Source organism: Cryptomeria japonica, unplaced genomic scaffold, assembly GCF_030272615.1.
Source record: "Cryptomeria japonica unplaced genomic scaffold, Sugi_1.0 HiC_scaffold_384, whole genome shotgun sequence".
NCBI lineage: Eukaryota > Viridiplantae > Streptophyta > Pinopsida > Cupressales > Cupressaceae > Cryptomeria > Cryptomeria japonica.
Window position 1 is genome coordinate 51,183 of NW_026729205.1, and position 72,089 is coordinate 123,271.

General features: G+C 35.6%; 4 pseudogenes; all 4 read right to left on the reverse strand.

Annotated features, from left to right (window-relative positions):
• Positions 1–3,790: 3,790 nt before the first annotated feature.
• LOC131042728 (probable disease resistance protein At4g33300) lies at positions 3,791–20,708 on the reverse strand (annotated as a pseudogene).
• A 177-nt stretch (positions 20,709–20,885) lies between these two features.
• On the reverse strand, positions 20,886–23,096 carry LOC131042729 (probable disease resistance protein At4g33300; annotated as a pseudogene).
• A 25,921-nt stretch (positions 23,097–49,017) lies between these two features.
• On the reverse strand, positions 49,018–51,464 carry LOC131871253 (probable disease resistance protein At4g33300; annotated as a pseudogene).
• Positions 51,465–55,543: 4,079 nt separating this feature from the next.
• On the reverse strand, positions 55,544–60,004 carry LOC131871254 (putative disease resistance protein At5g47280; annotated as a pseudogene).
• Between the last annotated feature and the right edge of the window lie 12,085 nt (positions 60,005–72,089).

Consider the following 72,089-nt stretch of genomic DNA (forward strand, 5'->3'; position numbering starts at 1 on the left):
AAACTGAAGACATATGTATCAAATTTCCAATACCACATTATAGGACTTTGTTTGAGGCCATATAGGGATTTCTTTAATTTACAAACCAAATTACTTTTACCTTTCACCACATAGTGCTATGGTTGTGTCATATAAATATCCTCCTCCAAATCACCATGAAGGAAATTATTTTTCACATCCATTTTCTCAACCTCTAAATCATAAGAAACAACAATAGAATATAAAAATATAATGGATGTCGTTTTGGCAACAAGAGAAAATATCTCACCGTAATCAACATCCTCAACCTAAGAGTAGCCTTTTGCAGCCAACCTTGTTTTATACCTCTCAATGCTTCCATCTGAACCAATCTTATTCTTGAACACCTATTTGCAACCAACAAGCTTTAATCCTTCAAGCAATGGTACAAGATCCCAGATATCATTCATTTTCAAAGCTTCCATTTCTTCTTCCATAGCAATCTTCTAGGATTCTACATCATTCATACCTAATGCCTCTTCTATAGATTTTGGTTCATCCACTTTAGTATTCAAAGAAAAAATAAATCTCCAATCATCAAGTGAATACCTTTCAGGTGGATGTCTATGTCTTGTAGACCTTTGAACAAGATGAGTTGGAGGTTCTTCCTCCTCTTCTAAAGATTTAGAGTTAGACAAGCTCTCCTCAACTTCTTGCCTATCTAGGGGTCTCAATTCAACTCTTTCAGGTGTAGAAGGAAATTGAATTACATCTTTCTTTTTATTATGTTTTGGCTGCAATGTAATAGAAGGAGACTTAATTTATCTAAAAATAACACTTCTACTATGAATTGTCTTTTGTGCAACAGTGTCTCAAAGCTTGTATCCTTTCACACCATAACTATACCCAATGAAGATACATTTCACAGTCTTGTTCTCCAATTTTGTTCACTTCTCCTTTAGCACATGTGCATATGTCTCACAACCAAAAACTCTAAGATGTCTCAATGGAGGCTTGTGACCCGACCATGCTTCCATAGGAATTTTATCAACAAGGGCTGACGTAGGAGACTTGTTAATCAGGTAGCAAGCAATGGCAATAGCTTCAGCCCAATACTTTTGTTCTAGACTAGCACCACTCAACATACTCCTAGCCTTCTCCATCAGTGTCCTATTCATTCTTTTTGCAACTCCATTTTATTGTGGAGAATATGAAGTTGTCTTCTATCTGTTAATGCCACAGTCTTTACAGAATCTATCAAAATCATTAGAGAAATATTTACCGCCATTATCAGTCCTCAAACTTTTAATTTTATTTCCAGTCTGCAACTCAACCATTGCTTTAAATTCTTTAAATTAACTGGAAACTTTAGATTTACTCTTTAAAAAATATACCTATGTCCTTCTCCTAAAATCATCAATAAATGAAATGTAATATGTGGATTTTCCAATCGAAGGAACATCTACAAGAGCAAACACATCAAAATGAATAAGATCCAAAACACCACAAGGTTTATGAAAACTTGAGTAAAATTGAACGCAATTTTGTTTTCCATAAATGCAATGCTCACAGAAATCAAAGTCAAGATTGCAATCATTCAAACCTTCAACAAGGTTTTTATTTTTCAAGGTCCTTAGACCCTTTTCTCCAATGTGGCAAAGCCTCTGGTGCCATAACATAGTCTTCTTTGTAGGTAACTTTGCTTCAAAAGAAAGAGCACCCTTAGGCACCCAAAAGCAATTTCCATCTGCTAAAGGTGAAACCCTCAAATCTTCCATATATTTACTTTTTATAGAAGTGCTATTACACTCAACAGTGTATGCATCTAGCTTATACAAAGTGTCGAACCTGACACCTCTAGCAATTACCATAGCACCCTTAATCATTCTACATCCTTCTTCGGAAAAGACTACCTTCACATCTGCATCTATCAGTTTTCTCACAGATAATAGATTTCATTTTAAACCAAGGATACAGAACACACCATTAATCCTTTTTACTCTACCATCAAAAAACCTGATTCTAACTTTACTTCAACCAACAATATCTAAATGTGAATCATCACCCAAGTACACCTTACCTCCATTAAATTCTTCATATTCAGAAAACCAATCTTTATTGGCAGTCATATGAAAAGATGCACCTGAGTCAATTAACTAGGCATCACTACCTGCATGAGTCACCAAAGTTGCAATAAATGCATCAACATCTTCCTTCTTAGACTTAGAATCAAAATCGATCTTCTTCTTTTTCTTCTTCTATTCTTCTTTGCAGTCCTTACGGATGTGATCCTTTTTTTCTTCTTCTGATTCTAACTTTACCTCAACCAACAATGTCTAAATGTGAATCATCACCCATGTAGACCTTACCTCCATTAAATTCTTCATATTCAGAAAACCAATCTTTATTGGTAGTCATATGAAAAGATGCACCTAAGTCAATTAACTAGGCATCAGTACCTGCATGAGTCGCCAAAGTTGCAATAAATGCATCAACATCTTCCTTCTTAGACTTAGAATCAGAATCGATCTTCTTCTTTTTCTTCTTCTTTTCTTCTTTGTAGTCCTTACGCATGTGACCTGATTTACCACAATTCTAGCAAATGACTTTGGACTTTCCAAGAGATTTCGATCTCGCTCTCGATTTGGACTTATCGCGCTTCAATTTTTTTATATTTTATTTTATCATTCTTTGGAAGTCATAGAATTTACTTGGTATTTTATTTTATTATACTTTTTTGCGATTGTCGTTCAGTTTCTTGTTTTAACTACTTATCCAACAAACGGTTGAACAATGTTTGAAACTTTGGTAGATATTTTGAAAAAGAACTTTGTGTAGATTGAGAAAATTATTTAAAATAAAATTTGTACCTATAACTGATGAAAATATTTGTACAATTTCATTATTCACCAACCCAGAAACTTCATGTGTGCAATCAATTGATTCATTCTACAACAGTTACTATTCCTGAGGCAGATGATGGCAACGGTTCTGTTAGCAACAAACATATTTTCCTGTGAGCTTGCAACTTTAGTAGGGACTACGACTATCGTACAATCCTTATTTTTATTAGACTTCATTTTCACTGTCCAATCATTATAGTGTGGTTGCCTTTGAAGTTAATCCAAGTGACCTTTTTTAATCTCAATTAGTTATGTATAATTAAAAAAACATGTCATATTTTTATTAATTAGAATATAACTTTTTGAGTTAATGTCAATATTTAATAGAAAAATTTACAACAGCATGGAGTTTAAGATATATAAGAATGCCTTGGATTGCAAAAAATTTCACCTAAACTTGCTTTATAAGGCAACTCCACGGATTTGCTCTTTGCTTTATAATAATTGCACTGGAGATGTAGCGGTCATAGAATAAAACACTTATGTTTAATTCATATTATACGGAGTACAAATTTAGGAATCTTCAATAACAGACATTAGGTTTCCACAATCCATGAGATAGAATCAGCTACTTCTGGAATAGACTGTATGTAATTTTTTGCATCAACTTTTCAGATCACATTCGATCATCAGGATGAATAGCTAGAGAGCATGCAGAGTGAGAAATCCTCATGATGGATCATGGAATGTGATCCGAAACATTGATGCCAAAAATTACACAGTCTATTCCGAAAGCAACTGATTTTATTGCAACCTTCAAACCAATCCAAAGTGAATTGTACTTCTCCAAAAAAAAAAAACAAGCCCTTTACTAGAGTCCATCAATTGTCCATGTGCACATGAAAATCCAACACCTAGAAACACCTAATAAACTAGATAAATAATAATGATTGTACAGATTAGTTACAAAATACCCATAACTAAATACACTAAAAAGTTAGCATCGGAAAAGTGAATTGTGCTTCCATAATTTCAACTCTAAGATCAGGGATAGAACAAGCTTTAGCTCGCAACCACTTGTCCCCAATATTCTCATTCTAGCTAACATGTTTAAGGGAGCTTAGTCCACAAAAACTACTAGGAAACCTCCTCAAATGATAACACTCTCTCATGTCAAACTCTTTCAATTTCTTGAGCTCACCTATTTCCTCCGGAAGTTTTTCCAAGCTCTTGCATAGTGAAATGTCTAGAAATTCCAACTGCCCAAGTTTTCCAACTGATGTCGAAAGTTGTTTGAGGCTTGGTAATGCTGATAATCTTAACATTCTTAGAGAACACATATTTCTGAGATTATATGGCAAATTCTCAACTAGATGGCAGTTGGTAACAGTCCATGTCTGAACAGAGGGCATATGACAGAGGGCAGGGGGCAACTACTCCAAATCACTGCAATGGTCCAGGATAAATTCATGCACATTGGAGTAATTGAATGTGGACATATTTACAAACCCTTCACATAAGCTTAGAGAAATTTTGTCCAAGTTTTGTATTGCTTTGCATCTAGACCTTTTATTGTGGGAGTTGAGGGAGTGAAGACAAGGCATCTAGACCTTTTATTGTGGCCCTCTTAGAACCCAAATTACATACTATCAAAACTTTGAGTTTTTTCATAGTTTTCAGAAATGGAGGAAGAAAGTATTCGCTTACAGAAAAGTTTAACACCAGAGCCTCTATCTCCGCAAGTTTCATCAAATACTACTCAATCTCAGCCATAGAACCTGCATAAGACAAATCACATATGCAATTGAATTAGAACATAAGAAATCTTAATATTTGTTAATAGTTCACATAACCTTCAAATTTTGCCACTAAATAAGTATTTGGGCCAAATATCCCACTAGTGTGAATAGAGACAATTTGAGCACTGAACTATCTATCTCTAAGAAAGTCCCATTCCCCTGGTAGGCAATGCTCCTTCCTGGGCATGAGTAACCTCCTTTTGTGGACTATATTGTCCTGACATCCCAAATACAAGGCTAAGTCTCGCATCACATCATGTTGTGAAAAGAACAGCTCAGAGGCACATCCATACGAGATTGTTGATTAGATTCTGATAATTGCAACAACCAAGTCAGCCCAATGTTCTAAAAAATGAAAACAGGAAATTTATATGCAAGGAAATACATTTACCCTTGATTGCTTATTAGACTGAGGAGATTTCTTCTTGCAAGTTCCTGTAACATAATATAGGCATCCTGCCACTCCATCTTCCAAACATAAACCCAAATGTTGAGTAGTGCATCAGCACAAATTTTCTTGTCCTCTGGAAATGAGGCTGTGTCTATGAAACATTCCCTCCCAAAATCATCCAAGCAATCAATACTGGTCTTCAGGCATCTGAAAAGCCCTTCTTCATGATAAATGGATATGGACTACCCTTGGGAAAGTTTTTTCTTTGCATTCAATTCCAAATGAGAAAACAATCAAGCATCATTAAGGCAGTGAAGGAGAGATCAAGTATTCATTCAAGATGGCATTCATGATAAAATTTATGCAAAGACATGCATGAGTCCTACATAGAAACATCAACCTTTTATTAAAGACTTCAATGAAGAAGAGATTCATAAAGGAAGATATAACAATTCTAATTGAGCATTTATTTGTAGATGTAGCCTCTAACCTTCAAGGGTAAGCCCTGTTTTATATCTCATTCATCATTATAGAGTTAATTCCAAAGCTGGGGTTTGACCTAGACAAACCCCAATCAACCCAAAAACATTTTTTCCTCTATTGTGTGTGCAAGTTACATGTTTAGCAGAAAACAAATACATATCTAGAAAGAGCAGGCTAATACATGTTAGATCCTATGAGAAGCAAGAATCAAGTCAGGATCTAATGTCGATCATAGATCACATGAAACTCCAAGCAACAAATGATCAAAGATAAAATTAGCTAAATGTAAATGAATCTTACACAAAAGAAACATAGAGACAAAGAAGAGAATTTTGAGAAGACTCTCACTGAGCTATCACTGAACTAATGAAGGTAAGAGTATAATGTTTATTATATAGGAAAAACAATAGTATATACTTCCAATAGGTGCATTAACTCCCACCTCCATAAAAAGTGGGAGGTTTTACCTTCTACCCCATAAAAGGTGGGAGGTTTTTACTTACTTGGTAAATGTCAAAACATGTGGCATAACCTCCTTACATGAAAGCATAAAAGGACTTGTAAGAGGTGGCACATAAAACCAAAACTGGGTGAGAAACACAACTACACCATAACCCACTTAGGAAATGACAAAATAGTGGTTATGATAGGTGGCACAACAAGCAAAAAGAGGGTATGTAACTCAAGTACCCATGTGAGGTGGAGAGTTACACATGTAGCTGAAGTATATCACCACGTGTCCTCATATTAATCACTCCTAATAACTTAAGAAACCTTAAAAAATATCTGTAGGAAAAATAAATACCCCCTAACATAAGGAAATTAAAAACCCTACACTAACACTCCCCCTTAAGCATAGCTTAGATGGGTGAAAAGATGGGTCCTGACAAATGAGGCTATGTTAGGTATCCTCGTACATAGATATCCCCCATAAAAGAAGAAGCCTCCCCATAAGAGGAATAGCCCCCCATTAATTAGAGAGAGAAAGAATGAATGAACAAGAAGCTCCTCCTAAAGTAGACACCTATTTCATCCCAAGAAAAGATCACAAATGAATGAATGAACTTTCGGTGAAGGGTTTGGTGAAGCTATCTACAGTTTACTTCAAGGTACAACAATACTTAAGATCAATGATGGCTTCCTAAATCAGCTCCTAAATGTAGTGTAAGGAAGTTAAGTAGGGGAACAACATCCTACACTGACCTTGAGAGAAGGGTAATGCAAAAACTTTTACAAATCATCACAACAATTACAAAAAATCTAGAAATAGATATAATAACATTCAAACCATAACACAATGATTTACGTGGGGAAAACCCTTTTGAGAGAAAACCCCTACACTCCAAAAGCTGCCCAATATTATTCCACAATCAAAACAGATTACAATATACTTGTAGAGCAAGCTCTTCATAGGAGTACCACTAATCAGAGATTCAGAGGTAACTCAATAGCTATAAGACTCTTACATATAACCTCTATCTCACGCACCTCATATATAGGAGACAATACAAGAAACCATTAAATGATATTACAAAACCATGGGCTAAAACCACCCAATAAGGTGTAGCCGACATTATCTCCCTTATAGATGCCCTGTGATGTGTCCCTCCCTTTTTACAACTCATTTATGTGTTCGATGTATTTTATATTTCCTATTTCAAGAGTACAAACTTTCAGAGGCCATAACTTGAGAACTGTGTGTCTTATTGACAAACCGTTTAAAGTATTGGAAATCTCACAAAGTGCTCTATTGGGCATTTTGGGGCCTCTAAAGTCCTCAAAATCAAATTTAAACCTTTCATTGGACCCCTCCAAAATGAAAAATTTAATATATTCAAAACTAGTTGTAATCTCGCAACATAACTTTACCAGAATGCTTATCTAGCCAACCAAAAGCTTCGAGGAGAATTTCGCACCATTTCTTGCTCAAATAAAAACTTACTATAAATATTAACCTCATATAAATGCAAGGTTGAGACACCATTTTTCTAACAAATCTCCCACTTGTTGAACACCTTGCAAGAGCAAAGGGAGTATCAACATAATAAATCAATTGCTAGGGCCCATGAGGCCCATAGACTTCGAGCACCATCTGAAATTCTCTATGCTCACGGCCTTAGTTAAAGAATCTATAACATTCATCAAAGTTTCTACCTTAACCAGCGTCACCCTGCCATCTTCGACCATATCTCTAGCAAAATGATACTGAACATCAATGTGCTTGGTCCTGGCATGAAATGTAGGGTTCTTAGCTAGGCAGATCACACTCTGACTGTCACAATAAACTGTCATGGCCCCTTCTTTTATTCTAATGTCTGCTTCAATAGTGGACAAAGCAAATATAGCCCGTCGCTTACTCATCCAATTAATTGCACCACCAAATAAAGTAAACACATAAGCACTGGTGGATCTTTTGCTATCAATATCACCTACCTAGTCTAAATCAACATAACCATGAATATGAATGGAAATAACGTTTCCAATTTAATTACCATGATAACACAAAGAATACTCTGAGGTGCCCTTCAAATATCTGAAGACTCTTTTGATTGCATCCCAATGAACTCTACTAGGATTAGACATATATATGGACAAAACTCTCACCGCTAGGGTAATGTCTCGTCTAATATAGACTATAGTATACATAAGACTTCCAACTTTACTTTGGTAATGCACTCTTCTCATTTCTTCCATCTCCGATGGGGATGTAGGACAATTTGCAACATATACTTTTGTTCCAACTGTAAAAGGAACACATAATGGTCTGCAATCATGTATGTTGAACCTCTGTAACACTAAACTCACATAATTACTCTGGCCTAGCCATAGCTTTCTGTTCACTCTATCTCTTCTTATTTCCATCCCAAGAATGTGTTTTTTCTAAACCAAGATATTTCATTTCAAATTTAGCAGCGAGCTGAGACTTTAGTGTCAAAATCATACCTTTCCCTTTACCAATGAATAACATATCATCAATATACAATGCAATGGACAGGAAATGATCACCGTCAGTTTTATAATAAACACAGTGACTTGATTTAGAATGCTCAAATCCCAAACCGAACACATATTTATCAAATTTCTAATACCACATCATAGGACTCTGTTTGAGGCCATACAAGGATTTCTTTAATTTACAGACCAAATTACTTTTACCTTTCACCACATAGTGCTATGGTTGTGTCATATAAATATCCTCCTCCAAATCACCATGAAGGAAAGCATTTTTCACATCCATTTGTTCAACCTCAAAATCACAACCAATAACAATAGAAAGCAAAAATCTAATGGATATCATTTTGGCCACAAGAGAAAATATCTCACCATAATCAATATCCTCAACCTGAGAGTAGCCTTTTTCAACCAGCCTTATTTTATACTTCTCAATGCTTCCATCTGAGCCAATCTTATTCTTGAACACCCATTTGCAACCAACAAGATTTCATCCTTTAGGAAATGTACAAGATCCCATATATCATTCCTTTTCAAAGCTTCCATTTCTTCTTCCATAGTAATCTTCTAGGATTCTGCATAATTCATACCTAATGCCTTGTCTATAGATTTGGTTCATCCACTTTAGTATTCAAAGCGAGAATACATCTACAATCATTAGGTGAATATCTTTCAGGTGGTTTTCTATGTCTTGTAGACCTTCGAACAAGATGAGTTGGAGGTTCTTCCTCCTCTTCTAAAGATTCAAAGCTAGACAATCTCTCCTCAACTTCTTGCCTATCTAGGGGTCTTAATTTAACTCTTTCAAGTGTAGAAGGAAATTGAATTACGTCTTTCTTTTTATTTTGTTATGATTGCAATGTAATAGAAGGAGACTTTATTTATCCAAAAATAACACTTCTACTATGAATTATCTTTTGTGCAGCAGGGTCCCAAAGTTTCTATCCTTTCACACCATAACTATACTCGATGAAGATACATTTTAGAGTCTTGTTCTCCAATTTTGTTCACTTCTCCTTTAGCACATGTGCATATGTCTCACAGTCAAAAACTCTAAGATGTCTCAATGAAGGCTTGTGACCTGACCATGCTTCCATAGGCATTTTATCAACAAGGGCTGATGTAGGAGACTTGTTAATCAGGTAGCACGCAGTGGCAATAGCTTCTGCCCAAAACTTGTGTTCTAGACTGGTACTACTCAACATTCTCATGGCCTTCTCCATCAGTGTCCTATTCATTCTTTCTACAACTCCATTCTGTTGTGGAGATAACGGGGTTGTCTTCTATTTGTTAATGCCATAGTCTTTACATAATCTATTGAAATCATTAGAGAAAAATTCACCACCATTATCAGTCTTCAAACTCTTTAATTTTATTTCCAGTCCGCAACTTAACCATTGCTTTAAATTCCTTAAATTGACTGAAAACTTCTTATTTACTCTTTAAAAGATATACCTATGTCCTTCTACAAAATCATCAATAAATGAAACGTAATATGTGGATTTTCCAATCGAAGGAACATCTACAGGACCAAACACATCATAATGAATAAGATCCAAAACACCACAAGTTTTACAATCATTCAAACCTTCAACAAGGTTTTTATTTTTCAAGGTCCTTTGACCATTTTCTCCAATGTGGCCAATCCTCTAGTGCCATAGCATAGTCTTTTCTGCAAGTAACTTTGCTTCAAAAGAAAGAGAACCCTTAGGGACCCAAAATCCATTTCCATTGCTAAAGGTGAAACCTTCAAATCTTCCACAAATTTACTTATTATCAAAGTGCTATTACACTCAACAATGTATGCATCTAGCTTATACAAAGTGTCAAACTTGACACCTCTAGCAATTACCATAGAACCCTTAATCATCCTACGTCATTCTTCAAAAAAGACTACATGCACATCTACATCTATCAGTTTTCTCACAAATAACAAATTTCATTTTAAACCAGGGATACGCAACACACCATTAATCCTTTTTACTCTACCACCAAAAAACTTGATTCTAACTTTACCTCAACCAACAATGTCTAAATGTGAATCATCATCCAAGTACACCTTACCTCCATTAAATTCTTCATATTTAGAAAATCAATCTTTATTGGTAGTCATATGAAAAGATGCACCTGAGTCAATTAACCAGACATCACTACCTGCATGAGTCGCTAAAGCTACAATAAATACATCACCATCTTCCTTCTTAGACTTAGAATGAGAATTGATCTTCTTCTTTTTCTTCTTCTTTTCTTCTTTGTAGTCTTTATGAATGTGACCAGATTTACCACAATTCCAGCAAATGACTTAGGACTTTCCAAGAGATTTCAATCTCCCTCTCGATTTAGACTTATCACACTTCTTATTCTTCTTGCCTTTCTCCTTAGGTCTTCCACAAATAGTTAGGGCTCCCTTCAAACTGTGGAATACCTTCCTTCACATCTCTTCACCAAGTAGGGCACCCACAACATCTTCAGACTTCAAAACAATAGAAGTACTATTGATAGCCATAACAAGAGAATCCCACGAATCAGGCAAAGAACAAAGCAAGATCTAGTGTTTATCCTCTTCGTTCATCTTAACACCAACATATACTAATTGACCAACCAACATATTGAATGCTTCCAGGTGGAGTGCAACTCATCCATCCTATTCCATCTTCAAGGAATATAATTTCTTCCTCAAGAATATTTGATTTAATAAAGATTTCACTTGATACATTTCACCTAGCTTAGTCCATAGCTTTTTTGCAATGTTTCCTTCATGGACATTGATCAGAACAGAGTCTTCCAAGCACTGTCTGATTAAACCCTTGGCTTTTTGGTCCATAATATCATACTGAGCTGACGCAGTAGGATCTAATGGTCTTTGGACATTTGCATGAACAACATTCCATAGATCTTGATTTATTAGGATATATTCCATCTTCAGCATCCACATCTCAAAATTTGTTCCATTAAATTCCTCCACCTCTATTTTCCCTGAAGAACGTGCCATCTAAAAATTCCTACAACAAGATCACAAAGTGTCTACTACAAAATCTCCCACTCAAATCTGGATCATTTCAAAAAACCCAACAACTCACAACTAAAACCAAAGGTGATCAAGCTCTGATACTACCTGTAAGGAAGTTAAGTAGCCAAACAACTTCCTACACTAACCTTGAGAGGATGGTAATGCAAAAAAATTTACAGATCGTCACAACAGTTATAGAAAAAAGAAATAGATATAATAACATTCAAACCATAACACAGTGATTTACATGGGAAAACCCTTTCGGAAGAAAAACCCCACACTCCAAAAGTCACCCAATATATTATTTTGCAATCAAAACAGATTACAATATACTTGCAGAGCAAGCTCTTTGTAGGAGTACAACTAATCATATATTTAGAGGTAACTTAATAGCTATAAAACTCTTGCACATAACCTCTATGTCACACACCTCATATATAGGAGATACAATACAAGAAACAGTCAAATAGTATTACAAAACCATGGACTAAAACCATCCAATAAGGTGTAGCTGACCGTATCTCCCTTCTAGATTCCCTATGATGTGTCCCTCCCTTTTTACAGCTCATTTATGTGTCTGATGTATTTTATATTTCTTATTTCAGGAGTTCAAACTTTCAGAGGCCATAACTTGAGAATCGTGTGTCCTATTGACGAATTGTTTGAAGCACCAGAAAGCTCGTGAAGTGCTTTATTGCCTCATAAACCACTATACCATTTATGTCCACTTTTCAGGTCATTTTGAGGCCTCTAAAGTCCTCAAAATAAAATTTAAACCTTTCATTGGACCCCTCCAAAATGGAAAATTTAATCTTCAAAACTAGTTATGATCTTGCAATGTAACTTTACCAGAATGCTTATCTAGCTAACCAAAAGACTTGGAGAGAATTTCTCACAATTTATGCTCAAATGAAAACATACTACAAATAGTAACCTTATGTAAATTCAAGGTTGAGATACCATTTTCCCAACATGTAGTGCATATGTATCTCAATGTGTTTCTTCCTCTAGTGATGAACTAGATATCTTGAGATCAATATAGCACTTTGATTATCACAGAATATGATGGTAGGATTTCTTATTAGAATACAAAACTCAGTGAGAATATTCTAAAGCCAAATAGCCTTAATGGTTGCAATGAGTACCCCTTGAATACTCATCCTTTGTTAGTGAAAGAGCAATTGCAAACTGCTTCTTGCTCGACCAACAAACTAGACCAAAACCAGATGGGGAGAGGTTCTCACAAGAGAGTTACACCTTATCAAAAGGCATGTAAATATTTTTTTAGTGGGCTTCCAACACTCTTCACTTGTCCTTCTAACAATTCAAGAAATCAAACTCCCTTGGAGTGCTCCCTATCAAGTTGTTTTCTATAGTTACTCTCAAGCATGACTAGGATTCACTAGAGTAAATCCAACCATTAGATCATCCAAACTCCAACATATACTTGTAGGGGTCTTAGGGGGTGTATTATAGGTGTTTCAACTCCAATCAAATGGTTCTTCAATTGGATTTTCACCATTTTCCCATCGCTCCCTCTTCTTCCTATTTTCTAGGCCTAGTAGCCCTTGAGCCCCAATTAGCCCTACCTTGCGGGTTTTTGGAAAATGCTCAGAAAAATTTAAAATAACCTACCAATAAATTTGGTTATCTAAATAACCTTTTTGACAAACTTTTGGATCCACTAGGGTAGGCTTTATGTTTTGTCAGTACTAGTACGGATCCCAAAAATGGCACTTTTAAGGGTTTAGGGGTTATTAGTCTTCTTCAATGGGGTTTGTTACTCTATCCACCCTGTCACACCTCCACCTCTTCACTAAAAGTATTCCATACATCACTCTTTCATTCCAAACACTTGGAACATTCACAACTTCTCATCCCTGCAAGTAAAGACAAAATTAACAATCATTTTCCTAGTCGGGCTATGATAGAGCTCGCCCAGGAAATGATAGCAAGTTGATCCCCAACAACTTCTAGGCCATTACAAAGCATATATACACTATAAAATGGTTCCATGACTTGAATCCCAGGGTTCTTTGTGAAAAACTCAAGGGATTTCAAGTTGGAACCATGACTAGGCTCTTAAACCCTTGCTCAGACCAAGAGCAATACAATAAGAGACAATTTATAAACACACCTCAAACTTGCACAAAGAGAAGATAAAAAAACTTCCAGAGAAATACAATATCAACCACTAAAACTTCATGGAATCACAGTAGCAAGATCAATCCATTGTGTACGGACTGTTGCTACTAAAATGACAAAAGAATAAGGCAAAATCTGGAAATTGTCTTCAAAATCTAGTCAAACTTGCTCAAGGATATTCCAACCCATGTACAATCATTCAAGGAGAATTTTGTATTCCTTTTTTGTCATAAAAAACTCTTCATCAGTTTTCTAACCACTAATTTTCTCAAAAATGCAAAGTTGTTCAAAAACTTGCAAAAAGTTGTCAAGCAACAATGACAACTTTTGCTCAAATGTGCATTTTTGCCTTTTATGCATTTCTACTCATCCTAAACCTCCTAGGATGACTCCATAACATCAAAATGACATGAGTAAATTCCTAATGAGGCTTTAAAATATGTTTTACATTATAATGCAAATTTATGCCATTTTAGGCTTACAAGGGTTCATTGGCCAAATTTGTGAAAACAAACAACCTTGGTGACAATCACCCTTCTAATGACTATCAAACACACATGTGGACCTCTAATTATTCCATTATTCAAACACTAATCCAAAATAAGGACTATCACACCAAAATTAGGAACATGCATCAACAAAATGGTTAAAAGCTAGGTGCTCGTGCACTCTACTCTCCCAATGAGAAAGAAGTCAAGTGACTCCTTTAGGAAACAAAGAGAGGGGAATGCCAAGATTAGAAAAGTATGCTTCAGGTACCCAAGTAGCCTTAGATGCTGTAAGTTGCTTCCATTTGATCAAATGTTCCATGTGGGCAGTGTGCCTTGTCTTCTTGAGAATTCTAGAATCCAATACTTTCTTGGGTTGTAGCATGGTTGCAGGTGGTAGGGGCAGGTCTGAAAGTGCTTGAGAGACCTTTGAGACTCTACTACATTCCTCTGGAAGTGTGCCCTTATACTGCACCAAGTCTATTACATCAAATATAGGAGATAAAGCCATGTCTCTGGGTAGGTCAAGTTTGTAGGCATTGTTTTCATACTTAGCCAAGACCTTACAAGGTCTAATCCTCCTCATCTGAAGTTTAGTAGGGACACCTTTTTGAATCCTTTCTTTGTTCAAATGAACCATGACCAAGTCCCCAATAGAAAATTGTATATCCTTTCTCTTTTCATCCACTTTATCTTTGATCCTTTGAGAGGTGTCTAGTAATGCTTTCCTAACCTGTTCATGAATCTCTTGCATGGATTGAGCCAGGTCCCATAGCATGTACACTCTATTGTCCCATATTCCCAATATCTCTGAGCTCCAAAACACCTTTGGGATGAAGGCCATAAACTAACTGAAAAGGGCTCTTACCGGTTGATCTATTCACACTATCATTGTAGGCAAACTCAACTTGATGGGTGATCTGATCCCAAGCTTGTCCATACTCCTTTGTCAAAAACCAAAGAATTTTTCCAAGTGTTCTATTGACCACCTAAATTTGGGCATCTGTTTGGGGATGGTAGGTTAAATTGAAAGACTATTTAGTAGCCAATCTTTGCCATAAAGTCTTCCAAAAACGACCATTAAATTTTGCATCTCTATCTAGTACTATATTGATAGGTAAGCCATGAATCCCAATGACTTCTTTGAAAAACAAATCAGCAATATGACTAGCATCATGAGTCACCTTACATGGAATAAAATGGCCCATTTCACTAAGTCTGTCTACCACAACATAGATACTATCAAATCCTGATTTGGTCTTGGGAAATCCAACAACAAAATCCATACTTACACACTCCCATGGCCGGTTTGGGATAGGTAAAGGCTGATAGAGACCAGCATTAGCATAAGTACCCTTGGCTCTTTGACAAACCACACATTGCTCCACATATTTTTTGATATCCCTTTGCATCTTTGGCCAATAGTAGAATCTGTGGACAAGCTCCAAAGTCTTGTTCAATCCAAAATTTCCACTTAAGCAATCATTATGCTTCTCTTGCATCAAATTTTCTCTCATGGACCATTTAGGTACATAGAGTTGTCCTCCTTTTAACAAAAGACCATCTTGTAAGGTAAAATCTGCATATTCACCATGAAAATGATTTCTAAACTCTTGACAAACCTTGTAGATGGTGGCAAAGTCTTCATCATCTTGGTATAACCCCTTGAAACTATCCACTCCAATTCTCTTGAGCTGCACTTCTTGAACTATTAGCAACCTTCTACTTAATGCATCAACAACTCTATTACATTGACCTTTCTTATGTTTAATGGTAAAATTATATGACTGCAAATACTCTACCCATTTGATATACCTATGATTCAACTTTTCTTGTGAATTGAGGAAGCTAAGAGTTTGGTTGTTAGTATAAACCACAAATTATTTAGGCAGAAAATAATGCCTTCATTTCCTAAGTGATTGAACAAGTGCATATAACTCCAAATCATAAGAAGAATACCTTTTGTTGGCATCATTGAGCTTCTCATTGAAAAATGCAACTAGTCTATTATCTTGACTTAAGACTGTTCCAATTGCTATGTTGCTTGCATCACATTCAATGGTGAAGAGCTTGTCAAAGATTGGAAGAACTAGTACTGGTTGACTAGCCACCTTTTTCTTTAAGAGATCAAATCCTCTTTGTGCTTCTTTTGTCCATTGAAACTTAGTCTTCACTCCTCCTTTGATTGTGTCAAGCATAGGTGCACATATCTCATTGAACCCTCTAATGAACTTCCTATAAAATTGTGCCAAGCCATGAAAACTCCTTACTTCACTTGTTGTCTTAGGTGTAGGCCAACTAATTATGGATTCTACCTTAGAGGTATCCATCTTCAAATCACCACTTGAGATTACAAACCCAAGATATATCAACTCCAGTTTCATGAACTCACATTTCTCCAATTGATAGTTAGTTGCTCATCACATAATTTCTTCAATACAATCTCTATATGCTTAAGATGTTCATCTTTAAACTTTCTAAAAATCAAGATGTCATCTAAGTAAACAACAACAAATTTACCAATATAATCCTTGAGTACTTTATTCATGAATCTCATGAATGTGCTAGGGGTATTTGTGAGTTCAAATGCAATAACAAGCCATTCATAAAATCCTTCTGTGGTTTTGAATGTTTGCTTCCATTCATCTCCCTCCTTGATTCTGATTTGGTGGTAACCACTCTTGAGGTCTATCTTGGTGAAGTACTCAGCATCTCCTAAACAATCCATCAAATCTTCAATTCTTGGAATGGGTTCTCAATACTTGATTGTAATCTGGTTGATAGCTCTAGAATCAATGCAAAGTCTCCAAGTACCTCCCTTCTTTGGGGCCAAAATGGTGGGAACTGCACATGGTTTGATGATCTTCCTTATCAAACCATTGTCCAAGAGTTCTTGTATTTTCTTAGCTACATCTTTATTTTGCTCTGGTGTCATTTTATAAGCTGCCTTATTAGACAATGAGGCTCCGGGTATGAAGTCAATTTGGTGACTTATGGCACATTGAGGAGGCAAGGTTGCAGGTGCTCCATCACTGAAACTATCCTTAAACTGATTTAGAATCTACTGCACTTCATTGGGGATGCATATTTTCTTATCCTTCCTTTCTTCTTTTGGTTTCACTAAAAGTGCAAACCCCACTCCTTCTCCTTCCTTGGGAGTGTTAATGCACTCCTTCTCACCAACTAGCAACACAGTGGGACCTTTTGATCTGCCCTCTTCTTGGTCTCCTATGGACTGAATTTTATAGGTGATCCCATCTTTTTGAAAAGTATAGGCATTTGTTTCCCCATGGTGTATTTATTTCCGGTCAAATTGCCAAGGCCTACCTAGGAGTAGGTGGCAAGCATCCATTGGCAAGATGTCACACAAGATTTTATCCTTGTAGCCTCCTATAGTGAACTCCACCCAAGTTTGTTTATTCACTAGAACATGTTGCCCCTTGTTTATCTAAGTAACCCTATAAGGATCACTATGTGGGATTATTTGTAGGTTGAGCTTACTTACTGCTTCTTCTAATACTATGTTATCAGTGGAACCTGGATTCACCACCACTATGCACACTTTACCCATAATCTTTCACTTTATCCTAAATAAGGATCTTCTTTGGCTAGGTTCCTTCTAAACCGATTCTTTGATCAAGACTCTTCTCACCATGAGATTCTCTCCATCCTCAAAATCTAAACTCACTTCTAATGCCTTCATATTTGTTGCATCTTCTTGAATATAAAAAACTCTCCTCTCACCTCCTTGGGATGAAGAAGACTTCTCAGGACATCTATAGGCCGGGAGTCCAAGTTGATGGCAATTGTATCACTTCATTATGGCAAAATAGGACCCTCTTTCTGATCCACTAGACCTTCATCTACTAGAGTTTCTAGATCCCCTTTCTCTATAGCTACTCTTGCTATTGGAATCCACACTCTGCTCTACCAGCTTATATACCTGTTGGGATCTTTGCTCTACACTTTTTCCACCATAGCTACCTCTATGACCTATTCCATCTCTTCCCCTACCTCTAACTCTGTTGCTTTGCAATTTTTTCTTTTTACTCTTATATTCCACCTTGAGTGCCAATTGATAGCACTTATGAACAGTAGTTGGACACAACAAACTCAACTCTTCTTGTATATTCCATCTTAAGCAATTCAAGTACCTGGCTACCTTAATTCTTTCATCTTCCACCACCTTAGATCTTAGACACAAGTTCTGAAATTCCTCAGTGTATTTGCTCACATCTAGTTCTCTTTGTCTCAAGTTTTGTCTCCTCTGGTGTAATTCAATTGCATAGTCTTCAGGGATATATGCTTCTTTCACCTTGGCTAGCATTCCTTTCCAAGTGGCTATTGGGTTCTTACCCTCCTTTTGTCTCTCCTCTTGGATGAACTTCCACCAAGTCAAGGTTGCTCCTCTCAATCTATATTTGGCTACCTTCACCTTTTGTGCTTCACTAATCCCATCACATTCAAAGTGATTCTCCAATCCTTCAATCCTTTCCATGACTACTTCTGGTTTCATTTTTCCACAAAAAAGTGGCATTCCTTCTAGGGACTTCCCTCCTAAGGCTTTGATGGCTCTAAGGAAAGGTTCTTCAAGTAGTATAAGATTCGGTTCAAGTGTGCCATCCTCTTCTACTACTTCTTTACCCTTCCCTTCTTTGATTTTAATTGTCACCTTCTCAGTCTTGTCTTCAACTATGTCTAGTTTTCTCTCCAACTGTTGTAGTCTTACCCGGAGGAGTCTATTCTTTTCCTCTTGATCTTCTACCTTCTTGGCTAACTCTGCATTAGTCACCATCCTGAGGCTATTTTTGCCTACTGACTCAGTCTCTGACATGAACTGGCTTCTTCCCAAATCTTAGCTTGCTTTGATACCACTTTGATGGGGAGAGGTTCTCACAAGAGAGTTACACCTTATCAACATGCATGTAAAGATTTTTTAGTGGGATTCCAACACTCTTCACTTGTCCTTCTAACAATTCAAGCAATCAAACTCCCTTGGAGTGCTCCCTATCAAGTTGTTTTCAACAATTACTCTCAAGCATGACTAGGATTCACTAGAGTAAATCCAACCATTAGATCATCCAACCTCCAACATATACTTGCAGGGGTCCTAGGGGTTGTCTTATAGGTGTTTCAACTCCAATCAAATGGTTATTCAATTGGCTTTTCACCATTTTCCCATCACTCCCTCTTCTTCCTATTTTCTAGGCCTAGTAACCCTAGAGCCCCAATTAGCCCTACCTTGCCGGTTTTTGGGCAAATGCACAGAAAAATTTCAAAGAACCTACCAATACCTTTGTTTATCTGAATACCCTTTTGGAAAAACTTTTGGATCCACTAGGGTAGGCTGTCTGGTCTATCCGTACTGGTATGGATCCCAAAAATGGCACTTTTGAGGGTTTAGGGGTTAATAGTCTTCTTCAATGGGGTTTGTTTCTCTCTCCACCCTGTCACACCTCCACCTCTTCACCGAGACTCTGTCATACATCACTTTTTCATTCCAAACACTTGGCACATTCACAACTACTCATCCCTGCAAGTAAAGACAAAAGTAACAATCATTTTCCTAGTCAGGCTATGACAGAGCTTGCTTAGGAAATGATAGCAAGTTGCTCTCCAACAACTTCCAGGCCATTAAAAAACATATATACACTATACAAGGGTTCCACAAGTTGAATCCCAAGGGTCATTAGGCAAAAATCAAGGGATTTCAAGTTGGAACCATGACTGGGCTCTTAAACCCTTGCTCAGATCAAGAGCAATACAATAAGAGACAATTTATAAACACACCTCAAACCTGCACAAAGAGAAGATATAAAATCTTCTAGAGCACAAACCTATCCCTCTATCTCTATCTCCCTCTACCACTATATCTCTCCCTCTATCTATATATCACTTCCTATCTCTTTCTTTATCTTTCTATGTCTTCATCTCTCTCCAACTATTTATATTTCTCCTCCATATCTATATATTCCTCTCCCCTCTCTATCTGTCGATTTCATATCTCTGTCCTTCTCTCCATTTTCCTCTCCCCAATCTCCATCTTGATCTTCGACTCCATCTATATCTCCATCTTCTTCTCTATCTATATATCTATCTCTTTACCCATCTCTCTCACACTCTTACCCTTCTATATATACCTCTTTCTAGCCCCATCTCAAGCTCTCTTGCATGCTTACCCTATTGCAAACATAAGATGAGCTTGTTTCTAATAAAAATTGATTATCTTCTCAATTCAAAGGTTTCATTTGAGTTATGATTGAGTCCTTGTAAGTGGATGCATAGTTTGTTTTAAGCTATTACCTCTCAATTAAGTCCTTTGTCGCACAAACAACATCATGACCACAAATTGACCTCATGAACTACACAAATATATCCAAAAAATAGACCAAATTTTCCCCAATTAACCTTCCACACCTCTTCAGCATACCCATTGCACACCAAAGTGCAATTGGTAGTTTATATTATTTTATTAAAATAAGAGTTGTAGTCAAATTACATAAATATAATTGTTATTTTTTATCTTAAAAATATATATATTTTTTAATTATATTTTATTATGTTCTTTATTATTTAATTGTTTTAATATTTGGTAGGGACTACGACTACAGTACAAACCTTGTTTTTATTAGACGTCATTTTCGTTGTCCAATCAGTCTAGGGTAATTGCATTTGAAGTTAAATCCAAGTGACTTTGTTTAATCTCAATTAGTTATATATAATAAGAAAAATGACATATTTTTATCAATTAAAATATAACTTTTCGAGTGAATGTCAATATTTAATAGAAAAATTTGCAACGGCATGGAATTTAAGCTACAGAAGATTGCATTCTGGATTGCAAAAAGTTTCACCTAAACTTGCTTTATCTAGAAATTCCAGCTGCTCAAGTTTTCCAATTGATACCAGAAGCTCTTTCAGGCCTGGTAATGCTAATAATCTAAACATCCTTAGAAAACTCATATTTCCGATATTATATGGCAACTTTTCAACCAGATGGCAGTTGGTTAAAGACCAGCTCTGAGAAGAGGGCATGTGACACATTGCAAGGGGCAATTCCTCCAAGTCGCTGCAGTGGTCCAAGTTAAACTCTTGCAGGTTGGTGTCATTGAATGTGGACATTTTAACAAATCCTTCGCATAAGCTTAGAGAAAGTTTGTCTAAGTTTTGGATAACTTTGCCCTGTTTGGGAATAGTGGGTGCAACCAACCTCTCCAAGTGAACACTTCTGAGTTGAGTGAGTGAAGATAAGGCATCTAGACCTTTTATTGTGGACCTCTCTGAACCCAAATTACATACTATCAAAATTTTGAGTTTTTTCATAGTTTTTAGAAATGGAGGAAGAAAATATTCGCTTGCAGAAAAGTGTAACACTAGAGCCTCTGTTTTCGAAAGATTCATCTCATACCAGTCATTCTCAGCCATAGAACCTGCATAAGGCAAATCACATATGCAATTGAATTAGAACATAAGAAATCTTAATATTTGTTAATAGTTCACATAGCCTGCAAATTTTGTCACTAAATAAGTATTTGGGCGAAATATCCCACCTGTGTGAATAGACACAATTTGAGCATTGACCTGTCTATCTCTAAGCAACTCCCATTCTTCTGATAGGCAATGCTCCTTCCTGGGCATGAGTAACCTCTTTCTGTGGACAATACTGTCCTGGCATCCCAAATACAAGGCTAAGTCTCGCATCACATCATGCTGCGAAAAGGACAGCTCAGGGGCACATCTATACGAGATTGTTGCTTGAGTTCTGATAATTGCAACAACCAAGTCAGTCCAATGTTTGAAAAAATGAGAACATGGAAATTTATATGCAAGGAAAGACATTTACCCTTGATTGTTTGATAGATTTAGAAGATTTCTTCTTGCAAGTCCCAGTAACATAATATAGGCATCCTGCCACTCCATCTTCCGAACATAAACCCAAATGTCCAGCAATGCATCAGCACAAATTTTCTTTTCCTCTGGAAATAACCCCAAATCTAAGAAACATTACCTCCCAACATCATCCAAGCAATCAATACTGGTTTCCAAGCATCTAAAAACCCCTTCGCTGTGATATGAGGATAGTGATTCTCCCAGGGAAAGTATTTTCTTTGCATTCTCCCAGGCCACATGCGGTTCCCTGTACAAAGAACTTCCTACTACTTTAAGAGCAAGAGGTAAACCCTTGCATTCTTCTTGCACCTGTCAATCACAACAGTGATATTTTTATTAATTATATTATGCAATTTGAATTATAACTTTGTAGATTGAGTACTTTCAACTTCAGAGTACTTTAAGCACCAGAACAATGAGAACACCCAATAATTGCAATATACCAAAGCAAAACCCCAAATGACCTCATCATTTCCTTTCACTTGTGTTCTTCTTATTTGATTTGATAAGAAGCTTTGGGTTTATTCATATTTGGTAAGAAAATACTATACCTCAATGACTAGATTTGCATCTGCCGTACTTGGAATTGATGTCTGTCCAAATGCTGACAAGCAGAAAAGTGATAGAGCATCCTCTTTGTTCAACAATGGCAATTGATATAGCCGAGTATAGGGGTTTCTGGGGATGATAGAACCGTCTCTGGTTGTGACAAGGGTTTTGTACCCGCGAGCCTCAAATAGTAATTTCTCCAAATTAGCTCTGGACCAAACATCATCTAACACCACCAGCGTTGGCTTGGATTGCTTTAAAAGCCGTTGTTGAAGCTGTATATGTGCATCTTCCACATTCTGAAACTCAGGTACATTCCTCCTAAAGATCTTCTCCCATATTGTCTCTAAAATTCCCTTCAGATTTGGGGATTGTGAAACAATGATGAAAACTATATTTCTGAAACAACCTGATGTCCACAAAAACAATTGTGTTATTAGTAAGCTGCAAAAGAACAACAAAATCCTTAAGCTAGGAAAACCATCAAAAAAATGATGGATTAAAAATGTCACCTTTGATATTGGGATCATCACATAAAGTCAATGCCAAACTCGTTTTTCCACCACCGCCCATACAATGCACACCAACAATGGAGGCGTCGCTCTGGAACAAAAGCTCCTTCAAATCCCCTATGGACTTCCCCAACCTAACATAAAACATAGATTTCACAGGCAAAGTATTATGAAAAGAATATTGGTATGCCTCTCCCTTTCCAGTTCTAGAGCACACCGCCTTGAAATTGAAGATATCCATTTTCTATTGCTCAAACGAAATTGTTATATAGATTTCACAAACTGTCTGCCTTTAGTGTTTCTACCTTGTATGCCCTAAGTATACCCGATTCTTCTCAAACCAATGCTAAATATGTGGTTTTTACTCTATGTTTTGACTTCTTGACCTTTGCCCAGTCCAAAAGGATTGCACTGGGGCATTAGGCATCATAGTCCAATCCAAATAGGCCCAAATACAAACCCTCTAACCCTTGGAAAATGTTGATGGAGAAACAAAAATTGATGTCGGTCTTTTTTGTAATTTTCAACACATGTTTCATTAAGATAGGTATAAAAACAATCCTTATGCCCTCATTTGAAATAACTCTCAATTACAATTCCTCAAGAATAATTCAATTCCAATCAAGCAAACAATCAAGCATCATTAAGGCAATGAAGGAGAGGTCAAGTATTCAAACTTTTAAGCTTTCAAGACGACATCCATGATCAAATTTATGTGAAGACATGCATGAGCCCTACACAGCAACATCGACCTTTATATGAATACTTCGAGGAAAAGGAGATCTATAAAGGAAGGTATTATGATTCAAATTGAGCATTTATTTCTAGATCTAACCTTTAACTTGCAAGGGTAAGCCCTCTTTTCTATTTCATTCATCATTATAGAGTTAGTTCCAAATCCAAGGTTTGACCTAGACAAATCCCTATCAACCCAACAACATATTTTCCTCTCTTATGTACATGCAAGTTGCAAGTTCATCAGAGAACAAATACAAATCCAAAAAGTGTAGACTAAGACAAAAAGAACTAGAGTTTGAAGAAGTGAAAAACCCTTGACAATGGCAATCATTCATTGAATAGTGTTAAAAAAAAATTTGAAACTTTAGGAGAATATTAAGAGTAACTTTCTGATCCTAAATCTATTATCAATATCTGCATCTAACACCTATAGTACTAAGTCACCTAGCCCCATAGTTAATTATTGACCATTTTGGGCTCAAATTTAGGCATTGGTTCATCTCTGACTCTTATTTCCAAATCTATAATCAATGTCTACATATTTGATATGTACCTATATCATCTCCTTCCCTTGAGTTGAAATGTATGTACCTATATCATCTCCTTCCTCTAAGCCTTCTTCTCTTTCTCCATCTTCTTTTTCTTCTTCATCCTCTTCTTAATGTTATTTCTCCTCCTCTTCCTTTTCTTCTTTATTTTGTTCTTCCTCTTTTGTCTTATATTGATTTCCATCCTCTTGTTCTTATTCTTCATCTTTAGGATCTCATATAACTAAAAAATCTTGTTCTAGTTTCTCCAGAAAATAAATATATTGTCTAACTTCACCTCTTGCACACAAGTAAAAATATAATTTCCATGCTAGAGATTTACCATGAGCTATTATATATATTTGTACCACCATTGTAATGCATATCAATTTTTGTCAAAATTAGGAACTTCCAATGAAACTAGGGTTTAAGAAAAAATACACTCAATAGATAACCTTTCTATCAAATTCAATTAACCCATCTTTGATATGACCAATACACAATGTGGCTGGCTTCAAATTTTAAAATAAAATTAATAGACCCAAGATGATTTTTGATGAGCTTTTCAAAAATGTATAAAATTATAAAAAAAAATCCTTGATTTATAATCTAGAAGGTAAACTTATGAAAAATCATAAAATTACAATAACTCACAACATATTTATGATAGAGACTAGTTTTTGGACTATAGCTTCCCTATATGATCCCCAAACATCAATGAAAAATTATAATAAATTAAAAGACTAGGTTTCTGTGCACCTTTGCCAAAATCATAGCTCTAATACCACTTGTTATGAACTAACTTGCATAAGAGAATATAATATGAAATATGCTACAAATACTTGATAATAATATGCCACATGGCAGGGGTCTGACAATAGTCTTCAACAAGAATGCAATACTTAGTATAATGATAATAACCAACCTTTTCCTCTTATATATATCATAATTATGTCAATGAAATCACTCTGGTTGACTTAGATAATAGTATATATTCTTTAGGATTACATAAATAATTAAATAAAAATATAATAATGATAATATAACTTAATTAAGAGTTAAGGTAGGCACAAGCTGACTATTGTTAATACAATACACACTATAGGGTTAGGGACATATCAATTTTAGATTAAATCTACAGAAAAAATTATACCCTTATATTATGAATTAGGAACAAATTTTCCTTAATCTAAGCATGGTTTGCAGATTGCATGTTAACTTAAGTAAAAATGATTTATTTTAGTGGCATTAGAACCACGTTATACTGAGCATATTTTAATGTTGTGAGTTGATACCTTTGAATCCACCAAGCTAGGTTGTTTAGCTACTTATAGAGATCCTTGGAATGGAGGATAGACCCCCGGTGTAGTGTAAATACACCAAATCCTCTTCCTAATTGTCAATTGGCAAAATTAACCCTATGAGGTTGAGGATGGACCTCTGATGTAATATGAGATACATCGAATCCCCTTCCCAGTTCCCCATTGGTGTACTATGTAATGCACTAATATTCCTTTCCTATTTGAGATGCATTGTAGGTGGTTTTTAGTTAGCCCTTGTGTATGAGCTAATCACTATTATACTATTGATGTGTGTATAAGCCACTCACTATGTATTTTTTATGTATGTTGGAGCTAGTCACTATATAATGTGATGTATGTTAGAACTACTCACTGTATATATGTGATGTATGTTAGAGCTAGTCTCCAAGTGTGCATATTTGATGTATTCTCAAGTCAATCATAATGAGAATTTAAAGATTATGAAATGATATGACCTCTATGTATTTATTAAATTTGTACACTACTAATTAATAATGTTTAGTATGGCACCAACACTTGATAAAAAATAATTATCATTATGGTATGATTAGACTAAATTTAATAGCTTATGCTTAATGAATATTCATGGTTTAAAGTGATATTAGAGATCTCATATATAAGAGGAGAGAATGAAGTCTCTTTAATATTAATGTGCAAATTATGAAGCATTTGATTTCTCAAGGAGATATCATGTAGGTAGGATCATCATGAATGAACCCATCAAGGTTTAGGTCTAGGTCTAGTGATGACCCTAATCTTGAGAGTTTGCCACTTCCACGCATAAGCATAAAAATCACGATGTTGAGTTGACAATACCAAGGTGAATGGAAAAGTTATGATGTCAACACTTCTAAGCTAAAGGGAGAAAACTTGGTTGATTGAATTGATAATTGTTGCTAATCGAATTAAGAAATATTATGAGTGAAATAAGAATTTTACATAGAGTCCAAAAGGCTCGAAAACTATGAGAAGAGTATATATTGAATTTGAATAAGCAAGGGGTTTCCTTCCAAATACGTGTCAATTTGCTGCATTCACTATTCATAATATTTAATCACAGTAATAGATTTGGCCGCATTGTTGCTTTGTTGTACAATTTTTTGAATTCACTCATTGCTCAGTCAAGAAAGTCATTTACCTTTTTCAATTTATTACGTGATGGAAAGTATTTATTGTTCATTTTAATAGATGAAACATTGTTTCCACCATGAACGATTGTTTCTAAGGTACCATAATGTTTATGTGTGTTGGGAAAGGATTGATAATTTTTATTCCTTTTTTACATCATTTTCTTTGAACTTGTTTCGTTTTTTCTTACATTTTCGTTAGATTATTTCTTTTTTCCTATGTTTTTTTCTCACATTGTCCTTAAATTATTTCTTTTTCCCTACATTTTCCCTTCTTACGTGACGTTTTTATAATTTTGGTAATTAATTATTTTTTAATATATTTTTTTAACTTAAAAAACTTTAACATATATGTTCTTCAAGGTTGTCTAATACCTTTTTGTTTTATATACAATTATTTTATTAAAAATAAATAAATTTCTATATTCAATTTTTTTAATGTTTAATTTATATTTTTTTTGTATTTGTTAATGTCATTGATATTTTTTTGGGTGTTTTTGTTTTATTACTTTTTTCTCCTTGTGTTCCATTTCTTGTTTGAAACTTCGAAAGATATTCTAACTTGAGAACTTTGTGTGAATAGATAGTTTGACATTATTTAAAATCAAATTTCTACCTATAAGTGATGGAAATATTTGTGCAAATTCATTTTTCACCATTAGCAATACTCCAATTTTGCGCGGGCTTGGAATTTTCTTTTGTTAGACATCATTTTAACTGTCTTGTCCAATCAATATAGTGCGGTTGCATTTGAAGTTAAATCCACATGACTTTGTTTAATCGTCAATTAGTTATGCTATATTTTTATCAATTAATATATAGCTTTTCAAATGGTTGTGAATATTTAATACTAAAATTTACAATGGCCATGGAATTAAAGAAGAGGGCTGCCTTCTGGATTGCAAAAAGTTTCACCTAAACTTGCTTTATCATATTTCCCTTGAGAAACTCCTATCCATGACATCCTTGTCATTTTCTTGATCTTATCTTTTTATCATTTGTCAAAAAATTCCATCACCTTTGTCCACTCACAACAAGGTTTAACCACCATCCTACAACTATAAATAAAGTTATCTAAAGTTGTAAGAGATATCTAATGCATATCTTAGATATCAAGAGAACTCTACAAAGTCTTATATCTATATTTGTACTAATAGCAATAAATCTTGTTGGGTTTTGTTGGTAACTAAGGGAAATCGATAGGGGCAGATAAATGCCCTGAAGCTTAGCTCTACTATAGGTAGGGAATCAAGAAGCCCATTGAGTCAATTGTGAGGCCAAATGATGAAATGACGTGACAAGTATTACAAAATCAAATTAATTAGTTTTAAAAATTATAATAAGGAAAGGAATCTATATCATTATATTATATTTTAATTGAATAATCATTTTAAAAATATATGTTAAATTAGAGAGAAAAAAATAAATATATGAAAAAATGAATATAAATGGATTATGGATGAAATTATGAATTGAATTGAAAATATATTCAATTTGAAGGTAAATGTCACCTTTTCAGAGTACTCTCTCTCTCTCTCTCTCTCTCTCTCTCTCTCTCTCTCTCTCTCTCTCTCTCTCTCTCTCTCTCTCTCTCTCTGGTGCAGGAGCACCCTTCCAAGCTCTCCCTCCTTCTTGTTTTGTTGGTATTATGCTTCTCATGAAGCCATTGTAAATGAAATAATGAGCCAAGTGCTCATAGGTCCTAGTTAGGGTCCTAGTGGAGATCTTAGGGGTCATAAGTCAAGATTGAGATTTTCTTGAAAAGGGAGGGTATGTGTGTCTTTGTGGTGTTTAGGGGTCCTTCATAGCATGGTGGTGTCCTTAGGTTGGCCCATTGTGGGTTTAGGAGTCATGAAAAGCAACATTGGGAAAGTTGCTCAAAAGTTGCAAAAGTTGCATGACAACTTTTAAAAGTTGTCAAGCAACTTTTCCACCAGGAGGCCAAAATCCTTAGTTTGGCATAGACAAACCTAATATGGGCACATAGACCAAGGAAAAGGTGGTATAAGTATTTTCAAATCCTAAATGCATGGGTTGGATGTCAGAGATTGTACGGCCCAAGCAAGAAGAGCTTGACTGTGGCTGTTTGTTGGTTACCAGTCAGATTGAATGAAGTTACCGGGCAAGTAAATGGATTTAACTGCATGCAAAACTATGTGAAATGTCTTCTATGGTGTAAATAATTTCATTGTGAGTGATTAGTTTAGGTTTTTGTTTACTGTTTGAGTGTGTTTGTAAATAGTTTGTAATTTGCAATCTCACTATCCAGTTTTGGACTGGTTGTGCAAATGAAGTCATAACTCCATTCCCCATTGTGGAATCACCATGAAACCATGGGGAATGGAAGTGAAGACCCTGTACTATAGTTCCACGCAAGCAGTGCCCTTAAAAATGCAGGAAGGCCAAGCAAAGACCCACTCCTAGGTGAGACTAGACAGTGCCCGGTTAGGAGAGGTCAAATTGCAGAGGTCTTGGAGAGCAAGGTTGTTTAGTGGAGAGTGCATCCTTTGGAGGAAGTGTAGAGGAGTGAGTGAAGAATAATTGGCGTGAAGAATGAGCCTCCACCAATCCAGACAAGGTGGCTAAAATTCAAAACACTCACTGTGACCCAAGCAGACCCTAAAAACCCTCACAAAAACCCTTGAAAACCTTAAAATCCACCTAGGACAGTGTACGGACACTTGGAGGCCTAATTCCTAGAAAATCCTTGAGTCCTTGCTAAATGAATGGTATTCCTTTTTGGGAGATTGGGTTGTTTGTGCATCGTTTGAGAGAGGGAGCTCTAAAAGATCGATTAGGAGGCCTAATTGGTCCTAATCCTTGTAGCCCTATTTGAAGGCAAAAACACAAAATAGTGAAATCGGTAAGGGTTCGAAGGCTTGAAACCTCTTAGGGGCTCATGAATGGGTGAAAATACAATGAAATAGACCTAATAAAACCTTGCTAAGACCTTGGAAGGTGTGGAACAAGCCTAGCCCTTATTAGCCATAGTAAGGGGTTTTGAGTCTCATGAATAGGTGAGACCATAGGAGAAGTATTGCAACTCATTGGTGGGTGGATTGGGCATGGTCAGGGGATTCCTCAAGCAAAGGGAAGTCCTAGAGACCCTAGGGTGTGTAGAGAACACTAGGTGATCCAAGGAAAGGATCCAAGAGCATAGACTAGGCTAGTCTATCCCTAACCCCATCCCATCACTCTCTCTCTCTCCCTTTTCCACCCTCTCTCTCCCTCTCTCTCCCTCTCCACCCTCTCCCTCCATCCCTCTCTCTCTCCCTCTCCCCCTCTCCCTCCTCACTCTTTCCCTCCCCCTACCCCCTTTATCTCCCTTACTTTATATTGTTGTATTGCAATTAGGTCTGTCATGTAGTGGTCACCATTTGGATGAACAGTAGACCTAATAATCCCAAGGTCCACAACTTGAGCAACAAAGGCTATTCTTTCCTTGATATTCTTATCATTTGAATCAGTGTACAAAACCCATTGTGCATCATCCCTCAACCACACTCCTATCGTTGGGCTTTGGGAAATCTTTTGTAATGCACATTTTTTCTTTCTATTTTGTTCCCCTGCAATTCTCAAAATACTAAGAGCCACACGATAGAGTTATTTCCAAGCTGACAATCTAGCTAATAGTCTCAAATAAATATTCTCACATTTTTCAGTCATGTCAAATAAATAAGAGTTATTTAAAATATTTGTGTATAGATATTTTAGTAATGATAATTAAAATTTAATGTCTCTCTCTCCCTCTCTCCCTTTTCCATCCTCTCTTTCACTCTCCCTCTCTCCCTTTTCCATCTCTCTCTCTCTCTCTCTCTCTCTCTCTCTCTCTCTCTCTCTCTCTCTCTCTCTCTCTCTCTCTCTCTCTCTCCCTCTTCCATTCTCTCTCTCCCTCCCTCCCTTTTCCACCCTCTCCCTCCCTTTTCCATTCTCTCTCTCCCTACCTCTCCCTCCATCCCTCTCCTTCTCCCATTCTCTATCTCCCTCTCTCCCACTCTCTCTCACTCTCTCTCTCACTCTCTCCCTCTCTCCCTTTCTCGGTCCCTCTCCCTCCATCCCTTTTCCACCCTCTCCCTCTCTCCCTTTTCTATTCTCTCTCTCTCCCTCCCTCTCCCTCCCTCTCCCTCTCTCTCCCTCTCCCTCTCACCCTCCCTCTCTCTCCCTCTCCCCCCTCTCCATCCCACTCCCTCCCCCTCTCCCTCTCCCTGCCTCTCTCCCTCTCCCTCCCTCCCTTTTCCTTCACATTTTATTTACTACAAAAAGTGTGTGCGAGGTACTGGGACTATTAGTTCGTTGGTTTGCTAAACATTTTTAAGGCCTGACAGCACATACGGGGTCTTTATATGTTAAAAGCCCATACGAGGGTACCAAGAATATTAATGTTAGTCTACAAACATTTTTAGTGGCTAACAGCGTGTACGCGGTACTGGACATTTTTAGAATTTTATTGAGGCTAGACATGGTAAGGGAGAGCACGATGGTGTAGAAGCATGAGTAAAAAGAGTCCTATCTAGAGAATAAATGAAGTATGAAGGTAGTGATGAGTTGATAGATGCAGAAATAATTGTGCGATGGTGTAACTCTATGATGGGTCCAGGTAATCTAGGTACATCAATGGTTCATAGATATTTTTGGTTGATCACTAAATCTAACATTGAAAACTATCTATATTGTTGTACAGTTGCAGGATCGAGTGACATGCACTCATTTGTGAGTTTAAATGCAAGTTCCCTAGTAATTTATATGAGACAGATGGTATGGTTTTTCTCTTCGTACATGTATTTTTGTGGGAATAATTTGAATCAAAAGAGTGGGTTGACAAATGGTCTTGTAGACCATTGGTTCCCATTGATACATATCAGATTCCCAAAGTACTACATTTGAGCCAGATGGAGACATCAATGGATTTTGACCATGTATCCAACCTAGTGGATTCAGGTGATTTTTTGAGTTAATTTTTTTTGCAAGTATTCTTTTTGGTTCATTTTGTTGTACATCACACTTTATTTTTGGTATTAATTATCACTTTATAAAATGCAGGTCATTTGTATTTAGTTGTTGTAGAAGAGAACAATGAAGAAGGAACAGATTAATTTGTGTGTTGCTGTGTTGAGCCTAAAAGAAAATTGACAATCACAATCACTGATGGAGAGGGTATTGAGTACCCAATAGGGTTTGTTGTTGTGACATGAACATGGCTTAGGAGATACCCTATCAATAATTTTGATGTTTGGTTGTTCGAGGACTTTGAAATACATAGACATATTCTTCATTTCTCTAACCTTGTTGTTGCATCAAATATTCATTTGATGAAGTATCATGGAAGACCTCATAACAAGATTTTATGGAAAGTTCATGAATTTGACCATGAAGCAATACTTGACACAATACGGGTTAGAGCCGATCATGAAGGGTCACTTGATTGATTCTACGGTTCATAGTAGAATGATTTTGAGAATTTTGTATATATCATTGACAAAGTGTTCTGTATTCATTTTTTGTATATATAATTGCCCATGAGCTGATTTGTACATGTTTAGGGGCATAATTTTGTATATTTAAATGGACATGAGCTGATTTGTACATATTTAGATGCCAAATTTTGTATATTAAAATGGCGATGAACTGAATCACACATATTTAAATACCAAATTTTATATAAAATCCCATGAGATGATTTGTAACACCTTTTTTGTATATTTAAATAGCCAAGAGTTTATTTGTCCATATTTAGAGGCAAATTTTTGAATAATATGTGACACAGTTTTGTGACATATTTAGAGAGAGAGAGAGAAGGAGGGAAGGGGGGAGAGGGAGAGAGGGAGAGAGAGAGAGAGAGAGAGAGAGAGAGAGAGAGAGAGAGAGAGAGAGAGAGAGGGAAAGGAGGGAGAGTAAGAGAGAAGGAGGGAAGGAGGGAAAGGGAGAGAGAGAGAGAGGGGGGAAGGGAGGGAGAGGTAGAGGGAGGGGAGGGAGAGAGGGGAAGGAGGGAGAGGAAGAGATAAAGGAGGGGAGGAGGGAGAGAAAGAGACAGAGAGAGTGAGGGAAGGAGGGATAGGGAGAGAGAAGGAGAGAGAGAGGGGGGAGGGAAGGTAGAGAGAGGGAGAGAGGTAGAGGGAGGGAGAGAGGGAGAGAAGAGGGGGGAGGGAGGGAGAGAAGAAGGGGTATGGAGGAAGGGAGAGGGAGAGTAGAGAGAGAGAGAGAGAGAGAGTGAGTGAGAGAGAGAGAAGAAGGGCTATGGAGGAAGGGAGAGGGAGAAAGAGAGAGGGGGGAGAGATGGAGAGGGAGAGAGAGAGGGGGGAGAGTAGGGGGAGTGAGAGAGGAGGGAAGGAGGGAGAGAGAGAGAGAGAGAGAGAGAGAGAGAGAGAGAGAGAGAGAGAGAGAGAGAGGGGAGGGAGGGAGAGATAGAGGGAGAGGGAGAGGGAGAGAGGGAGAGAAGAAGAAGGGGGTAGGGAGAGGAAGAGAGATCGAATCTAGGGCACAATATGACCCCTAACAACATCTAAGGGATCATAGAGTGTCCTAAGTGGTCATATGACACTATATTATCCCTAAGCACACTATAGAACCTATAATAACACTAAATAGTGTCCTAAGGGGTCATAGAACACCATATGACCTTTTAGAACACCATATGGTGTTGTTATGGGTCATTGGTGTTCTAAGGGCTCATATGGCATCCTATGACCCCTTAGGACACCATATGGTGTTGTTATGGGTCGTATGGTATCTTAAGGGGTCATATGGTGTCCTAAGGGGTCACAAGACACCATATGACCTCTTAGGAAACAATATGACCTCTAATGACACCTAAGGGGTGATATGGTGGGCTAAAAAAATGATATATTAAATTTAAAGTTATGAATAAAACATCATATAATAGAACAATAGTAGTTTAGTTTTGATATAGCTAAGTTAGACCATTGTCAGCATAAGAGAGACTCCAAGTGAACAAAAAATGAGGCTTTGCTAAAAAGCAAGTGTAAGAGCTTGACCTAACCCTAAGAGTACTGCCTAAGTTCTAAAACATATGATGCTATTAAATTTGCAAGGTTATAGGAATGATCTCGATTGTGACTATAGGAATTACAAAAGAAGAGAATGAGGGAGGGAGAGAAGAAGAGAAAGAGGGATGGGGTATGCAGGAAGCAATAAAGGGAGAGAGAGAGAGAGAGAGAGAGAGAGAGAGAGAGATGGGTATGGAGGAAGGGAGAAGGGGAGAGAAAGAGAGAGAGAGAGAGAGGGAGAGGGAGAGAGGGAGAGAAGGAGTAGGAAGGGAGAGGAAGAGAGATCGAATCCAAGACATAATATGACCCTTAGAACACAATATGACACCTAACAATATCTAAGGTGTCATAGGGTGTCCTAAGGGGTCATATGACACTATATTATTCCTTAGCACACCATAGGACCTATAACAACACCAAATAGTGTCCTAAGGAGTCATAGAACACCATATGACCATTTAGAACACCATATGGTGTTGTTATGGGTCATTGGTGTCCTGAGGTGTCATATGGCATCCTATGACCCCTTAGGATAACATATGGTGTTGTTATGGGTCGTATGGTGTCTTAAGTGGTCATATGGTGTCCTAAGGGGTCACAGGACACCATATACCCTCTTAGGAAACAATATGACCTCTAATGACACCTAAGGGGTCATATGGTGGGCTAATAAAATGATATATTAAATTTAAAGTTATGAATAGAACATCATACAATAGAACATCAGTAGTTTAGTTTTGATATAGCTAAGTTAGACCATTGTCAGTATAAGAGAGACTCCGAGCGAACAAACAATGAGGCTTCGCTAAAAAGCAAGTGTAAGAGCTTGACCTAACCCTAATACTACTACCTAAGTTCTAAAACATATGATGCTATTAAATTTGTAAGGTTATAGGATTGATCTTGATTATGACTATGGGAATTACACACTTGATTTCTTTCATGGGTATGTACCGTTCCAAGTTGTTTGATAAGTGATGATCATCATATACTACCACTGCCATGCATACAACAAACTTTAATTTCTTTAGGTGACAGGCATTGTGTAACAACATGGGAACTCTCGCATACCCACCACTATCATTCTCCAGGACATCATCTATGCTACTCTCCCTCTTTCTCTTCCTATCGGTTGTTTCCTTCTGAAAAACATATTGCAGGTACTCTAACTCATCATGTTGCTTTGTTGACACTATTTTCCACATCTGCTCAGCTCATTAAAAACACATTTGAGAAGAATATTGCTACAGGTTTCCTTGTTTGTCACGGTAATGCACCTGTGGTTCAATTTCAAACCCTATTCCTCCTATTCAATATACACACACAAATCCATCAGTCAATTTTCTTAGGAGAGCATACATGATAATAATCAAAGAGGAAAGTTGCTGACAAGAAATAAATTCACTTACTTCTATAGAAGTGCAAACACAGTTGCATTGGGTATGGAGGGAGGGAGAGAAAAAGAGAAAGAGGGATGGGTTATGGAGTTATGGAGAAGGGGAGAGAGAGAGAGAGAGAGAGAGAGAGAGAGAGAGAGAGAGAGAGAGAGAGAGAGAGAGAGAGAGAGAGAGAGAGAGAGAGAGAGAGAGAGAGAGAGGGATGGGGTATGGAGGAAGGGAGAAGGGGAGAGAGGGAGGGATGGGGTATGGAGGAAGAGAGAAGGGGAGGGAGGAAGGGAGAGAGAGAGGGATGGGGTATGGAGGAAGGGAGAGAGAGAGAGAGAGAGAGAGAGAGAGAGAGAGGGGGGGGGGGACCTTATATGCATTTGAGAGGGGGAGACAATACATTTATGTGTATATATATAGTTAATATATTATATATTATTATATACATATATATTATATATTATTATGTACATATATATATTATATATTATTATATACATATATATATTATATATTATTATGTACATATATATATTATATATTATATGTATATACACATATTTTATATACAATATCATATTATACACATACTATATATTACATATATTATATGTATATACACACATTATATATACAATATCATATCATACAATAGTCCGCGTACGTATTGTTTATAGTAAAAAGAGCATGTACACGCTGTTTATAGTAAAACGACCGCATATGCACTTCTTACACCATAAGTACCCTATACACGCTTTTGACTTTTTAGGCTTGGAAATAGGCCTGGATGACAAAATTGCAGTTTGGAAGTTTGATTTCCCTCTATTTCTCTCATTTTTGACGTGTTTTATTTTATCAACTTGGTTTATCGACTTTGTCATCATCAAGTTTACACTTCATCAAGTGGCTATTTCTAAAATTGCCACCATATTTTCACCCATCTTCTGAGTTTTCTAACCATATAATTTTTTTAAAATTTGAACAACAATAACATATTGTTATTGAATTTCTTTTACCAATGTCTCCATAGTTCTCATAGACATAGGTGCACCATTTTTTTAATAACTTTTCATATACTTATCCAAATTTTAAAAACTTTATATATTATTGTAGTCCACTTGATTCTTTACAATTTAAAAAAAAATTGTATTTTCAATTTGTTTAGTGCAACTTATGCTTTGTGCATGAACAGGTACCTAATTTTCAGGATGTGCTCAATTGGAAAAATCATTAAAAAAAATACTCAACAAAAAATTACAAAAAAGTACACATCTTCTAGTGATCACTCTTAACTATCTTTTTGCCAAAGGATTTGTCAAAATACTAAATCTAACTATGACTTTTTTGATGCGTACGTCAGACATTGTGTTATGTTTTTCAGAAAAAATCCGAGTCTTTTTTTCGTGCGCGAAGGATTTGACCCCCTTAATCTTATCCAATTTTGAAAATTTTTAGTAGTTTGGAAACTAGATTCAGAGTACTACAATATTTGTTCTTTGATTATCTTCATATCTTAAGTGGATGACTTTCAAATTTTGCCTCCAAGTTTAGGTTCACCTGATTTCAGAAAAAAAGTGTCCACTTATACCCCTTTTTTACCACCATCTTTGTGCACTTACCCTTATATTCATATTGTTGATTACAAAGGAAAATATTCATTTAACTTTATAAAAGGGCAGCCACCAAATACAACGAATACACAATACTGAACTCAATACAAGGGGTTTTGTAGTGTTAATTCAACATTTTATAAAGTTTATCAAATCATATTCCACAATTGCAATGTTTAATATTATAGATTTTCGTTGTTTATATTCATATTTTTTATTACATAGGCAAATAATCATTTAACTTTATTAAAGGCTAGTCACCAAATACAACGAATACACAATAATGAACTCAATACACATTTATTGGATCAAATATCAACATTAATATATATCAAAAAGGGCATGTCCAAATCAATATACAATAAAAACATAGAATATATCTACATGCATTGGTCATTCAATGACCACAACTAACACTATATGATCCTATACTTGTGGTGGATCATCAAAATCAAGCCTCTTCGATGCAGTACATGGCTCTGTAGATGGCTGTAAAAACACAATTCAAAAGCCAAGTTAAAATGATTTTGTAGAAATAAGTTCACAATTATCAACATAACAATGCATTTAACTATAATTTCTTTGCAATTGAAATGTAGATTACCTCATCGACTGATCTCAGATCTAATGTCTTCGCTCTCTTCTCCTTGTCAGTCTTAGGAGTTTTCTTGAACACAAACTTCAAAGGCTCCAAGTTATGGCCAAACCAGAAAGGGGGTTATTGTAGATTAAATGTACAATTAATACAATGCACTAACATATATACATCAAAAACACTAAAAATCTATAATATGATAACAAAAGTGTACCAGAGCTTGAGATGCTTCTCCAATAGACCAAGGAGGGCTCATCATTGATGGAGTAGTTGTTGCTATTACCTATATGAAAAATGATGAAAGATTGAATACAATTAATATAATGACAAGTATTGTAGGTTAAAAACAATTAATGTAATATGTCAAACAAAATTGTACCGGAGCCTAAGATGCTTCTCCAGTACATGGAGGAGGGTTCACCATTGATGAAGCAACGATGGATATTTCCTGTATGAAAAAATGATAAGATTATAATTTATCACATGTTCACATGTACATGTGCATATAATCATCAAATCAAGAAAATAAAGTAGAAATACATACCTTCACCCTCTCTTGATCCTTGGGCGTATCAAGTGCATTCAACATATCTGCATAGCTCAATGACCGCTATACATATAAAACATACAAAAAACACTAATCAATCTACAAATCCCAACTAAGATAATTTCAACCTTTTCAAACAATTATACAGCTAAAAATGTGTTCAATTACTTTCTTCCCACGTTTTAGCATCCTCAAGGATTTCTTTTGTTGAGGATGAGGCCTAGACATGGAGGGGGCACCCTAAAAAACAAAATTAACATGAGATATTAGTACAGGTAATATTAAACATAATTTAATAAATATAAAATGAAATGACTTGCATATTCCATCAAAAGAATACATAAAATACGGTGTACAAAATATGATACCGTATAGCCTTGTAGGCCAAAATCAATCGCTGAGAGTGTGACATCATCAATCTGGGACATTTGATACCTTGACAATGGCTACAAACAAAAAATTGTTAAGGATTAAAGAGACTTAGTATATCTTGTAATTTTTTTGAATTCAAGGTGTACTATTCTATTTTAACATGTTACAAAATTTATACATCAGACATCGAAGTTGTCGGTGCAGTAATTGCAAGAGGAATATTAGATACCACTGCTGCATCCTGAAATGCATATTATTTGTATCAATTTAAATTGATCTATAAATGAAAATTAATTTACAATTACAAATTTTAAGTGACCGATAAATAAAATTCTATAAATTCAAATCAACACACCTATGTCTGTGGCTGACTGCTAAACAACATGTCCATCAACTCATCCATTAGTGCCACATCCTCAGTCGTGCGAGTCTGACATCTACTCCCGCAAATCATGCACAAATGGGATGTGGATCCATCTGCAGTGGCCTTGTCATCCGTACCTATGCATATCTCTGAGCAAGTGGCACACACATGTTGAATGGGCTCACTAGCACCACCTTCAACAACTAATGGCTCATCAATCAGTACAAGAGGGTGTGCTAACTATGTCCCATATTGGATGATCACATCAATCAATGTTGCGGCTTCTTGAAGAGTGTGTAGCTCCATCGACTATTTCAGGTCTATTGGGACAATCAAATACACCTTGGGTTTGGGTGTTAAGGGGCGATGAATCTCCTAGGCTACTCGCCTATGGGCTCCAGGTCTATATTGGTAGATCTGCCATCTCTACCATGGAATTCTCTCATGTGAAAATAATTAGGTAGCGCATTGAGGATAAACTCACAGTATACTTTCCTCAAAAAATACAATGGCACCTCAAAATTATTACAAGGTGGTTCATTAAAGACCATCCACCACTTCTACCAAAAAAGATTCTTCATCTGCATATTGGTACACCAATGTATGGGAAACCTCTTTGCATTAAGAGGTAACGACTCACCAGTTTTAGGATCAACAAAAAGCGCACATATGTGTTTTTAGTAATGTTTTTGTTTTTCCCTTCGTCATAAGATAACTCACTAGCATAATATTGACAACAACTATCCCTATAGTTTCCCCATTTTGTAATTTGAGTGGAAACTGCAATGGCACCACTAGCTAATGTTTCTAGGCTAGTGGCGAGGGCTTTATGATGCTCAAGCTCAGATGTTTTCAATTTATTAATCAGTCTATTTATTTTAGTTGTGTTTTTCTCTAACTGATTAAGCAATTGCTCCTGTGTATTAGGTGTACAATCAAAAGGAGGAGTTGGATGTGTATTCTATGGGTTTTATTTGAGGTTTTGAGGAGGTGCATCTTGTTGTTGTTGTTGTGGATTTTCAGAATTTGGTTTGTGTAGCAAAAAAATAAGAAATAACTAATCAAAATAAACGAATTTAAATTTAAAATATAAAAAAAATTGATCAAGTGCGAAAGGAAAATAAAAATCAAGCAAAACCAACCTTGATCCATGGTGTTTGGGTGAGAAAAAGGGGAGCCCGTGTGTGGTTTAGTGAGAAAAATTTCAAATTCTCAATTTGCGGCTGCATGAAAAATAAGACATAGTTGGTCGAAAAAAATATATTGACAGGTACCGCGTACGACATTCTAAGTCCTAAAGAACTGTGTGTGTGGTCATTTTTATAAAAGAACCTCATACATGCTTTTGTCCCTTTAGGCTCAAGGACAACAAACCTTAGTGCATACGGGGTGATTTGAATTTTAAGTATCATGAACACGGAGCCTGTTTTTTCAAGTTTTTTTAGGTGTGTGTCCACTTTTCTACACACCATCTTTGTGCACTTACCCCACTATTTAAATTTAATAAGGACAAGGAAGTTAGACAAATTCTCTATTGGTTCTGGCACTTCAGGACTTTGAATAAGTTTCATCCTCTGTTCAAGATAGAATCAAATAAAGAAAGTTATAAGGATCTTATAACCTCCCCCTTAATCTCTCATGAATCAGAGATAAATATTTATTAGGGAGACCTAGAAATCTTTACTCCTCTCAAACCAAAAAGAGGAAAACCTTTCCAGGAAGCTCTAAGATACTAAGAGATATATTAAAAAAAGCAGCTTAAGCAATCTCAAATGGAGGTCTCAAGTTTAAATATGGTAAAAAGAAGAGCTTAGAGAATCTCAGGAAAAAGGAACTTGAAAGGCTCCCATTATTTGCCTTCAAAAATTTTTTCTTCCAAGCACCCAATTCCTTTCAAGGTCATAGAAAGTCAATCTACCTCCTCCCTAGTTTTTTGAGGTTCTCGAGCAAATCTATCCCACGTGTTGGGCTTCCTTCCTATCCTTAATTCTAAAGAGGAGGATCATGCTCCATATTCTCCTCTAACAAGAGAATTGGCACTAGTCTATGGTTTCCTAGGTATCTCTTCGCATCAGTTTGGGGAATCAAATGATTCTTGGTCACACAAATAAGATTTAATCAAGAAATTACAAAATATGGATGATTTAGAAGAGTCAAAGAATTATTCAAAGGTATTTAATTATGAAATGAAGGAGGATAAGTTAGGTCTAAGGGATAAGGAATCTTTTGGAATCTTAGAGCAATAATCCATAAAACAAAAACCAACGTGGCCAATCCCTAGAGGGTAGAAGAGGTAGGAAGTCTTTGGGAGCCTTAAGATCTTTGGACCTTGGGTAAGACTGGAAATGGCTAAAAATAATAGATCTTTGGAGCAAAGATAAAGGGAACCCCATTTCCTAGTAGTCATGAAAATAATATCATGGAATGTGAGGGGAATGAATGCCCCTACAAAGCAATGTCTAGTTAGGCGATGCATAAAAACTTCTAAGCCTTAATTGGATAAGGAACGAATTTCCTCTTTCACAAAAAAAATTGGATACTACCAGTAAGTGGTATCAGTAGATGCAATAGGAGCAGTAGGGGGGTTGGCTCTTTCATGGAATCCGAGGAAAATATTTAACCTACATCTTTTTTCATATAAAAATTGGATTACTAGAATACTCACAAACTTCCAGGAAGATATTAAAATTAATATCTTCAATATTTATAGTCCAATTCAAAATAATTTTAAATTGGCTTATGGAAAGATATAGAAAGGTTAATGCAAAATATTCCTCAGCAAAATGCGGTGTTAGTAGGGGATTTTAATGCAGTCTTCACCTTTTAGAGAAGTTTGGAGGCATCCTGAAAGAGTCTCAGTCTAGAATTGACTTTAGAGAATGGGAAGTCAGGAAAAACCTATTGGATATAGTAACTAAAAAATGGGGTTTATACTTGGAATAACAAAAGATTGGACTTTAGCTATATAGAGGAGAAGCTAGACAAGTTCTTCTTTAAAGGGGATCTTTCCAACGCATCTTTTACATTGATACCAATTATAATGCTTGTTTCCAGTTCAAATCACTATCTAATTCAGTTATTTATTTCAGGAGATAAGAAACCCATCAATTGTCCCTTTAAATTTGAAAAATGTAGATGTGGAATCAGGCCTTTGATTCAGTGATGGAAAAATGGTAGAATGAAGTGAGATTTAAAGGTTCTAAGCTTCTTTGCTTTGTTTCAAAATTGAAGAAGATAAAAAAAAAATTTCTTACCTGGAACAAGGAAAAATTACTAAATATCTTTCAAGAAAAACTTAGAATTAAAAAAGAAATAGGGTAACTGAATTCAGACACGTTCTAGATTTTGGTATAGACCAAAATAGGTTTCAAAAGGCGAAGGAATTGTTATAGTTACACAAAGAGAACTTAGAAAAAGAAGAAATTTTTTGGAGCTAAAAATCAAGATATGTTTGGCTTTTAGAAGGCAATAGAAATTCCAAATTCTTTCATAACAACTCTAAAAAAAGAAGAGCATTTAATAAAATTTTGAGAATTAACGATGATCAAAATATTATGATTGAGGAATTGGATGAGATTTCAAAAATTAGTATCTCAAAAGGAGCTTTTGAAAAACATTCCAAAAATCTTAATAAAAGACAACTCAAGGTTAAACCAAAAAAATTCCTCTCAGGAAGTAGAAAAATCCCTCAAATAGCTTCACCTAGACAAATCTCCTAGGCCAGATGGATTTTCAGCTTGTTTTTCCAAAAATGTTGGTCAATTCTAGGCAATGAGCTAATAGATGCATCAAAGGCTAAAAGAAATTCAAGCAGATTTTTTAAGGACTTCAATAACACTTTCATCATGTTGATTCCTAAAAAGGATAAGGCCTTAAAATTTAAGGATTTTGGACTCATCTCCCTATGCAATTATTTATATAAGATATTTTCAAAAATTCTAGCAAATAGATTGAAGCTTGTCCTACCAAATATAATCTCAGAAGAACAAAGTGGTTTTGTTCCAGGGAGATCCATCTTGGATGGTGTCATCATTGCCCAAGAAGCAATCCACTCCTTACAAATTAACAAGCATCCAAGCATGTTGATCAAATTGAACATTAGTAAGGCATATGACAAAGTAGATTGGAGATTCTCATGCAATTGCCTGGAGGCCATTGGTTTCTCAAAAAATTGGATCAATTTAATCTTTTATTATATTTCAACTCCTCAGTTTTCAATCTTAGTTAATGGATCTTCACATGGTTTCTTTGAATCATCTAAAGGGCTTAGGCAAGGAAACCCGATTTCCCCTTTCCTTTTCATTATTCTTGTTGAATCATTGGGTAGAGCCTTTCATAGATACCAACAAGATGGAAGAATTAAATGTATAAGGATTACAATTGCAATAAGGAAATCACTCACCAACAATTTGCAGATGATATAATGTTATTTGGTAGAGCTGAAAAAAGAGAAGCCATCAATTTTAAGAAAATTTTGAGGATGTATGCTTTAGCATTAGGTCAGTTGGTTCACAAAGAGAAATCCGAGATCTTCTTCTTTACTTTTAAAAAGAATATTTAATCCTAGATTCTTTCTCATCACAATATTAAAGAAGGAAAACTTCCTTGCATTTAATAGGGCTTGCCCATAGACAAAGGTATTAGATCCTCAAAAGTGTGGAATTCAATGGGAGTTGCGATGGATAAGAAATTGGAATCCTGTAAATCTAAATGAATCTCTTGGGTAGGAAGAACCATCATGTTGAAGACTATCCTTTCAGCTATTCTCATTAATCTCATGTCTTGTTTATCCCTTTCAATTGGGGCAAATGACAAACTAGTTAAGAAAATGAGATCCTTCTTTTGGCAAGGAATGGCTAAAGAAAGGAAAATGACCTTGATAGCATGGGGAAAAGTCTATAGGCCCAAATTCTCTAGAGGAGTTTGATTAAGAAATCAATTGTGGAATAATAAAGCTCTAGGAGCAAGGCTAATGTGGAAAATTTATAATGATCCAAATTGGAAATGGGTAAGAATTCTCAAAAGAAAACACTTGGATGACATGAGTTTGGAAGAAATTTTTCGAATTTTCAACCTTCCAAAAGGCACGAGAGTATGGAATTTCATTTTGACTTACAAAAAATTAATCTCAGAGAATATTTCATGGAATGTTAAAGATGTGAGCAAAGCAATGTTTTGGTCAGATTCACGGGGTGGATATCTGGCTCTAGCTTCAAAACTGGGTCCAATCAACCTAAAGGTTAATACTGAAAAATAGATGGGGTTTTTTTCTAAAAGATTGCATTGTAAAAGATGAGGAGAATCAATCATTAGGCTGGAAATGGAAATATTTTAAAGGATTACAAGCAGATAGGCAAGAAATAACAGCTATCAAAGAAATTTTGAAACAAAGAACTCTAATAACCAAAGAAGGCTCAGATTCAATCATTTGGCTAGGGGTAAATTCAGGGAGCTACAATTCAAAGGATGGGTATAAGGCTATAGTCCAAAATCAAAATTTAGCAAAAACTGAGATACTTGTTTCATTATGTTGGGACAAAAGATGTCTTCCTAAAGCTGGATATTTTGCATGGGCAACACTACAAGGAAGAATTCTAATAGCAGAATGGTTTAGAAAGATTGGGGTTTTAGGGCCTTCAAAATGTGTCTTATGTGAGTTGGAAGAAGAATCCATTAACCACATTCTTTTCTCATGTATCTTCCCATCTAAGTGTAGGCAATGGCTTTGTGCCAAATTAGGATGGTTTTCAGCCTTGGCTAATGCCCATTTGAGTGTTTTCAAAAGTTGTCCTAATCTTTATTCTTCAAGTCTTTTCCACTCTCTATGGATATATTCTCCTTCAATAACTATATGGGAAATCTGCAAGGAAAGGAATAGAAGAATTTTTAGAGGGGATAAGCTAGCTTGGGAAAGCATTATTAAAAAATTGGAAGTTGCTATAGTGGAAGTAATAAATAGTGGACTTTCATATCAACAATAAAAAAATATTCAATTCTCCTATTGAGATAGTAAGATGAGATAAAATTGGTATGGGCTAAAGATCCCTCCCTTCATTGGGAAGGGGGGAAAGGAGACAATTATGTAAAGAAAGAAAGTAGAATGGCTTCCACCAAAAGTTGGGTAGTATAAACTAAATTTTGATGGGGTCACTAGAGGAAACCCAAGGATAATAAGGGCAGGTTGTATCATTCATTCTTCAGATGATCAAACTACTGCTAAGCTAGCTAAATCACTAACAAAGGATACCAATAATGTGGGAGATATTCAAGCAGCCATACAAGGCCTTAAAATTTGCAGAGAACTTGGTCTTAGAAAGATTCAAATTAAAGGAGATTCAACATTTATTATCAGTGCTCTTAGATCCAGCAAGACTTCAAATTGGAGAATCAACTCATTTCTAAGCAAAGCAATAGATCTACTTAAAGATTTTGAAGCTTTTGCAATTAACCATGTTTATAGAGAAGCCAGTGTAATGGCATGTCTTTTAGCAAACAGAGGTGTCGACATTTATCATGAGAAATTGATCAAATCATAAAGTTTATAGAGGTCAACGACTCCCTGAATGAGTTGGAAATTCTTTTTGAAATTCAAATTCTTTATTGATTTGGATCTTGAAACCAACGGTCATATTAAAACTACTTCTTAGCTTTTAATCAAGAAGAAATAAAAGATGCATTTTCATGGGGGATAAGACAACAACTCTAATCATGATGCCAAGGGAGGACAACTCAAAAATAATTTCCCGCCTTCTTTGGTCGTTGATTGCATGTCAAGGAAAGGATTTAGCTATTAAATTCATCATGTATTTTTGCCTTAGGTATTTGAAAGCATTTAATCCTCAACAAACTATTTTCCAAAATTAGTGGTTGCAATCTCATTATGAAGACTTTAATTATCCAACATAAATTTTGCCTATTGTTTAGCTTTTCTTTTTAGCAGAGGCTCTTTTAGTAGCCTTCCTTTCTATATTTTTCCTCACTTCTTTGAGTCGATACTATCGTTAGTTTAGCCAAAAAAGATGGAAGATATCTTCTAACTTAGCATCACATTTATTAGACAAAATGTTCTTTTCGTCCCTTACTTTTTTTAGTGTGTTTGTCGTCTTCCCCAAGCAATTAGCATATTCATTTCATCCTTCGTCCTTCATCCATTCCATCTTTTTGTTTCTCCCTAGGGTTTGATTGTTCTTCCAGCTAGTTTCTTATTGTTTGCAAGTAAAGATTGAGAGCTAAGTAGATGGATACTCCAATTTGCCTTCACTCTTCAAAAAGGCAAATGGTGTTTTTAAGAGAGATAAAAGAAAAGAGGATGTAGGAGGTTTTGACGAAGAATCACTTTGTTATTTCCAGAGCTGTTAAGATGATTTCGGGGGATCTCTTTTTTAGAACAAACCATAAATACAGGGTCTACACTGAAATTCATGCAATCTTTCTCGCCACCCTTCTCCATTTTGTGTTATTGAAGAAAAAAAGAGAGATTTTATGTAGAAAAGTGTTTAAGGTTGACTTGTTGGGGGTCTATATCAAGTCCTCAAGAACATAGATGAAAAATTGACCATTCCTTTTCTGATTGATTTTAGCATGAGCATAAGAATGGAAAACAACTACCAAGGTTCCCCATTTTGTATTTCGAGAATGAGTGAAGTTTCAAAGCTAGAATTTTTATGGTAGAAAGGAATGCCAACTTTCTTTGGGCTCTATTCAAGCAGATAGAGATAGAGAATGATGTTTGGATTAGAAAATTTCTCGGCTTGCATGGCTACTCAGAATTCACCTCAAACGAGCATTTACTGGATTGGGAAGAAGATTTAAAGGAGAATTGGGCATGTCGAGCTGATGAACCCGAGGATGTGATTGAATGCTTTCCCAAACCAAAGCAAAATGATTGGGACAAGCATGTTTGTGTCACTCTCAACAAAGTTGATCCTTCCCTCCTTCCAAGTTCTCCCTCCTCTACTGATTAACCACTTCCTTTGTCAATTTTCTTTTTTTACCAAGTCAAGAGGCTTTAATCCCATTACTGTTAATAGTTTAATTTAATATTTTCTAGCATTTTATTATATTTATATTACTATTAAATATTCTCAACTATAGCTCTTTACTGATCCATCTATATATATATATATATAATTTACCACTTCTTCATGGCTATGAGCTAATAGACAAAGTATTAGTGCTTTTTGCAAGAAAGAGGTTCCAAGTTCAAGCTCGCATTTCATCATCAAATATTCTATAAATTACCAAATTAGATGGTGTTTAAATAAATTTGATTGAAGACACAAGAAATCTCAACCGGACTATCATGCACATATCTTATGAATTATAGATAATATTTAAATAGGGTTTGGGGAACAAACTAGGTGACATTTAAATTTTGAGGAGACTAGAAAAGTATACGGAAAGTTAGAAGATATTCACACACATAATGAACTGTGATTGATGGGTAAAGTTTAAGTAGTCACCTTTGCATTGAATTATGATTGTTGTGTGATGTTTAAATAGGCACAACAAGTCTAAAATCCCTGCACAAGTTAAATTGAATTAATTATAAATATTTTCGCTGAGATGAAGATCTAGAATCACTTCGAGTCTTGGATACATAAGTAATATTTCTTCTAAAAGTTAAAAAATTACTCTACTTCCCATGGTACCATGTTTTACCTAGAACATCTACAAGCACAAGAGAGACATTTTCTACACCCAGACATGCAAAGCAAAAGGCAGGATAAGATCAATACCATCGACATTTGCATCGTCTATTCCCTCTCCACTTCCACTGTCATTTGAATTCCTAGCTCTGCTCCCTGTCCCACACATCACACTAAAAAAAAATTTAAACACTTACCTCATGTTTCCATCATGTTGTTTAAATTTAAGCAGTTACAATGTTCTTATGGAAAATTAAAATTATGAAAAAAAAGATAATATAGAATCTTTTCTTATTGTTGTGGAGTAGCTATTGTTTATAGTAGCAATGGAGACTGAGGATGTCTTGCACTCAACAAGACTCGATCCTTGGTGGGCTCATTTAGTGCCATTCAACTTCACCAATAGACCAAGTTTCATATATTTAATTTTACTTAAAAAAATTTGATATATATGCTCTTCAAAATTGTCTCATACCTTTTTATTTTATATATAATTATTTTATTTTTATTTATATTTTTATTATATTTAGTTACGTTCTTTATTACTTAATTTTTTTACATTTTATTTTATCATTCTTTTGAAGTCGTAGAATTTATTTGGTATTTTCTTTTATTATATTTATTTGCGGTTGTCGTTCAGTTTCTTGTTTTGACTACTTATCCAACAAATGGTTGAACAATGTTTGAAACTTTGGTAGATATTTTGAAAAAGAACTTTGTGTGGATTGAGAAAATTATTTAAAATCAAATTTGTACCTATAACCGATGAAAATATCTGTACAATTTCATTATTCACCAACCCAGAAACTTCGTGTGTGCAATCAGTTGATTCATTCTACATCAGTTACTATTATTGAGGCGGATGATGGCAACGGTTCTGTCAACCATGAACATATTTTCCTGTGAGCTTCCAACTTTAGTAGGGACTACGACTATAGTACAATCCTTGTTTTTATTAGACTTCATTTTCACTGTCCAATCATTATAGCGTGGTTGCATTTGAAGTTAATCCAAGTGACTTTGTTTAATCTCAATTAGTTATGTCATATTTTTATAAATTAAAATATAACTTTTCGAGTCAATGTCAATATTTAATAGAAAAATTTGCAATGGCATGGAGTTTAAGATATAGAGGATTGCCTTGGATTGCAAAAAGTTTCACCTAAACTTGCTTTATAAGGAAACTCCACGGATTCGTTCTTTGTTTTATAATAAATAGAGGATTGCCTTGGATTGCAAAAAGTTTCACCTAAACTTTCGCTCTTTGCTTTATAATAATTACACTAGAGATGTAGCGATCATAGAATAGAACATTTATGTTTAATTCATATTATAGGGAGTACAGATTTAGGAATCTTCAATAATAGACATTAAGTTTCCACAATTCATGAGATAGAATCAGCTACTTTCGGAATAGACTGTATGTAATTTTTTGCATCAACGTTTCAGATCACACTCGATCATCAAGATGAATAGCTATAGAGCATGCAGAGTGAGAAATCCTCATGATGGATCATGGAGTGTGATCCGAAACGTTGATGCAAAAAATTACACATAGTCTATTCGAAAGCAACTTATTCTATTTCAATCTTCAAACCAATCCAAAGTGAATTGTACTTCAAAACAAAAAAAACCCTTTAGTAGAGTCCATCAATTGTCCATGTGCACATGAAAATCCAACACCTAGAAACACCTAATAAACTAGACAGATAATAATGATCGTACAGCTTAGTTACAGAATACCCATAACTCAATACACTAAAAAGTTAGGGTCAGAAAAGTGAATTGTGCTTCCACAATTTCAACTCTAAGATCAGGGATAGAACAAGATTTAGCTCGCAACCACTTGTCCCCAATATTCTCATTGCAGCTAACATGTTTGAGGGAGTTTAGTCCACAAACACTTCTAGGCAACCTCCTCAAATGATAACACTCTCTCATGTCAAACTCTTTCAATTTCTTGAGCTCACCTATTTCCTCCGGGAGTTTTTCCAAGCCCTCGCACAGTGAAATGTCTAGAAATTCCAGCTGCCCAAGTTGTCCAATTGATGCCGGAAGCTCTTTGAGGCCTGGTAATGCTGATAATCTTAACATTCTTAGAGAACACATATTTCCGAGATTATATGGAAAATTCTCAACCAGATGGCAGTTGGTAACAGACCATGTCTGAACAGAGGGCATATGACAGAGGGCAGGGGGCAACTCCTCCAAATCGCTGCAATGGTCCAGGCTAAATTCATGCACATTGGAGTAATTGAATGTGGACATATTTACAAACCCTTCACATAAGCTTAGAGAAAGCTTGTCCAAGTTTTGTATTGCTTTGATATGTTTGGGTGCTACCAACCTCTCCAAGCGAACACTTCTGAGTTGAGGGAGTGAAGATAAGGCATCTAGACCTTTTATTGTGGCCCTCTCTGAACCCAAATTACATACTATCAAAACTTTGAGTTTTTTCATAGTTTTCAGAAATGGCGGAAGAAAGTATTCGCTTGCAGAAAAGTGTAACACCAGAGCCTCTGTCTCCGCAAGTTTCATCGAATACCACTCGTTCTCAGCCATAGAACCTGCATAAGACAAATCACATATGCAATTGAATTAGAACATAAGAAATCTTAGTATTTGTTAATAGTCCACATAGCCTTCAAATTTTGCCACTAATTAAGTATTTGGGTGAAATATCCCACCTGTGTGAATAGAGACAATTTGAGCATTGAATAGTCTATCTCTAAGCAATTCCCATTCCCCTGGTAGGCAATGCTCCTTCCTGGGCATGAGTAATCTCTTTGTGTGGACTATACTGTCCTGGCATCCCAAATACAAGGCTAAGTCCCGCATCACATCATGCTGTGAAAAGAACAGCTCAGAGGCACATCCGTACGAGATTGTTGATTGGGTTCTGATAATTTCAACAACCAAGTCAGCCCAATGTTCTAAAAAATGAAAACAGGAAATTTATATGCAAGGAAAGACATTTACCCTTGATTGCTTATTAGATTCAGGAGATTTCTTCTTGCAAGTTCCAGTAATATAGTATAGGCATCCTGCCACTCCATCTTCCGAACATAAACCCAAATGTTGAGCAGTGCATCGGCACAACTTTTCTTGTCCTCTGGAAATGAGGCGAAGTCTAAAAAGCATTCTCTCCAAACATCATCCAAGCAATCAATACTGGTCTCCAAGCGTCTAAAAAGCCCTTCGCTGTGATATGGGGATATTGATTCTCCCAGGGAAAGTTTTTGCTTTGCATTCTCCCAGGCCACATGAGGTTCCCCGTACAAAGAACTTCCAACCACTTTAAGAGCAAGAGGTAAACCCTTGCATTCGGCTTGCACCTGTCATTGACAATAGCGATATTTTCATGAATGTTCAGGGAAGGCCAGTAAGATCTAAAAGCAACGAAATTGTATTATACAATTTGAGCTATTACTTTTGTGGATTAAGTACTACTTCAACTTCAAAGTACTTTAAGTACCAGAACAATGAGAACACCCAATAATTGCAATATACCAAAGCAAAACGTCAAATAACCTCATAATTTCCTTTCACTTATATTATTTTTATTTGATTTGATAAGAAGCTTTAGTTTTATTCACATTTGGTAAGAAAAGACTATACCTCTATGACTAGATTTGCATCTGCCGTAATTGGAATTGATGTCTGTCCAAATGCTGACAAGCAGAAAAGTGAGAGAGCATCCTCTTTGTTCAACAATGGCAATTGATACAGCCGAGTATAGGGGTTTCTAGGGACGATAGAACCGTTTCTAGTTGTGACAAGGATTTTGTACCCCGGAGATTCAAATAGTAATTTTGTCCAAATTAGCTCTGGACCAAACATCATCTAGCACCACCAGAGTTGGCTTAGATTGCTTTAAAAGCCGTTGCTGAAGCTGTATATGTGCATCTTCCACATTCTGAAACTCAGGTACATTCCTCCCAAAGATCTTCTCCCATATTGTCTCTAAAATTCCCTTCAGATTTGGGGATTGTGAAACAGTGATGAAAACTATATTTCTGAAACAACCTGATGTCCACAAAAACAATTGGGTTATTAGTAAATTGCAAAAGAACAACAAAATCCTTAAGCTGGAAAAATCATCAGAAAAATGATGGAAAACAAATGTCACCTTTGATATGGGGATCATCACATAAAGCCAAGGCCAAAGTCGTTTTCCTACCACCGCCCATGCAATGAACACCAACAACGGAGACGTCGTTCTGGAACAAAAGCTCTTTCAAATCCCCTATTGTTTTCTCAGGCAAAGTATTATGAAAAGAATATTGGTTAGCCTCTCCATTTCCAATTCTAGCCATAGATTAACAAATTCTCTACAAACCTTTTGAAATTTCAGACTTGTTTTTTGAAATTTCACTACCTAAGTTCGCTAATTCTTAAAAATTGCAAGCTTATAATTTCAATGATCGATGAGTTCAGAAGCAGAGCTTGTGGTATCTATAGAGAGTGATAGGCATGTTAATTTGGACACCTTCTGGGAAGCATGATAATTTGGACACCTTCTGGGAAGCATGATAATTTGGACATTTGTTTTCTTCAAACAGACGATTGATTATTCTCGAATCTTTCGGTCTAATTGCGTAAATGAAGTTCGACGTAAATTCCCTTTTAATGCGGGGAAAGCAACCGTAGTGCTTTCTATGTTGGAAAATGATTGAAAAAATGGTTAGGAATTCAAACTTCGAACTACTTCATTCTTAAGGAGTTTCGTCGATATACACGAGTTTCTCCTTATCCATCTCAGAGATCTGTTTCAATTTTGAGGAAACCTTAATTTAACTTTATTCTTCTTTAAGCTTCATTAATTTTTAAAATTTGAATTCATGGACGTCTTTATTGATTTAATTTTATTCTTTTAAAAGCTTCGTTAATCTTTACATTTTTGACGTATGGACCTTTTCATTGATCAGGAAGATATGTTCTAATAAATTTATTTGGATTGTTTTTATCAACCTTCATGACTTTTATCACAAGTGTTATATTTGATTGATTTTTAATTTTATTTTTATGGACGCTATAATTTCAAATTAATTTATATTTTTGTAATAAATTCGTTATAAATTATGAGAGTTTCGTCATAAGAAGTAGAAATTATGTTCTTAAACTCATGATGAATTGTATTATAAAGTGTTTATAATCTATAACAATGATAAAATAAGTGTAATAAATCTCAACGCGTGAAGAGATAAGGGTAAATCAACACATTCAAATTGAGGTACCAAGAAATGATTGTGTTTATTTATATCACTTGCATAGTTTATATTAATGTTTCAATGGATTACTTATGATTTATATAATGACAGAGTGATTACCAATTTAACGTATAAGAAACCAATAATGATAACACACAAGAACATCTAAATCATACAATTCAATATTTTATCAATATCTGCATCTAGCACCTGTACGACTAAGTCACCTAGCCCCATAGACTGAAACTTTTGGGCTCAAATTGCAGATATGGGTTCCTCTCTGACTCTCATTTCCAAATCTATACTCAAAGTGTTCATATTTGATTTGTATTTGTATCATCTCCTTTCTTGGAGCTAAAGTGAATGTACCCATATTATCTCCTTCCTCTAAACTTTCGTCTTCTACTTCTCTATCTTCTTTTTCTTCTTCCTCCTCTTCCTTTTCTTCTTTATTTTATTCTTCCTCTTTTGTCTTGTATTCATTTTCTTCCTCCTATTCGTATACTTCTTCTTTAGGATCCCATAGATGTAAGAAAGCTTGTTCTAGTTTATCAAAAAAAGTAAAGTACTCATCCAATGGTCCATACCCTTGTCTGGCTTCACCTCTTACACAAGTAAAAACATAATTTTCATGCTAGATATTTACCATCAACTCTTTTATATTTGTACCACTATTATAATGCAACTCAACTTTTGTCAAAATTAGGAACTTCCATTAACACTAGGGTTTAAGAAAAAATGCTTTCAATAGATAACCTTTCTATCAAATTCAATTGACCTATCTTTTATATGACCAATTCACGATGTGAATGGATTCAAATTAAAAACTAAAATTAATATACCCAAGATGAATTTTGATGAGCTTTTTCAAAAATGTAAAAAATTCAAAAAAATAACCTTGATTTTATGGTCTAGAAGGTAAATTTATCAAAATCATAAAAGTGCAATAACTTGCAATATAATGATGATAGAGACTAGATTTTTTGACTATAGCTTCCCTATATGATCTTCAAACATCAATTAGAAATTCTAATAAATTCAAAAACTAAGTTTTTGTCCACCTTTCCCAAAATCATAGCTCTAATATCACTTGTTATAAACTACCTTGCACAAGAGAACATAATATGAAATATGCTACAAATAATTGATAATAATATGCCACATTAAGGAGGTCCTTCAATAGTCTTCAACGAGAATGCAATAATCAATATGATGAGAATAACCAACCTTAATCCTATATATATGATTATGTCGAGGATACCACTCAGACCAACTTAAATAACACTATATAGGCTCTAAGATGACCTAAATAATTAAATAACAATATAATATAGATAATATAGCTTAATTAAGAGTTAAGGTAGCCACAAGTTGACTACCCATAACCCAATACACACTACAAGCTTAGGGGCATATCAATTTTAGATTAAATCTATGATAAAAATTATACCCATTATGAACTAGGAACAAAGTTTCCTTAATCTAAGAATGGTTTGTAGATTTCATGATAAGTAAAAATGATTTATTTTAATGGCATTATAACCATATTATACTAACCATATTTTAATGTTGTGAATCGATGCCTTTGAATCCACCAAGCTAGGTTGGTTAGCTACTTATAGAAATCTATGCAATGGGGGATACACCCCTAGTGTACTATGGGATATATTGAATCCTCTTCCTAATTGTTAGTTGGTACAATTAGCCAAATTAAGTTGAGGATGGACCCCTAATGTAATATGATATGCATCACATCCTCTTCCTAGCTGCCCACTGGCGTAGAAAGACGAGGAAAAGAGTGGGACCCATGGTGTATAGTGTAATGCACATATATTCCTTTTCTATTTGAGATGCACTATAGGTTAGTGTTAGTTAGCTACCCTTCTGTTTGAGCTTTTCACTATTATACTACTTATGTGTGTATAAACCACTCACTATGTATTTCTAATGAATGCTAGAGCTAGTCACTATATTATGTGATGTATGTTAGAACTACTCATTGTGTATATGTGATGTATGTTAGAGTCATTCCCCAAGTGTGAATATTTGATGTATGCTAGAGTCAATCATTATGAGAATTTGAAGATTATGAAATGATATGACCTAGATATGTATTTGATAGATTTGTATAGTACTGATTGATAATGTTTAGTATGGCACCGACACTTGATGAAAAATAAATATCATTCTATTATAATTAGACTAAGTTAATAGCTTACAACTAATGAATATTCATGGTTTAAAGTGAGATTAGAGATCTCATGTAAGAGGAGAGAATGAACTCCCTTTATTATTGATGTGCAGATTATGAAGCATTTTTTTTTCCAAAGGAAATATGTAGGTAGGATCATCATGAATGAACCCATCAAGGTTTAGGTCTAGGTCTAGTGATATCCATAATCTTGAGAACTTTCCACTTCGTATAAGCATATAAGTCATGATATTGAGTTGACAACACCAAGGTGAATGGAGAAGTTATGATGTCAACACTTCTAAGCTAGAGGGAGAATACTTAGTCAATTGAATTGATAATCATTGTTAAGTGAATTAAAAAAATATCATGAGTGAAATATAGTCCAAAAGGCTTGAAAACTATGAGAAGAGTATGTATTGAATTTGAATAAGCAAGGGGTTTCATCACAACTATCCTTCCAAATATATGTCGATTTGTTGCATTCACTATTCATAACATTTAATTAGAGTAATAGGTTTGGCTGCATTGTAGCTTTGTTGTACACTTTTTTAAATTTACTCATTGCTTAGTCAAGAAAGTCATTCACCTTTTTCAATTTATTACCAATCATAATATAGTAGTTGATTTGGTCACCTTTGTAAATGTATTATCAATAACAATATGGTAATCAAGTTTATGGAACAACAAAAATATTTTTTTTGTAGAGTAGGTCATTGATGGAAAGTATTTGTTGTGCATTTTAATGGATGAAACAACGTTTCCATCATGAACAATCGATATTTTGTATTCATTTTTATGTAAGTTGAAAAAGAATCGATATTTTGTATTCATTTTTTCTTACATTTTCCTTGAACTGCATTTCGTTTTTGGCTTCTGAATTGCACTAAGTTTCACCTAAACTCGCTTTATCAGGTTTGTCTTGAGAAACTCCACATTCGCTCTTTGCTTTAAAATAATTACACTGGAGACACGGGGATCATAGAATAAAATACTTGTGTTTAATCCATTTGGTATTTAGACTTGATGACAGAAATTACTTGAAGCTACTGTTGTGCTACAGATTCGGGAAAAAATTCACTCTTCAAGCCAATCCAAAGTGAATTCTACTCATACTTCCCCAGAAACCAACACCTAGAACTCTTTCAATTGTCCATGTGCATATCAAAATCCAACACATAGAAATATCTAATAAACTATACAAATAATAATGATCATCTAACCTAATTACAGAGCACTCATAACTTAATACACACTAAAACGTTAGGGTCAGAAAAATGAATTGTGGTTCCACAATTTCAACTCTGAGATCAGGGATATAAGAGGCTTTAGCTCGTAGCCACTTGACCCCAATATTCTCATTGCAGATAACATGTTTGAGGGAGCTTAATCCACAAACACTATCTGGAGCTTAATCCACAAACACTATCTGGCAACTCCCTTAAATGATAACACTCTCTCATGTCAAACTCTTTCAACTTCTTGAGCTCACCTATTTCATCAGGAAGTTTTTCCAAGCCCTCGCATAGTGAAATGTCTAGAAATTCCAGCTGCCCAAGTTTTCCAATTGATACCGGAAGCTCTTTCAGGCCTGGTAATGCTGATACTCTTAACATCCTTAGAGAACTCATATTTCCGAGATTATATGGCAATTTTTTAACCAGATGGCAGTTGGTAACAGACCATCTCTGAGCAGAGGGCATATGACACATGGCAAGGGGCAATTCCTCCAAATCGCTGCAGTGGCCCAAGTTAAACTCTTGCAGGTTGGTGTCATTGAATGTGGACATATTTACAAACCCTTCGCATAAGCTTAGAGAAAGTTTGTCCAAGTTTTGTATTACTTTACTCTGTTTGGGAATAGCGGGTGGAAGCAACCCCTCCAAGCGAACACATCTGAGTTGTGTGAGTGAAGGCAAGGCATCTAGACCTTTTATTGTGGCCCTCTCTGAACCCAAATTACATACTATTAAAACTTTGAGCTTTTTCATAGTTTTCAGAAATGGAGGAAGAAAGTATTCGCTTGCAGAAAAGTGTAACACCAGAGAGTACGCCAGAGACTCTGTCTCCGGAAGATTCATCTCATACCAGTCACTCTCAGCCATAGAGCCTGCATAAGATAAATCGCATATGCAATTGAATTAGAACATCTTTCAGCGGTCAAGTAAACTACTAGCTAGTGAAAAAAATTGATATCAAAGGTATTTTGCTTCAATCATATATAACTTATATGAGGAAGTAGGACAAAAACACAAAAAATCTAAATATTTGTTAATAGTTCACATAGCCTTCAAATTTTGCCACTTAATAAGTATTTGGGCGAAATATCCCACCTGTGTGAATAGATACAATTTGAGCACTGAACTGTCTATCTCTAAGCAAATCCCATTCCCCTGGTAGGCAATGCTCCTTCCTGGGCATGAGTAACCTCTTTCTGTGGACTATACTGTCCTGACATCCCAAATACAAGGCTAAGTCTCGCATCACATCATGCTGCGAAAAGAACAGCTCAGAGGCACATCCGTACGAGATTGTTGATTGGATTCTGATAATTGCAAAAATCAAGTCAGCCCAATGTTCTAAAAAAATGAAAACAGGAAATCTATATGCAAGGAAAGACATTTACCCTTGATTGCTTATTAGACTGAGGAGATTTCTTCTTGCAAGTTCCTGTAACATAATATAGGCATCCTGCCACTCCATCTTCCGAACATAAATCCAAATGTTGAGCAGTGCATCAGCACAAATTTTCTTGTCCTCTGGAAATGAGGCTGTGTCTAAGAAACATTCCCTCCCAACATCATCCAAGCAATCAATACTGGTCTTCAGGCATCTGAAAAGCCCTTCTTCGTGATAAATGGATATGGACTGCCCTTGGGAAAGTTTTTTCTTTGCATTCTCCCAGGCCACATGAGGTTCCCCGTACAAAGAACTTCCAACCACTTTAAGAGCAAGAGGCAAACCCTTGCATTCGGCTTGCACCTGTCATTCACAATAACGATATTTTTCTTAATGTCTAAGGAAGCCCTCTATGATCTAAAAGCAACGAGATTGTATTATACAATTTGAGCTATAACTTTTGTGGATTACAAAGTACTTGAAAGTACCAGAACAATGAGAACATACAATAATTGCAATGTACCAAAGCAAAAACCCAAGTAAGCTCATAATTTCCTTTCACTTATGTTGTTCTCATTTGATTTGACATTAGGCTTTTGGTTTATTAACATCTATTGTTTTCACGGTAAGAGAAACTATACCTCTGTGACTAGATTTGCATCTGCCGTACTTGGAATTGATGTCTGTCCAAATGCCGATAAGCAGAAAAGTGAGAGAGAATCCTCTTTGTTTAACAATGGCCATTGATACAGCCGAGTAGATGCGTTTCTGGGGATGGTAGAAGTATCTCTGGTTGTTATGAGGGTTTTGTATCTTGGAGCTTCAAATAGTAATATTTCCAAATCAGCTCTGGACCAAACATCATCCAACACCACCAAAGTTGGTTTAGACTGCCTTAAAAACCGCTGCTGAAGCTCCATACGTGCATCTTCCACATTCTGAAACTCAGCTACATTCTTCCCAAAGATCTTCTCCCATAAAATCTTTAAAATTCCCTTCAGATTTGGGGATTGTGAAACAGTGATGAAAACTATATTTGCGAAACAACCTGATGTCCACAAAAACAATTGTGTTCTTAGTAAGCTGCAAAACAACCACAAAATCCTTAAGCTGGGGAAATCAGCAGAAGAATCATGGATAAAATATGTCACCTTTGATGTGGGGATCATCACATAAAGCCAAGGCCAAAGTCGTTTTGTCACCACCGCCCATACCATGCACACCAATAATGGAGACGTCTCTGTGGAACAAAAGCTCCTTCAAATCTTCTATTGATTTCTCAAGCAAAGTATTATGAAAAGAATATTGGTTTGCATCTCCATTTCCAATTCTAGCCATAGATTCACAAATTCTCTACAAACCTTTTGAAATTTCAGACTTGTTTTTTGAAATTTCACTACCTACGTTCAGAAGCAGAGCTTATAATTTCACTCATTGATGAGTTCAGAAGCAGAGGTTGTCGTATTTATAGAGAGTGATGGCATGTTATTGACACCTTCTGGGAAGCTTGATAATTCCAACATTTGTTTTCTTCAAACAGACGATTGACTATTCTCAAATCTTTCGGTTTAATCGCCTAAACGAAGTTCGATGTAAATCCCCTTCTATTGCGTGGAAAGTACTCATAGTGTTATTTATGCGTGGAAAATGATTCAAAAAAATTGTTGAGAACTCAAGTTGCAGCCACATAGTCAAACTTTCGAACTACTTCATTTTTAAGGAATTTCATCGATATACACCAGTTTCCCCTTATCTAGCTCAGAGATATTTTTAAATTTTTAGAAAGCTTAGATTAACTTTATTCTTTAATAAGCTTCATTAATTTTTTAAATTTCAATTCATGGCCGTCTTTATTGATTTAATTTTATTCTTGTAGAAGTTTCATTAACCATTAAAATTTTGATTTATGGACCTCTTCATTGATCATGAAGATATATTCTAATAAATTCATTTGGAAAGTTTTATCAACCTTTGCGACTTTTTTCACAAGTTTCATATTTGAATAATTTTTTTTATTTTTTTTATTTTTTTTTTAATTTTACTAATTTTTTTTTTGATGAATAGGCCTTCTCTATTAATAATTAATATTAAAGTACATATTCACAAAAAAAGGTCGGGGGATACGAGATCACTAGACGAGAGTCACACGGCAAGAAAACGGATCCATAAAACAAAACTATTCATTAAAAAAAACCTCCTCAGGTAGCCAAAGTAGTGGCAGCCAAGGGGGGAGGATCTTGATCATCTTTCCTACCCCATACATCAGTGGTGCCAGGGGTCGAGTCTTGCATGTACCACCTGTCTCCATTTTTCTCTTCTCCTTCCTCCCTCCTAGGAGGTGAAATAGCTAGAGCCATGTGAGCAAATTTAGAGGTGGTGACCACAAACCACCCAAAATCATCACCGATAGCACACTAGTACATTCGAAGCTAATTTCCGACAGTTGATTGTCAGAATTGTGACAAATTTTTGTCGGAGTGTCGACAAAAGTAGCCATCGAAAACTCGTCGTAGGATTTGTCAACGATGCCCTTGACTGTCAGAAATACGACAATCCCATGGACTCTGCCGATGGTGGGCATGATCGCTCTTCTAGTTAAAAAAGTCGTCAGACATGCAGCATCCCTGTCGGATGCTTCAGTAGATTTCTTCACAAATTCGATGACAATTTGGAACTTCACACCGACGGCGATGCTGTTTGTTCGACGCTTGTGTCGTCGGTCCATTCGGAGGCATCGACAACTGTCCGATTATGAAGTGCTATCGCATGTACAACATCCTTGTCGGATGTTTGTGTAGTTTGAGTCGAAAGTGTGATGACTCTAGAACCTTTTCACCAACGAGAACGCTGTATGTCCGCTGATTTCATCATCAATGGAAAGCTTGGTATTCGTCGTAATTCCGACGATGATAATATTTTTATCAAAAAAAATCTATTATTATCCAATCATTGATATGTACAGGGAATGATATTCTATCCCCACCACCTACCAGTAGGGGGCATAGGTTTGAGGCTAATATGAGGCACCTTGGTTTCAAGCTAATATGATCAAGTGCACCATGGTTGAGATGGTCCAGCTCCCTAGTCTCACTCTAGGACTAAGCTCATGCCATATCTAAATGAAAGACATCTCAAATACATCGTCGGTGGAAAGCTACAAAATACCATTTTCATACATAAGCAAGACATACACAATTGGGCACAATCACCAAGAGAACAGTAAAATGTGTGTTTGAGATCATTGTCCTAATTGTGGTGTGGTCACCAAGAGATCACCATAAATTTGTCAACCTTTCTTTCATTTAAACCAAGTAAACCTTTATGTATATGCATATGGATATGCATATGCATATGTATGCATATGCATATCCATATGCATATGTATATGTATATGCATATGTATATAGTTTTGTGTATTCATTAAAGATTTTCATTTAATTTTGAGCATTTTGTGGATGGTATAATCAAGAAACATATCATCACCCTCACCAATTATGCTCAACTAATTTAAGTACAATCATTTGATTGTTAATAATTTTTAAATTAAGGGAGTACTTTTCAAAATACATATCCATATGCATATGCATATACATATACATAAAGGTTTACTTGGTTTAAATGAAGGAAAGGTTGACAAATTTCTCCATGTAGTTTTACCTGACTCTAGAATTAGTCAGTTGTTTAAAACAACTCATAACCATTGTAACAAAATTCACACTAATAATATATTTCCTAACAGTTTTTATCCATGAATGATATTAGAACTCAGACATCAATAAACTTGTTTCAAATCAGAAACACTGTGATTTGAATTGCAAGCAAACTATTTAATGTAATACTTGTTGTTTGTATTTTGGGAAAAAGGGTTGGCTGCAGAATTTTGCAAAGCATACTATTTGAGTAATTTACATGTCAAGTGTTTGTTATAATGTCTGAAAACTAAATCACAAAAAAGTGAAAAAAAAAATTGGTTAGCAAATCAGGGGTGCACTTTACATTCTTGTTGTTATCCAATTCTCTTAGCTCTGTTTCTTTCTTCAGATTTGGGGTCTAGAGCTCCTCCCTAAGCAAAGATTGTTGGTTTTGTCTCCCCTCCTTTGGCTGGAGAGTTTCTTGCTATCTCTGGTAGTTTGCCCTCAGAGTTCAGCTTCTTTATTGGTTAGACTGCTATTTTCCCTACCTTCTTTTCCAAGTGCTCCTCCTCTTGTTTCCAATATTTTTCCTTTGCCTTCTACTCAATGGCCCTTGGTTGTGCCTTCATGCCCTCTTAATGTCTTCACTGGGTTCCTGTTTCCTTCAAATGATGGCTTCTCTATGTTATGCAATATCCATCTTGGATCTTGCAACATCAAATTCTGGCATGGTTGATGTTGATTCGAGTGATTGGACAATTATTTTTTATCTCATTTTTTCTTTGAGTAAGAAGATCCTTCTCAAGCAGTTTGGTGCTATCAAAAGATAAATAAGTTGTCAAGAAAGATGAGGGCTAAAAAGAATCTTTAGATTAATGTTTTTGACTGTGTTGGATATTGTTGATGTAGTTTTTCATTGATTTTCTTCAGTTATTCTTTACCAATAGCCTATTTATAACAACATTATCTCTTTGGAAGTGGGTCCTCTCTAGAACCTACAACCAATCTATCAAAAGAAAATACATATTGGAACATGCCATCACAAAAATATGTCATTTTTATATGTAAAACTAGAATGTTTAGGTTTTCTTGAAAACAATCAAATTGAAATTCTCATCTTGGTCTTACAAGTATTAGGGGTCTTACCTAGCAGGATGCTCCTCACAAGGATGATTGTATGTTGTCCAGACTGGCTCGCCTTGGAAAAGCCTCAGGATCTATGATAAAAGTCAAAGAAACAATAATAGTATCCTCTAGTTCATATAAGAAATGATTTATAGTGAGTGTCCTTGAGATAAAAGAGCATTTACATTAATTTAGTTGTTTGTGTCGAGGGTAGATCGATGATAGATTCCTCCTGGGAGGATAATCATATCCCCCTTCTTAACCCATATTTGTATCCATTGATCCTCTTTATCCCTTACATCAAAGGAGCCTATAACAAAAGAAACATAAAACTCAAGCGTCAATATATGTCATTGACAACTCCTATTTTATGAATTCTTTCAAATTAGTCTTCACTAGAGTTAGCTTGCTAATAGGCTATTGCTATATACTAAGAATTAAATTGCTGAAATTCCATGACTTCGACCATAAAGACACATAGACTGGGTTCAAGTAATGTATACGAGAATTAAAGGACAATGAAAACTTTTCCATTATCTGTAATAGATAGCAAGAAAGAAAGACTGTTATCTATGTAACATCTATTTGACAATTTTGGATTCATAACTTTACGTATAAACATATACAACCATGGTATATTGAAAAATGACATAAAAATCCATTTCATGTAATCAATAATTTTGTACAAAGGGGAGGATGCTAATCATGTCACCCTAAATATTCACAAACAAATATTGAAGGAATGCTGACAATGAATATGATAAAATAATGCTTGGTTTAGAGGATATAGCTAAATCACCCCTCAATTTAAAAGAAATATCAGGTAAAATTTAGTACTTCTTTTAAGTTGATCACATTATGATGTAGCACATTAATCAATACTACAACACTACCACTAGAAAACGGCAACAATTTATCAAAAAGAAATAGTGATAAATGATAGGGATACAAACTGTGCTGAAATGGTTTTGTAATATTTACTTCTTTTAATATAAATCCAACTTTTATATAGCAAAAAAATATATTGATGAGTAAAATGATTACAAAAATAGAGTTTTTTTTGTATATTGAACATGGAAGTTTTAATGATGGTGTTTTGAGATGGATAATTGGAATCCCACTATTTTCCCTAGATTGTTTTAAACAAAATTTTGGACATGATTCCATTTAGTTTGCACTCCATGGTTCACAGGTTATTAGGATTAATGGCTAACGTTTCCATGGTGTTTGGATCCAAGCAAAACAAGTTCAATGAATCAATAAATGTGTTTTACTCGATACAAAATGTTTGTAGATAGATATGGTATACGACATACATGGTGCATGGCAGATCACAAGTTCTTTGATGATTGATTGACAAGAAATGGCAGATCTACTAACAAGTTTCTTCTTGTTCTTAATGGTCCACAAGTTTACTGTTTGCAGATTACATTTCATAGTCACAGGTTGATGGATCACATAGATCATTAATTAAAGATTATTTCAAGTTGTTCATGGTTTATCGTCACCTAGTTTCTTACCTAATTTTGCATTGTTTTCTACTTTATTTCCTAGCATTCATTTGCACTTGAGTCATTCCTATGTTGCTTCAGATATGTTGTTCATGATTTATCCTCAGCTTCCATGGTTAGTACCAATTTTGCATTTGACTCAACATAATTCCTAGTTGTGTATTGTACTTCACACATCACACAAAAAGGGTTATTTTAGAAATTAGGATACGATATAGTATTTTACAGTCCTAATATCTAGGTCATTAAACTTTCACATATTGATGTATCATAGATAGTTATTTTATAATTCAATGTGTGCTTAATGTACCTACTTTATGGAGTGATTACATATTTGTTTGATTGGAGAAAATTAACCAGTCCAATTTGTAGGCTAGGGTTGTTATATTGATGGTAATAGGGTTTGGTACATACATTGAATTAGAAACATCTTTTATTGATTAATATAGAATCTAAAGATATTCTTTTATGAATTTTGTTGTCTTATTTAAAAATTCATACCAAGACGTATGTACTGGAACCAGTGTTCCACAAGGACATTTTCTCCCCCAAAACTATTTGTTTTTTAAATGGGGACACCTTCAGAATACAGGGACTTGGATGGGATATCCCCCTACCACCCCAGTGCAATCCAATGCCATCATCTTTGAGACATCTCTAGGACATCCTTGAGACGTTTGAGGGACTCCCAAGAGCCTCTTGACCATCTCAGGGACATCCAAGCATCTCCCATGGCCAAACAACCCATAAGTGATTTAAAAAAAATCAGGCCTTTTTTTCAAACTCCATGCCCAAGGTCAAACCCTCACAGCCTATGGGCCCTACCCAAACCCCACCAACTTTATAAAACTGCCTCCTATTTTTGTTTCAACTCACAAAAACAAAGATCAAGAAGCTGACAACTGTGAATGTGAGAGTGAGAGTTGCAGGTGCCAAGTGAAAAAGTGAGAGTGCAGAGCAAGAGGGTTGAGGAGAAGTAAGAAGAGAAGTGATGCTAAGTTGCCAATTTCTAATGGTCTACCCCTATTTTGAAACCAATTTCTTTTGCATCTTTTCAACTATGCTTCTTGACAAATAGTTTACTTGAATGCTCTACTGCTAATTTTCAGTTTGTCTTTCTTGATTTTGTGAATTGCTGATACTTTTGAGATGGCATTTTGGCAAACAACATGCATGCACTAAAAGGGTTTCAATTTGGAATTGATATTGATAGTGAAGATATCACTTTATAATAATCAAGATTTGCATTCACTGAAATGATTTTAATCAACTAAAGAGCAATATTCATGACTTACAAGTAATTAAAAAACTTACAAGGATGAGGCATATTCATAACTTACCCAGGTGCTAGGTGAAAATGTGAGAGTGCGGAGCAAGAGGGTTTAGGAGAAGTAGGAAGAGAGGTGATGCCAAGTTGCCAATTTGTAATGGTCTACCCCTATTTTGAAACAAATTTCTTTTGTACCTTTTCAACTATGCTTCTTGACAAACGGTTTACTTGAATGCTCTATTGCTAATTTTTAGTTTGTCTTTCTTGATTTTGTGAATGCCAATGTTTGTTTGTTGATACTTTTGAGATGGCATTTTGGCAAACAACATGCATGCACTGAAAGGGTTTCAATTAGGAATTGATATTGATAGTGCAGATATCACTTTATAATAATCAAGATTTGCATTCACTGAAATGATTTTAATCAACTAAAGAGAAATAATCATGACTTACAAGTAATTAAAAAACTTACAAGGATGAGGCATATTCACAACTTACCCAAGCGCTAGGTGAAAAAGTGAGAGTGCAGAGCAAGAGGGTTTAGGAGAAGTAAGAAGAGAAGTGATGCCAAGTTGCCAATTTATAATGGTCTACCCCTGTTTTGAAACCAATTTCTTTTTCATCTTTTCAACTATGCTTCTTGACAAACAGTTTACTTGAATGCTCTACTGCTAATTTTCAGTTTGTCTTTCTTGATTTTGTGAATGCCAATGTTTGTTTGTTGATACTTTTGAGATGGCATTTTGACAAACAACATGCATGCACTGAAAGGGTTTCAATTTGGAATTGATATTGATAGTGCAAATATCACTTTATAATAATCAAGATTTGCATTCACTAAAATGATTTTAATCAACTAAAGAGCAATATTAATGACTTACAAGTAATAAAAAAACTTACAAGGATGAGGCATATTCATGACTTAGAAGTAATAAAAAAACTTACAAGGATGAGGCATATTCATAACTTTTGCAGTCTCGCCTTGGATATCAACACTAGAAGCAACTCATATTGTTTGTGTATAGACAAGACAATATGGGAGTTCATTATACCCAGCAACTTGTGGTGTTGTTGTTCATGTTGGCTCTGTTGGACCTTGCAATTAAGATTCAATATACATTATTCAATAAGATTAACTGTGCAACATAATGAAATATTGAAAAATGTGTTATCTTGTTGAGCTTCGCTTGGTTTCGAGAATAGTTTAATATTCTCTACTTAACAAGGCCAACCACGTGAATGTGGAAGCTCATTTGGCCCCTCCCCCCCCCCTAACATCACTCTAAATTCCCTGTTAACATCTTATAACATTCATTCATTCATTCTACCATTAATAAAATATAGCATTCATTCATTAATATCACATAACATTTATTAACACATAACATTGATTAACATTAATTAACACGTAACATTCATCAATATTAATTAACACATATCATCCATAACCATTAATTAGCACATAATTGCATTCACTAACACATAAAAATCAGTCATTATCAAATAAGTTAGATTACAATCATTTCTTTTTTTGTTTTTTCTTTGAAGCTATGAAAAGACTAAGTGGAACATCGGTTTCTTCATCATTTCCCCCCTCTGCAGAGGTTCCGCCAACTGCTTGTGATCTCAATGTATGCCTAGTCCTATATAGAGGATGAGGACAGTGAAGCGAAGGGGTATCCTCTGCAATAACAAAGAAATGGGTTAAATTCAAAAAAAATAATATTATTGTTACAAGTATTTCATTAATTTAGAGAACATAATTGTTGCGCTCTTTACCTAATGGAGCTACATCATTTTGTGTAGCCTCAACCTCAACATGTTGAACACCCTCTAGATCATCTGGAGTTGAAATACTAAAGGTTACATTAATGCTGAACACCAATTGTAATTATATTTGTTTAAAGGAATAACAGTGGTCCTCTTTACCTAAGTGGGGAACATCATGTTCCTGATGTTGTGTACCCAGATCATGCTCCACTTGGTCACCACCGACTACATGCTCTAAAATATTAACAAAAAAGGTTACATTAATTACTACTCTAATTACAAATTAATATGTTTAATTGTATTAATATTTCATTTACATGAGATACTTACAATTCATGCAACAAGTTTCATGTAACCACTAGAGCCGAGTTTGTGTTGCCCATGCTTTTCTTGTCTTGCCTTGGTTGCCTTTGATGTGTCACTCTGTCTATAGAAAGTTTGAAATATGTTAGATTATATAAATATAAAGAGTAATTAATTAGTACATAATTACATTATTAATAGTATATCGTACCTTCTTCTAGCGTCAATTCTCTCCTTGGCATCCAAAATCAGGTCCTTCCACTCCCTCTCTGGAATCATGGGGGGACACTCATACTTTAGGTTCCTCTCTAAATGGGTCCTGTATTGGTCCCTCACATACTTTAGATATGTGCCAACTTTTTCAAGGAGCTTGGTTTTGTCAAAGGTGTCATTTCCAAACCACTCAACCATTTGGTTTGTCAATTCATCTTTTAACATTTTTTCTTGGTCATTCCACCTTTTAAAGCAAAAACAAACCTGTTAGATTCAGAAATGAACTGAAGCTACATTTATTACACTTCAAGAAATGGATCAAAGGAAAACTATTCTAGCAATTATATAAAATCAAAATAGTGGATTAGGGTTAGTTCACATATGATGTACCACCTTTTACATATGGTGGGCCCAAATATCTGCAATGCAATGTCACTAAGATGTTTATAAAAAATATCATTGCTTGCAAAAAATTCATGGGATCATTAGTCCAAAACGAGTGATCATAAAGCAAATTACAATTAGAGTATATATAATAATAATTTTAAAGTACCTGGAACCTTTTGTATCTTTAAGGGAATCATTTCTTCATCGCTCACTACCAATGTGGCCTGCAACATTCCCATACTAGCAATATGAGAAGATCTAGGAAACGATGGTATGTTCTTAGCAGTAGTAACCTCTAGCACATCCTCGTGTGCATCTCCTCCTGCAAAAAATGAATCCACTATGAAATGGCATTAGAATTCAAGAAAGAACCCTTGAAGGGAAATAAACACATGACAAAAGATAGAGCAAAAGAGGGATCTACCAATAGTGGGTGGGCTAATAAGATGTGCAATAGAGGATGTCTGCATGGTATGTGTTGCTGACATTGCAATCGGCAATACAGGTGAGGGTAACCTCTGATGAGGCAGCGACGACATTTGCATAGGAACATTGACAGCACCTAAAGAATAATACATTAAATATATGAAAAGTGCAAGAATTGTAAACAAGGATGGACCTTTATTTTGAAAATTGACAGTATCAAGTATGATGTGTTTTGGTTACTCAGAGTGATAAGCCAAGCAAGCGTTAATACAAGAAAATCATCATCACCTGAAGATCCTCCAACACCTTGATCATGGCAATGACTTTCATGAGGGCAGATAAATTGTTGTAAAAAAAATACGTACATATTTTAGTTAATGACATAAAAGAGAATAAAATATAAACCATTATTGAACTTTTGTTATAATTAAAGCTTTCATTACTGCTTACTTGCAAGTTTTCTATTGTCTGAATCAATAATTCCACCCTCTCTCATATCTCATCAGTAATAGGATGCACGACTGCCAAAGCAACAATCTCTTTTCTAATTTTTCTAAGAGGCTTTTTTAAGAGTTCCATAGGGTGTGTAGAATCTTCAGGGTCATCATCTCTTAACCCTAATGATTCCACATCCCTAAAGAGGTTCTCAGGTACTGCAACTCCCTTTCCCTTTCCTCGAACATCCGTCTGTGTCAAGAATATCATTAAAAATTACAAAATTAGTATAAATCACTAAAAAAAAGAACATAATAATGTAAAAGTTTGATTCTATCTAATTTGTACAGTTACAATGAGGTTTACCTGCTTGGTAGAAGTTTCACAACCTACATCCCTGTCTGCGATATGTGATGGATCCATGTTGCCCTGTGACAAAGAAAAAATATAAAAAACGTTAGTGAAATTAAACCAATAGACTTAGCAAAAAACTTCATAATAAAATGGTATATTAGATTCATTAATTGGAGGTTGGTTAATTTAAATGGTATATAGTATGTACCACCCCCATAATATTAACTTTGTTTGTATCTATAAGATTCAAACTGTAATCATTTAGAAGCTCTTCGCCTGCACTTATTGATTTTATCGCACATACAAATACATGATTTCCCTTGCACGCCTCAAATATGCAATTGGGTTGTTTATTAGTTGACCCAGGTCATGTACTATTTATAAAACCTGCAATATTCCCTTTTGCTTTTGGCTGACCATCAATGTATACAACCACTCGTTTACTTTGATCATTATGTTTTTGTTGTATATAATTTGCTGAACGTGCATACCTACACTTGCTTTTTTATATTTAACAATCTGCATCCAATTATTGTAATTGTAACAAGGTTCAACAAACTCCATCAATTCAGCAACTCTATTGTAATAGACCTTTATGCCATCCATGGAAAATAAGCCTAAACCATGTAATGACTGTTGGGAAAAATGGTGTCTCAACCTTGCATTTATGTGAGGTTACTATTTATAGTAAGTTTTCATTTGAGCACGAAATGGTGCGAAACTCTCCCTGAAGCTTCTGGTTGGCTAGATAAGCATTCCGGTAAAGTTTCGTCGCAAGGTCACAGCTAGTTTTGAAGATATTAAAGTTTTCGCTTTGGAGGGGTACAATAAAATGTTTAAACTTAATTTTGGGGACTTTAGAGGCTCCGAAACGCCCTGAAAAGTGGCCATAACCGGCGAAGCGGGTTATGAGGTGATAGAGCACTTCGCGAGCTTTCTGGCGCTTCAAACGGTTCGTCAATCGGACACCCGGTTCTCAAGTTATGGCCTCCGGAAGTTTGTACTCCTGAAATAGGAAAAATAATTTGTATCGGACACATAAATGAGCTGTAAAAGGGAGCGACATGTGTTGATGTGTGCTTTAACATGTCATAGAAGGGAGATAAGGTCGGCTACACCTTATTGGGTGGTTTTAGCCCATGGTTTTGTAATACCGTTTGACGGTTTCTTGTATTGTATCTCCTATTTATGAGGTGTGTGAGATAGAGGTTGTGTGTAAGAGTCTTATGGCTATTGAGTTGCCTCTGAATCTCTGATTAGTGCTACTCCTGTGAAGAGCTTGCTCTGCAAGTATTTTGTAATCTGTTTTTGATTGCTGAATAAAATATTGAGCTGCTTTTGGAGGGTGGGGTTTTTCTCCCGAAAGGGTTTTCCCCACGTAAATCACTGTGTTGTGGTATGAATGCTATTATATCTATTTCTGTTTTCTGTAACTATTGTAACAATCTGAAAAAGTTTTGCATTACCCTCCTCTCAAGGTTAGTGTAGGAAGTTGTTTCTGCTACTTTACTTCCTTACAAGTGGTATCAGAGCCTGATCACCTTTGGTTTCAATTGTGGGCAGTTGGGTTTTTTGAACTAATCCAGATTTGAGTGGGAGCTTGTGCAGAAGACACTTTTTGATCTTGTTGCAGGAATATTCAGATGGCGAGTTCGTCAGGGAGAATAGAGGTGGAGAAATTTAATGGAAGTAATTTTGAGATGTGGAAGCTGAAGATGGAAGATCTGCTAATAGATCGAGATCTTTGGGATGATGTTGATGCAAATGTCCAAAGGCCCTCAGATCCTACTGCGGCAGCTCAGTATAATGTTATGGACCGAAAAGCCAAGGGTCTAATCAGACTGTGCTTGGCAGACTCTGTTCTAATCAATGTCCATGAAGAAAACTCTGCAAAAAAGCTATGGACTAAGCTTGGTGAGATGTATCAAGTGAAATCTTTATTAAATCAAATTTTCTTAAGAAAGAAATTGTATTCCTTGAAGATGGAAGAGGGTGGACGAATTGCAGACCACCTAGAAGCATTCAATATGATTGTGGCTCAATTAGTATCCGTCGGTGTTAAGATGGACGAGGAGGAAAAATGTCAGATCTTGCTTTGCTCTTTGCCTGATTCGTGGGATTCTCTTGTTATGGCTATCGGTAGTACTTCTGTTGTTTTGAAATCTGAAGATGTGGTGGGTGCCCTACTCGGTGAAGAGATGCGAAGGAAGGTATCCATCAGTTCAAAGGAAGCCCTAACTGTTCGTGGAAGACCTAAGGAGAAAGGCAAGAAGAATGAGAAGCGTGGCAAGTCCAAATCCAAAGGGAGATCGAAATCTCCTGGAAAGTCCAAAGTCATTTGCTGGAATTGCGGTAAACCGGGTCACATCCGTAAGGACTGCAAAGAAGAAAAGAAGAAGAAAAAGAAAAAGTTCGATTCTGATTCTGAGTCCGACAAGGAAGATGGCGATGCCTTTATTGCGGCTTTGGCGACTCATGCAGGTAATGATGCCTGGCTAATTGACTCAGGTGCATCTTTTCATATGACTTCCAATAGAGATTGGTTTTCTGAATATGAAGGATTTAATGGAGGTAAGGTGTACTTGGGTGATGATTCACATCTAGACATTGTTGGTCGAGGTAAAGTTAGAATCAGGTTTTCTGATGGTAGAATAAAAAGGATTAATGGTGTGCTGCATATCCCTGGATTAAAACGAAACTTGTTATCTGTGAGCAAACTGATAGATGCGGGTGTGCAGGTAGTCTTTTCTGAAGCAGGATGTAAGATGATTAAGGGTGCTATGGTAGTTGCTAGAGGTGTCAGGTTTGGCACTTTGTATAAGCTTGAAGCATACACTGTTGAGTGTAATAGCACTTCTGTAAAAAGTAAATCTGCGGATACTTCATTGGAAGATTTGAAGGTTTCACCTTCAGCAGATGGAAATGGTTTTTGGGTACCTAAGGGTGCTCTTTCGTCTGAAGCAAAGTTACCTGCAGAGAAGACTATGTTATGGCACCAGAGACTTGGCCACATTGGAGAAAAGGGTCTAAGGACCTTGAAAAATAAAAACCTTGTTGAAGGTTTGAATGACTGTAACCTTGACTTTGATTTCTGTGAGCATTGCATTTATGGAAAACAAAACCGCGTTCAGTTTTACTCAAGTTCTCATAAAACTTGTGGTGTTTTGGATCTTATCCATTCTGATGTGTTTGGTCTAGTAGATGTCTCTTCGATTGGAAAATCCACATATTATGTTTCATTTATTGATGATTTTAGTAGAAGGACATGGGTTTATTTTCTAAAGAGTAAATCTGAAGTTTTTAGTCGTTTTAAAGAATTTAAAGCAATGGTTGAGTTGCAGACTGGAAAGAAAATAAAATGTTTGAGAACTGATAATGGCGGTG